Source organism: Panulirus ornatus, chromosome 52, assembly GCF_036320965.1.
Source record: "Panulirus ornatus isolate Po-2019 chromosome 52, ASM3632096v1, whole genome shotgun sequence".
In the NCBI taxonomy this organism is placed as follows: Eukaryota; Metazoa; Arthropoda; class Malacostraca; order Decapoda; family Palinuridae; genus Panulirus; species Panulirus ornatus.
Genome location: NC_092275.1, coordinates 282,785 through 354,873, shown reverse-complemented (window position 1 = coordinate 354,873; position 72,089 = coordinate 282,785). Strand labels below are relative to the sequence as shown.

Genomic DNA, 72,089 nt, shown 5'->3' with positions numbered 1-72,089 from the left:
TGTTGAAAGAAGCCGTTGCTGTGTTGGGCTATCTTTATATTATATCTATGTTGTGAGATCATATTCTTCATATCTTTCCCCGATTTCCCAATATAGAATTGCATACAGACTTTGCATGAGACTTTATAAAGAACACAGGTACTATTTGATATATGGGAAATATACGGGAAATATATATATATATATATATATATATATATATATATATATATATATATATATATATATATATATATATATATATATATATATATATTTTTTTTTTTTTTTTTTTTTCTCTTTTTTGCTTTGTCGCTGTCTTCCGCGTTTGCGAGGTAGCGCAAGGAAACAGACGAAAGAAATGGCTCAACCCACCCCCATACACATGTATATACATACGTCCACACACGCAAATATACATACCTACACAGCTTTCCATGGTTTACCCCAGACGCTTCACATGCATTGATTCAATCCACTGACAGCACGTCAACCCCGGTATACCACATCGCTCCAATTCACTCTATACCTTGCCCTCCTTTCACCCTCCTGCATGTTCAGGCCCCGATCACACAAAATCTTTTTCACTCCATCTTTCCACCTCCAATTTGGTCTCCCTCTTCTCCTCGTTCCCTCCACCTCCGACACATATATTCTCTTGGTCAATCTTTCCTCACTCATTCTCTCCATGTGCCCGAACCATTTCAAAACACCCTCTTCTGCTCTCTCAACCACGCTCGTTTTATTTCCACACATCTCTCTTACCCTTACGTTACTTACTCGATCAAACCACCTCACACCACATATTGTCCTCAAACATCTCATTTCAGCACATCCACCCTCCTGCGCACAACTCTGTCCATAGCCCACGCCTCGCAATCATACAACATTGTTGGAACCACTATTCCTTCAAACATACCCATTTTTGCTTTCCGAGATAATGTTCTCGACTTCCAAACATTCTTCAAGGCTCCCAGAATTTTCGCCCCCTCCCCCACCCTATGATCCACTTCCGCTTCCATGGTTCCATCCGCTGCCAGATCCACGCCCAGATATCTAAAACACTTCACATCCTCCAGTTTTTCTCCATTCAAACTCACCTCCAATTGACTTGACCCTCAACCCTACTGTACCTAATAACCTTGCTCTTATTCACATTTACTCTTAACTTTCTTCTTTCACACACTTTACCAAACTCAGTCACCAGCTTCTGCAGTTTCTCACATGAATCAGCCACCAGCGCTGTATCATCAGCGAACAACAACTGACTCACTTCCCAAGCTCTCTCATCCACAACAGACTTCATACTTGCTCCTCTTTCCAAAACTCTTACATCCACCTCCCTAACATCCCCATCCATAAACAAATTAAACAACCATGGAGACATCACACACCCCTGCCGCAAACCTACATTCACTGAGAACCAATCACTTTCCTCTCTTCCTACACGTACACATGCCTTACATCCTCGATAAAAACTTTTCACTGCTTCTAACAACTTGCCTCCCACACCATATATTCTTAATACCTTCCACAGAGCATCTCTATCAACTCTATCATATGCCTTCTCCAGATCCATAAATGCTACATACAAATCCATTTGCTTTTCTAAGTATTTCTCACATACATTCTTCAAAGCAAACACCTGATCCACACATCCTCTACCACTTCTGAAACCACACTGCTCTTCCCCAATCTGATGCTCTGTACATACTTTCACCCTCTCAATCAATATCCTCCCATATAATTTACCAGGAATACTCAACAAACTTATACCTCTGTAATTTGAGCACTCACTCTTATCCCCTTTGCCTTTGTACAATGGCACTATGCACGCATTCCGCCAATCCTCAGGCACCTCACCATGAGTCATACATACATTAAATAACCTTACCAACCAGTCAACAATACAGTCACCCCCTTTTTTAATAAATTCCACTGCAATACCATCCAAACCTGCTGCCTTGCCGGCTTTCATCTTCCGCAAAGCTTTTACTACCTCTTCTCTGTTTACCAAATCATTTTCCCTAACCCTCTCACTTTGCACACCACCTCGACCAAAATACCCTATATCTGCCACTCTATCATCAAACACATTCAACAAACCTTCAAAATACTCACTCGATCTTCTCACATCACCACTATATATATATATATATATATATATATATATATATATATATATATATATATATATATATATATATATATATATATATATATATATATATATATATATATATATATATATATATATATATATGTATATATATATATATGTATATGTATATATATATATATATATATATATATATATATATATATATATATATATATATATATATATATATATATATATATATATATATATATATATATATATATATATATATATATATATATATATATATATGCATATATATATATATATTTTTTTTATTTTGCTTTGTCGCTGTCTCCCCCGTTTGCGAGGTAGCGCAAGGAAATAGACTAAAGAAATGGCCCAACCCACCACCATACACATGTATATACATACACGTCCACACACGCAAGTATACATTCCAATACATCTCAATGTACACATATATATACACACACAAACACATACATATATACACATGCACACAATTCACACTGTCTGCCTTAATTCATTTCCATCGCTACCTCGCCACACATGGAATAATATCCCCCTCCCCCCCTCATGTGTGCGAGGTAGCGCTAGGAAAAGACAACAAAGGCCCCATTCGTTCACATTCAGTCTCTAGCTGTCATGCAATAATGCCCGAAACCACATCTCCCTTTCCACATCCAGGCCCCACACAACCTTTCATGGTTTACCCCAGACGCTTCACATGCCCTGATTCAATCCATTGACAGCACGTCGACCCCGGTATACCACATCGATCCAATTCGCTCTATTCCTTGCCCGCCTTTCACACTCCTGCATGTTCAGGCCCCGATCACTCAAAATCTTTTTCACTCCATCTTTCCACCTCCAATTCGGTCTCCCACTTCTCCTCGTTCCCTCCACCTCCGACACATATATCCTCTTGGTCAATCTTTCCTCACTCATTCTCTCCATGTGCCCAAACGAATTCAAAACACCCTCTTCTGCTTTCTCAACCACGCTCGTTTTATTTCCACACATCTCTCTTACCCTTACATTACTTACTCGATCAAACCACCTCACACCATATATTGTCCTCAAACATCTCATTTCCAGCCCATCTACCCTCCTGCGCCCAACTGTTTCCATAGCCCACGCTTCGCAACCATACAACATTGTTGGAACCACTATTCCTTCAAACATACTCATTTTTGCTTTCCGAGGTAATGTTCTCGGCTTCCACACATTCTTCAAAGCTCCCAGAATTTTCGCCCCCTCCTCCACCCTATGATTCACTTCCGCTTCCATGGTTCCATCCGCTGCCAAATCCACTCCCAGATATCTAAAGCACTTCACCTCCTCCAGTTTTTCTCCATTCAAACTTACCTCAAAATTGACTTGACCCTCAACCCTACTGTACCTAATAACCTTGCTCTTATTCACATTTACTCTCAACTTTTTTCTTTCACCCACTTTACCAAACTCAGCCACAAGCTTCTGCAGTTTCTCACATGAATCAGCCATCAGCGCTGTATCATCACCGAACAACATCTGACTCACTTCCCAAGCTCTCTCATCCACAACAGACTTCATACTTGCCCCTCTTTCCAAAACTCTTGCATTCCCCTCCCTAACAACCCCATCCATTAACAAATTAAACAACCATGGAGACATCACACCCACCTGCCGCAAACCTACATTTACTGAGAACCAAACACTTTCCTCTCTTCATACACGTATACATGCCTTACATCCTCGATAAAAACTTCTCACTGCTTTTAACAACTTGCCTCCCACAACAAATATTCTTAATACCTTCCACAGAGCATCTCTATCAACTCTATCATATGCCTTCTCCAGAGCCATAAATGCTACATACAAATCCGTTTGCTTTTCTAAGTATTTCTCACATACATTCTTCAAAGCAAACACCTGATCCACACATCTTCTACCACTTCTGAAACCACACTGCTCTTCCCCAGTCTGATGCTCTGTACATGCCTTCACCCTCTCAATCAATATCCTCCCATATAATTTACCAGGAATACTTAACAAACTTATACCTCTGTAATTTGAGCACTCACTCTTATCCCCTTTGCCTTTGTACAATGGCACTATGCAAGCATTCCGCAAATCCTCAGGCACCTCACAATGAATCATACATACATTAAATAGCCTTATGAACCAGTCAACAATACAGTCACCCCCTTTTTTAATAAATTCCACTGCAATACCTTCCAAACCCGCTGCCTTGCCGGCTTTCATCTTCCGCAAAGCTTTTACTACCTCTTATCTGTTCACCAAATCATTTTTCCTAACCCTCTCACTTTGTACACCACCTCGACCAAAACACCCTATATCTGCCACTCTATCATCAAACACATTCAACAAACCGTCAAAATACTCACTCCATCTCCTTCTTACATCATCACTACTTGCTATCACCTCTCCATTAGCCCCCTTCACTGAAGTTCCCATTTGTTCCCTTGTCTTGTGCACTTTATTTGCCTCCTTCCAAAACATCTTTTTATTCTCCCTAAAATTTGATGACACTCTCTCACCCTATCTCTTATTTGCCCTCTTTTTCACCTCTTGCACCTTTCTCTTGACCTCCTGCCTGTTTGTTTTATACATCTCCCACTCATTTGCATTATTCCCCTGCAAAAATCTTCCAAATGCCTCCTCTTCTCTTTCACTAATAATCCTACTTCCTCATCCCACCACTCACTACCCTTTCTAATCTGCCAGCCTCCTACGCTTCTCATGCCACAAAGATCTTTTGCGCAATCCATCACTGCTTCCCTAAATACCTTCCATTATTCTCCCACTCCCCTTACCTCCTTTGTCCTCACCGTTTTCCATTCTGTACTCAGTCTCTCCTGGTACTTCCTCACACAAGTCTCCTTCCCAAGCTCACTTACTCTCACCACTCTCTTCACCCCAACTTTCTCTCTTCTTTTCTGAAAACCTCTGCAAATCTTCATGCTCGCCTCCACAAGATAATGATCAAACATCCCTCCAGTTGCACCTATGAGCAAATTAACATCCAAAAGTCTCTCTTTCGCGCGCCTATGAATTAACACATAATATAATAAGGCTTTTTGGCCATCTGTCCTACTTACATACGTATTCTTATGTATATCTCTCTTTTTAAGCTAGGTATTCCCAATCACTAGACCTTTTTCAGCACATAAATCTACAAGCTTTTCACCATTTCCATTTACAACACTGAGCACCCCATGTATACCATTTATTCCCTCAACTGTTACATTACTCACCTTTACATTCAAATCCCAGAACACTTGCCTCTCATGATCTTTCTTCTTATGCCCAGGTGCATATGCACCAATAATCACCCATCTCTCTCCATCCACTTTCAGTTTTACCAATATCAATCTAGAGTTTACTTTCTTACACTCTATCACATACCCCCACCACTCCTGTTTCAGGAGTAGTGCTACTCCTTCCCAGTTCGTTTTACTCAGGGGCAAAACATCAAGGTTTCTTTCCTCAAACATACGAACTATCTCTCCTTTTTTCTCATCTTGGTTACATCCACACACATTTAGACACCCCAATCTGAGCCTTGGAGGAGGATGAGCACTCCCCGTGTGACTCCTTCTTCTGTTTCCCCTTTTAGAAAGTTAAAATATATATACATATATATATATATATATATATATATATATATATATATATATATATATATATATATATATATATATATATATATATATATATATATATATATATATATATATATATATATATATATATATATATATATATATGGCACTAAGAGGTTATGACCTTTTGGTCCATGAGAACGTACGTGAAGGCAGAATAGATGTTTTGTGATGATGGGTGCCAGGGGAACAGTTTGTGGTGCTAGGGGTATTTCATTGTGTTATCAAGGTTAATTCTTTGTGATACCAGGGATAGGGGTGAAAGAATACTTCCCACGTATTCCTCGCGTGTCGTAGAAAGCGACTAGAGGGGACGGGAGCGGGGGGCCAGAAATCCTCCCCTCCTTGTATTAACTTTCTAAAATGGGAAACAGAAGAAGGAGTCACGCGGGGAGTGCTCATCCTCCTCGAAGGCTCAGAGTGGGGTGCCTAAATGTGTGTGGATGTAACCAAGATGTGAAAAAAGGAGAGATAGGTAGTATGTTTGAGGAAAGGAACCTGGATGTTTTGGCTCTGAGTGAAACGAAGCTCAAGGGTAAAGGGGAAGAGTGGTTTGGGAATGTCTGGGGAGTAAAGTCAGGGGTTAGTGAGAGGACAAGAGCAAAGGAAGGAGTAGCAATACTCCTGAAACAGGAGTTGTGGGAGTATGTGATAGAATGTAAGAAAGTAAATTCTCGATTAATATGGGTAAAACTGAAAGTTGATGGAGAGAGGTGGGTGATTATTGGTGCATATGCACCTGGGCATGAGAAGAAAGATCATGAGAGGCAAGTGTTTTGGGAGCAGCTGAATGAGTGTGTTAGTGGTTTTGATGCACGAGACCGGGTTATAGTGATGGGTGATTTGAATGCAAAGGTGAGTAATGTGGCAGTTGAGGGAATAATTGGTATACATGGGGTGTTCAGTGTTGTAAATGGAAATGGTGAAGAGCTTGTAGATTTATGTGCTGAAAAAGGACTGATGATTGGGAATACCTGGTTTAAAAAGCGAGATATACATAAGTATACTTATGTAAGTAGGAGAGATGGCCAGAGAGCGTTATTGGATTACGCGTTAATTGACAGGCGTGCGAAAGAGAGACTTTTGGATGTTAATGTGCTGAGAGGTGCAACTGGAGGGATGTCTGATCATTATCTTGTGGAGGCTAAGGTGAAGATTTGTATGGGTTTTCAGAAAAGAAGAGTGAATGTTGGGGTGAAGAGGGTGGTGAGAGTAAGTGAGCTTGGGAAGGAGACTTGTGTGAGGAAGTACCAGGAGAGACTGAGTACAGAATGGAAAAAGGTGAGAACAATGGAAGTAAGGGGAGTGGGGGAGGAATGGGATGTATTTAGGGAATCAGTGATGGATTGCGCAAAAGATGCTTGTGGCATGGGAAGAGTGGGAGGTGGGTTGATTAGAAAGGGTAGTGAATGGTGGGATGAAGAAGTAAGAGTATTAGTGAAAGAGAAGAGAGAGGCATTTGGACGATTTTTGCAGGGAAAAAATGCAATTGAGTGGGAGATGTATAAAAGAAAGAGACAGGAGGTCAAGAGAAAGGTGCAAGAGGTGAAAAAAAGGGCAAATGAGAGTTGGGGTGAGAGAGTATCATTAAATTTTAGGGAGAATAAATAGATGTTCTGGAAGGAGGTAAATAAAGTGCGTAAGACAAGGGAGCAAATGGGAACTTCAGTGAAGGGCGCAAATGGGGAGGTGATAACAAGTAGTGGTGATGTGAGAAGGAGATGGAGTGAGTGTTTTGACGGTTTGTTGAATGTGTTTGATGATAGAGAGGCAGATATAGGGCGTTTTGGTCGAGGTGGTGTGCAAAGTGAGAGGGTTAGGGAAAATGATTTGGTAAACAGAGAAGAGGTAGTGAAAGCTTTGCGGAAGATGAAAGCCGGCAAGGCAGCAGGTTTGGATGGTATTGCAGTGGAATTTATTTAAAAAGGGGGTGACTGTATTGTTGACTGGTTGGTAAGGTTATTTAATGTATGTATGACTCATGGTGAGGTGCCTGAGGATTGGCGGAATGCGTGCATAGTGCCATTGTACAAAGGCAAAGGGGATAAGAGTGAGTGCTCAAATTACAGAGGTATAAGTTTGTTGAGTATTCCTGGTAAATTATATGGGAGGGTATTGATTGAGAGGGTGAAGGCATGTACAGAGCATCATATTGGGGAAGAGCAGTGTGGTTTCAGAAGTGGTAAAGGATGTGTGGATCAGGTGTTTGCTTTGAAGAATGTATGTGAGAAATACTTAGAAAAGCAAATGGATTTGTATGTATCATTTATGGATCTGGAGAAGGCATATGATAGAGTTGATAGAGATGCTCTGTGGAAGGTATTAAGAATATATGGTGTGGGAGGAAAGTTGTTAGAAGCAGTGAAAAGTTTTTATCGAGGATGTAAGGCATGTGTACGTGTAGGAAGAGAGGAAAGTGATTGGTTCTCAGTGAATGTAGGTTTGCGGCAGGGGTGTGTGATGTCTCCATGGTTGTTTAATTTGTTTATGGATGGGGTTGTTAGGGAGGTAAATGCAAGAGTTTTGGAAAGAGGGGCAAGTATGAAGTCTGTGGGGATGAGAGAGCTTGGGAAGCGAGTCAGTTGTTGTTCGCTGATGATACAGCGCTGGTGGCTGATTCATGTGAGAAACTGCAGAAGCTGGTGACTGAGTTTGGTAAAGTGTGTGAAAGAAGAAAGTTAAGAGTAAATGTGAATAAGAGCAAGGTTATTAGGTACAGTAGGGTTGAGGGTCAAGTCAATTGGGAGGTGAGTTTGAATGGAGAAAAACTGGAGGAAGTGAAGTGTTTTAGATATCTGGGAGTGGATCTGGCAGCGGATGGAACCATGGAAGCGGAAGTGGATCATAGGGTGGGGGAGGGGGCGAAAATTCTGGGAGCCTTGAAGAATGTGTTGAAGTCGAGAACATTATCTCGGAAAGCAAAAATGGGTATGTTTGAAGGAATAGTGGTTCCAACAATGTTGTATGGTTGCGAGGCGTGGGCTATGGATAGAGTTGTGCGCAGGAGGATGGATGTGCTGGAAATGAGATGTTTGAGGACAATGTGTGGTGTGAGGTGGTTTGATCGAGTGAGTAACGTAAGGGTAAGAGAGATGTGTGGAAATAAAAAGAGCGTTGTTAAGAGAGCAGAAGAGGGTGTTTTGAAGTGGTTTGGGCACATGGAGAGGATGAGTGAGGAAAGATTGACCAAGAGGATATATGTGTCGGAGGTGGAGGGAACGAGGAGAAGAGGGAGACCAAATTGGAGGTGGAAAGATGGAGTGAAAAAGATTTTGTGTGATCGGGGCCTGAACATGCAGGAGGGTGAAAGGAGGGCAAGGTATAGAGTGAATTGGAGCGATGTGGTATACCGGGGTTGACGTGCTGTCAGTGGATTGAATCAAGGCATGTGAAGCGTCTGGGGTAAACCATGGAAAGCTGTGTAGGTATGTATTTTTGCGTGTGTGGACGTATGTATATACATGTGTATGGGGGGGGGGGGTTGGGCCATTCCTTTCGTCTGTTTCCTTGCGCTACCTCGCAAACGCGGGAGACAGCGACAAAGTATAATAAAAGATGAAAATATATATATATATATATATATATATATATATATATATATATATATATATATATATATATATATATATATATATATATATATATATATATATATATATATATTTTCCCTGGGGATAGGGGATTAAGAATACTTCCCACGTATTCCCTGCGTGTCGTAGAAGGCGACTAAAAGGGGAGGGAGCGGGGGGCTGGAAATCCTCCCTTCTCGTTTTATTTTTTTTTTAATTTTCCAACAGAAGGAACAGATGGGGCCAGGTGAGGATATTCCAAAAAAGGCCCAGTCCTCTGTTCTTAACCCTACCTCGCTAACGCGGGAAATGGCGAATAGTTTAAAAGAAAAAAGAAAGATATATACATATATCACAGTTTCCACAAGGCACTGTATAGATGCAACCAAGAGAATTTTCTGGTGAATTCCTGATTAAGATATTCTTTATAGTATTATTGTCCTCGGGGAAAATGAAACATGATAAGTTCCCAAGTGCACCTTCGTGTAATAATTACATTATCAGGCTAGACACTAGAGAGAAATATAAGTCAGTTGATGTACATCGAAGAGACGAAAGCTATGACGCCATTTGGTAAAGATGCGATTGTGCAAGACATACAACGAGCGTTCATAAACTTATCCTTTTGCAAATTCAATCAACAATAGTGTTATCTAATTTGTATAGGCCATCACTAATATTAAGATTAAATTTTTTTGTGTATCTAATAATAGAAGATTCAATGATATTTCTCTTGGTAATAGAGTTAGAGTTAATAACTGAGATGGCATTACTCAGTCAATACAATGATCATAGTTTTTAACGTGATTAGATAAGGCATTTGATTCCTGTTCCGTTCTTATACTTTATTTATGTTGCTTAAGTCTAACTGGAAGATTCTTACTAGTGTGTCCAACATAAAATTTATCACAATTTCCACATGGCACTTTATAGATGCATACAAGAGAATTTTCTGGTGAATTTATAGTATTATTGTTGCTGAAGGCAACATTTACATTAATGTATTTAAGCAACATTGGAAGTGAAGTGAAACTATTATTGAAAGGGAGAACTAAAAGATTCTTTTTGTCAATGGGAGGTTTGGGCTCAACTTTATAAAATGATTTCTTTGCTAACTTAAGGGATTTATCAATGAAAGATACAGGGTACTTTAACTTAGATCGAATAGAGTATATCTTCTGAAACTCATCAGTAAACTCTGGACTGCAAATACGTAATGCTCTGTGGAACATAGATTGAAATGATGATAATTTAAATCTGTCATTTTGAAATGAGTAATAATGGATATATGAGCATACATTGGTAGGTTTTCTGTATATGCTAAACTTAAACTTGTTTCCTTGCCTATGGGTTATGCAATCTAAAAATGGTAACATACCTTTATTCTTATTTTCTACAGTAAATTTGATTGAAGGAACTAGATTCTTAAGTAAGGGTAGAAATATTTGTAAATTTTTATTTGTTGGTCAAGACAAAGAACATCATCTACATACCTAAACCAAATTGAATCTTCTATTATTAGATACAGAAAGAATTATAATCTAAGTATTAGTGATGGTCTATACAAATTCGATAACTTTATTGCTGATAAAATTTGTAAAATGATAAGTTTATGAACGTTCGTTGTATGTCTTGGACAATCGCATGTTTACCAAATGGCGTCCTAGCTTCGTCTCTTCGATGTACGTCAACTGACTCATATTTTTCTCTTTTGTCTACCCTGATGATATGATTATTTCACGAAAGTGCACTTGGGAACTTTTCGTGTTTCATTTTCCCGTGGACTCATAGGAATACTCTCATTTTTTTTTTTTTTTTTTTTTTTTTAATTTTCCAAAAGAAGGAACAGAGAATTGGGCCAGGTGAGGGTATTCCCTCAAGGCCCAGTCCTCTGTTCTTAACGCTACCTCGCTAATGCGGGAAATGGCGAATAGTTTGAAAGAAAAAGAAAAGAAAAAGATATATATATATATATATATATATATATATATATATATATATATATATATATATATATATATATATATATATATATATATATATATATATATATGTATATATACATATATACATATATAAAACTGGAGGAAGTGAAGTGTTTTAGATATCTGGGAGTGGATCTGGCAGCGGATGGAACCATGGAAGCGGAAGTGGATCATAGGGTGGGGGAGGGGGCGAAAATTCTGGGAGCCTTGAAGAATGTGTGGAAGTCGAGAACATTATCTCGGAAAGCAAAAATGGGTATGTTTGAAGGAATAGTGGTTCCAACAATGTTGTATGGTTGCGAGGCGTGGACTATGGATAGAGTTGTGCGCAGGAGGATGGATGTGCTGGAAATGAGATGTTTGAGGACAATGTGTTGTGTGATGTGGTTTGATCGAGTAAGTAACGTAAGGGTAAGAGAGATGTGTGGAAATAAAAAGAGCGTGGTTGAGAGAGCAGAAGAGGGTGTTTTGAAATGGTTTGGTCACATGGAGAGAATGAGTGAGGAAAGATTGACCAAGAGGATATATGTGTCGGAGGTGGAGGGAACGAGGAGAAGAGGGAGACCAAATTGGAGGTGGAGAGATGGAGTGAAAAAGATTTTGTGTGATCGGGGCCTGAACAAGCAGGAGGGTGAAAGGAGGGCAAAGAATAGAGTGAATTGGATCGATGTGGTATACCGGGGTTGACGTGCTGTCAGTGGATTGAATCAAGGCATGTGTATGGGGGTGGGTTGGCCCATTTCTTTCGTCTGTTTCCTTGCGCTACCTCGCAAACGCGGGAGACAGCGACAAAGCAAAAAAAAAAAAAAAAAAAGAAAAAAAAAATATATATATATATATATATATATATATATATATATATATATATATATATATATATATATATATATATATATATATGGGGATAGAGGAGAAAGAATACTTCCCACGTATTCCCTGCTTGTCGCAGAAGGCGAATAAAAGGGGAGGGAGCGGGGGCTGGAAATCCTCCCCTTTCGTTTTTTTTTTTTTAATTTTCCAAAAGAAGGAACAGAGAACGAGGCCAGGTGAGGATATTCCCTTAGAGGCCCAGTCCTCTGTTCTTAACGCTACCTCGCTAACGCGGGAAATGGCGAATAGTTTGAATATATATATATATATATATATATATATATATATATATATATATATATATATATATATATATATATATATATATATTACTCATGGTTATTGTTTTCTTCTAGGTTTCCTCCGTGGAAATGTTTTTCTCGTTGCTGCTCCTTCCAATTGCTTTTAGTACCTTCTTGGCATCAGCTAAGCTATCTCGACCTTATGGTAAGTAATTTGCTACATTTATACCTTTGTATTGCCCTTCATTTTGATATAGCTTCCTCCTGGGCTTTACTGGCCTCCATTATGGTAGAGAGTTCCTTTATCAGGTTTGGAGTAGGTTTCTCCAAACCAGTAGAATAAAATCATGATTCTGTTCTTTTCCGATGTTTCTTTGCTCTCTAAATACTTTTGATAATGATAATCATAATATTGATATGGAATTGATATATTTATTCATATTCCTCGTGTGATAGGGAGGAGAAGGTAATCTCCCATGTATTTCCGACGTTTTGTCTAAAGAAAGTAAGAGAGGAGGGAGTGAGAGGCTGGAACCACCCTCCCATCCTTCTTGTATTACAAAAGGAGCCACGCTCAACCTCATCGATGGCCCAGGCTAGGGTGTTTGAATGTGTTTAAATATAACCAAATTGAGAAGAGGAAGGAAACCTGGTTGTTCTATATCTGACAGAAGCAAAGATGAAGGGTAATGGGAAGAAGCAGTTGGGAATATCTTGAAATAGTCAGGGGTTAGTGTGAGAGTGAGAACTAAGGATGGAATTGCACTTCTGCTGAGGCAAGAGATGGGAAAATTTGAGATATAGGGTAAGGGGGTGAACCCCTGACTGATGCACGCAGGTCAAATGGAAGTGGATTATGAGAAATAGGCGATTTGTAGAACTTATGTACCTGACCATGAGATCAAGGAAGGAGGCAGGCGAGTGAGTGTTTTGGGAGCTGGTAAGTGAGCTTGCAAGGAGGTTTGTTGCGAGAGACTGGTCATTAGTGGTGGGTGGATTGGATAACGTAGTAGTTAAAGATATGACCGGTCGACACAGGGCATTCAGTAAGTTGAATTGAATTGATGAACACCTTGTCGAGCTTTGTGCTAAAAAATGGCTGGTGACTGGAAATACCTGGCTTGCAAAGAGTGATATACACAAGCTTACTGAGGTGAGGAGGGAATATGGTCAGCAGGCATTACTTTCTTACTTACTAAACTGATAAGCGTGAAAATGAGAGACTCTTGGATGTGTGGAAGGAAAGGTCGTTGTCTCTGAGGGTGGAGGTGAGTACGTTTGATGGCACAGTCATAACTTTGATCTGTTCTCTGGTAACTTTAAAGCATATTCCACTGCTAACCAAATCATTATGAAAGGATTATCAAGACAAGACAACATAAGAAAAGTTGAGCACATATTTCTCTACCCAAGCCAACCATCCTCACACAACCCTCACCTTCCCTTAAATGGTCAGGTCAGAATATACGCTGGCATGGCGATAACAGGATGTGCAAACCTTTGTGCTGGTGTTGGGATTTGAAAACTTTATGATCTGTTTACACCTAATGAGGTGGATTGTATCCATTAAACATGTTTATTTTGTATCGTAAAGTATAAATAATCATCTGAACTATAGATATTGCGCAGGCTCATAAGTATGATATACCTACAGCAGTCAAACATGGTCATGCATCATCGGTAGCTGTAGCAGTGGATGCAGTCCTGACCCCACTCTCCAATCCTCGTTGCTCTACCATCCTCCTCTCAGATGGCAGCCTCTGGTCCTCCACTTTACTTACGGTGGGTAAGAATACTCAGTGTTGCGAAGAGTTACTTTGCATTATTGGTTTACTATCATACTTTTGTATGAATGGTGATCGAATATATATGTAGACGTATCGTATGCCATTGATTAATCATTATCTCCAGTCACTAGCTTTGCTGAGGGACCCCAGAGCGTTGGCGATTTTCCAGACGGCAGCAGACGGCCAGAATGTGACACACGCGCAGCTCTCCCAGTTTGCCTTCGACTCAAGGAAGGTAGGTCGCCGATACCACTTCGACGAAAGCGAAAGGTGGTATCACACGACAGCTTAGAATTATAGGTCACTCTCAATGCTGCTGATATGGGTTAGATTACTCTCGCTTGAAGGTCACACACGAGGGCTGAGGCGGCTACATTGCTCACACTTCTGCTGAGGCTTGTGACCCATTACTGGTAAATCCTTCCACGTTGACAGCTACGGCATGTATCATGGTGCCTGACGGTGGTGGTGGTGAGTGACGACCTGCACTTCCATACTGCATTCTCTGAGAAGTTCCTCAAGGGCCGCGTCCTGATCTGGCCGACGAGTCTCCTCGCCGTCACTCACCTTCCCTACCACGGCCTGAGGGACCTTCACAAGACCTTCTCCATGACAAATGCCATGATGCTCATTGTACAAAGCATTTCAGGAGACATCAGGTGATACACTTTATATCATACAAATTTCTGTGGAAAAGAAAATTGATGACTTCAAATTACTAGTAATGGACGATAATGTTTCAAGGCAAAGAAATAAAAAAGAACATATGTAGAATAAAAAGATCATTTCTAGATGATCTTTCACCCACAGGTGTAATGTTTACATGCAGCTTCCGTACAGTTCCCAGGACGACCAACCATTAAGGCTCGCCTCTTGGACACCTCTTCAAGGTCTGACGCTTGTATCCAGCCTCCCGCTCTACCCTGACAAGTTCTCCAAGTAAAATCAGAATTAATACATACATACATACATATATATATATATATATATATATATATATATATATATATATATATATATATATATATATATATATATATATATATCTGGGAGTGGATCTGGCAGCGGATGGAACCATGGAAGCGGAAGTGAATCGTAGGGTGGGGGAGGGGGCGAAAATCCTGGGAGCCTTGAAGAATGTGTGGAAGTCGAGAACATTATCTCGGAAAGCAAAAATGGGTATGTTTGAAGGAATAGTGGTTCCAACAATGTTGTATGGTTGCGAGGCGTGGGCTACGGATAGAGTTGTGCGCAGGAGGGTGGATGTGCTGGAAATGAGATGTTTGAGGACAATGTGTGGTGTGAGGTGGTTTGATCGAGTAAGTAATGTAAGGGTAAGAGAGATGTGTGGAAATAAAAAGAGCGTGGTTAAGAGAGCAGAAGAGGGTGTTTTGAAATGGTTTGGGCACATGGAGAGAATGAGTGAGGAAAGATTGACCAAGAGGATATATGTGTCGGAGGTGGAGGGAACGAGAAGTGGGAGACCAAATTGGAGGTGGAAAGATGGAGTGAAAAAATTTTGAGTGATCGGGGCCTGAGCATGCAGGAGGGTGAAAGGGGGGCAAGGAATAGAGTGAATTAGATCGATGTGGTATACCGGGGTCGACGTGCTGTCAGTGGATTGAATCAGGGCATGTGAAGCGTCTGGGGTAAACCATGGAAAGCTGTGTGGGGCCTGGATGTGGAAAGGGAGCTGTGGTTTCGGGCATTATTGCATGACAGCTAGAGACTGAGTGTGAACGAATCAGGCCTTTGTTGTCTTTTCCTAGTGCTACCCCGCACACATGAGGAGGGAGGGGGATGGTTTTCCATGTGTGGCGGGTTGGCGATGGGAATGAATAAAGGCAGACAGTGTGAATTGTGTGCATGGGTATATATGTACGTGTCTGTGTGTGTATAAAATGTGTACATTGAGATGTATAGGTATGTATATTTGCGTGTGTGAACGTGTGTGTATATACATGTGTATGGGGGTGGGTTGGGCCATTTTTTTCGTCTGTTTCTTTGCGCTACCTCGCAAACGCGGGAGACAGCTACAAAGCAAAATAAATAAAATAAATAAATAAATATATATATATATATATATATATATATATATATATATATATATATATATATATATATATATATATATATATATATATATATATATATATATATATATATATTCGAATATAGTGCATATGAACACGCACTTTCGTATAACATACGAACCGCCAACAGCATGGATCGAACCCGGGACCCCTGTGCGACAGGCAGGAGCGCTACTGCTAGGTTATAATCGCCTAGCGGCAACACTCCCGCCTGCCACGCAGGGGTCATGGGTTCGATCCTAGCTGTTGGGATAGGGGATAGGCGAAAGGGGAGAAAGAATACTTCCCACGCATTCCTCACGTGTCGTAAAAGGTGACTAAAGGGGTCGGGAGCGGGGTGCTGGAAACCCTCCCCTCCTTGTATATCTAAAAGAGGAAGAAGGAGTCACGTGAGGAGTGCTCATCCTCCTCCAAGGCTCAGATTGGGGTGTCTAAATGTGTGTGGATGTGAGCAAGATGAGAAAAAAGGAGAGATAGGTAGTATGTTTGAGGAAAGGAACCTGGATGTTTTGGCTTTGAGTGATACGAAGCTCAAGGGTAAAGGGAAAGAGTGGTTTGGAATGTCTTGGGAGTAAAGTCAGGGGTTAGTGAGAGGACAAGAGCAAGGGAAGAAGTAGCACTACTCCTGAAACATGAGTGGTGAGAGTATGTGATAGAGTGTAAGAAAGTAAACTCTAGATTGATATGGGTAAGACTGAAAGTGGATGGAGAGAGATGGGTGATTATTGGTGCATATGCATCTGGGCATAAGAAGAAAGATCATGAGAGGCAAGTGTTTTGGGAGCAGCTGAGTGAATGTGTTAGTAGTTTTGATGCACGAGACCGGGTTAGAGTGATGGGTAGTTTAATGCAAAGGTGAGTAATGTTACAGTTGAGGGAATAATTGGTGTACATGGGCTGTACAGTGTTGTAAATGAAAATGGTGGAGAGCTTGTAGATTTATGTGCTGGGAAAGGACTGGTGATTAGGAATACCTGGTTTAAAAAGAGATATACATAAGCATACGTATGTAAGTAGGAGAGATAGCCAGAGAGCGTTATCGGATTACGTGTTAATTGATAGGCGCGCGAAAGAGAGACTTTTAGATGTTAATGTGCTGAGAGGTGCAACTGGAGGGATGTCTGATCATTATCTTGTGGAGGAGAAGGTGAAGATTTGCAGAGGTTTTCAGAAAAGAAGAATGTTGGGGTGAAAAGAGTGGTGAGAGTAAGTGAGCTTGGGAAGGAGACTTTTGTGAGGAAGTACCAGGAGAGACTGAGTACAGAATGGAAAAAGATGAGAACAATGGACGTAATGGGAGTGGGGGAGGAATGGGATGTATTTAGGGAAGCAGTGATGGCTTGCGCAAAAGATGCTTCTGGCATGAGAAGCGTGCGAGATGGGCAGATTAGAAAGGGTAATGAGTGGTGGGATGAAGAAGTAAGATTATTAGCAAGAGAGAAGAGACTAGTTTTGTAGGGAAATAATGCAAATGAGTGGATGATGTATAAAAGAAAGACGCAGGAGGTCAAGAGAAAGGTACAAGAGATGAAAAAGTATCATTAAATTTTAGGGAGAATGAAAATATGTTTTGATAGGAGGTAAATAAAAGGCGTAAGATAAGGGAACAAATGGGAACTTCAGTGAAGGGGGCTAATGGGGAGGTGATGATAAGTAGTGGTGATGTGAGAAGTAGGTGGAGTGAGTATTTTGAAGGTTTGTGTTGGATGATAGAGTGGCCGATGTAGGGTGTTTTGTTCGAGGTGGTGTGCAAAGTGAGAGGGTTAGGAAAAATGATTTGGTAAACAGAGAAGAGGTAGTAAAAGCTTTGCGGAAGATGAAAGCCGTCAAGGCAGCGGGTGTGGATGGTATTGCAGTGGAATTTATGAAAAAATGGGGTGACTGTTGTTGAATGGTTGGTAAGGTTATTTAATGTATGTATGATTCATGGTGAGGTGTCTGATGATTGGCGGAATGCTTGCATAGTGCCATTGTACAAAGGCAAAGAGGACAAAGGTGAGTGCTCAAATAACAGAGGCATAACTTGGTTGAGTATTCCTGGTAAATTATATGGGAGGGTATTGATTGAGAGGGTGAAAGCATGTACAGAGCATCAGATTGGGGAAGAGCAGTGTGGTTTCAGAAGTGGTAGAGGATGTGTGGATCAGGTGTTTGCTTTGAAGAATGTATGTGAGAAATATTTAGAAAAGCAAATGGATTTGTATGTAGCATTTATGGATCTGGAGAAGGCATATGATAGAGTTGATAGAGATGCTCTGTGGAAGGTATTAATAATATATGGTGTGGGAGGCAAGTTGTTAGAAGCAGTGAAAAGTTTCTATCGAGGATGTAAGGCATGTGTACGTGTAGGAAGAGAGGAAAGTGATTGATTCTCAGTGAATGTAGGTTTGCGGCAGGGGTGTGTGATGTCTCCATGTTTCTTTAAGTGTTTATGGATGGGGTTATTAGGGAGGTGAATGCAAGAGTTTTGGAAAGAGGGGCAAGTATGCAGTCTGTTGTGGATGAGAGAGCTTGGGAAGTGAATCAGTTGTTGCTCGCTGATGATACAGCGCTGGTGGCTGATTCATGCGAGAAACTGCAGAAGCTGGTGACTGAGTTTAGTAAAGTGTGTGAAAGAAGAAAGTTGAGAGTAAATGTGAATAAGAACAAGGTTATTAGGTACAGTAAGGTTGAGGGTCAAGTCAATTGGGAGGTAAGTTTGAATGGAGAAAAACTGGAGGAAGTAGAGTGTTTTAGATATCTGGGAGTGGATTTGGCAGCGGGTGGAACCTTGGAAGCGGAAGTGGATCATAGGTTGGGGGAGGGGGCGAAAATTCTGGGAGCCTTGAAGAATGTGTGGAAGTCGAGAACATTATCTCGGAAAGCAAAAATGGGTATGTTTGAAGGAATAGTGGTTCCAACAATGTTGTATGGTTGCGAGGCGTGGGCTATGGATAGAGTTGTGCGAAGGAGGGTGGATGTGCTGGAAATGAGATGTTTGAGGACAATATGTGGTGTGAGGTGGTTTGATCGAATAAGTAATAATAGGGTAAGAGAGATGTGTGTTAATGGAAAGAGTGTGGTTGAGAGAGCAGAGGAGGGTGTTTTGAAATGGTTTGGGCACATGGAGAGAATGAGTGAGGAAAAATTGACCAAGAGGATATATATGTCAGAGGTGGAGGGAACGAGAAGTGGGAGACCAAATTTTAGGTGGAAAGATGGAGTGAAAAAGATTTTGAGTGATCGGGGCCTGAACATGCAGGAGGCTGAAAGGCGTGGAAGGAATAGAGTGAGTTAGAACGACGTGGTATACCGGGATCGACGTGCTGTCAATGGATTGAACAAGGGCATGTGAAGCGTCTGGGGTAAGCCATGCAAAGTGTGTGGGACCTGGATGTGGAAAGGGAACTGTGGTTTCGGTGCATTATTACATGACAGCTAGAGACTGAGTGTGAACGAATGTGGCCTTTGTTGTCTTTTCCTAGCGCTACCCCGCACACATGAGGGGGGAGGGGGATGTTATTTTATGTGTGGCGAGGTGGCGATGAGAATGAATAAAGGTAGACAGTATGAATCATGTACATGTGTATATATGTATATGTCTGTGTGTGTATATATATATATATATATATATATATATATATATATATGTATACGTTGAGATGTATAAGTATGTATATTTACGTGTGTGGACGTGTATGTATATACATGTGTATATGGGTGGGTTGGGCCATTCTTTCGTCTGTTTCCTTGCGCTACCTCGCTAACGCGAGAGACATATATATATATATATATATATATATATATATATATATATATATATATATATATATATATATATATATATATATATATTCATTCTCGTCGCCACCCTGACACACATGAAATGACACCCCTTCCCCCTGCTTGCCTGCGAGGCATTGCTTGGAAAAGACAACAAAGGCCACATTCGTTCACATTTAGTCTCTAGCTATTATGTGTAATACACCGAAACCACAGGTAATTTTCCACATCCAGGCCCCACAAAAATTTCCATGGTTTTCCCCAGGCCCTTCACATTCCCTGGTTGAATCCATTGACAACACTTAGACCCCGGTATACCACACGTTCCAATTCACTCTATTCCTTGCACGCCTTTCACACTCCTGCATGCTCAGGTCCCAGTCGCTCAAATCTTTTTTGACTCTATCCTTCCACCTCCGGTTTTCCTTGTTCCCTCCACCTCTGACACATGTAACCTCTTCGTCAATTTTTCCTCATTCATTCCCGCGATGAGACCAAACCATTTCAATACACCTCCTTCTACTCTCTCCACCTCATTCTTTTTATTACCACACATCTCTCTTACCCTTTCATAATTACTCGATCAAACCACCTCATACCACATATGGTCCTCAAACATCTCATTTCCAACACATCCACCCATCTCCTCATAACCCTATCTATAGCCCACGCCTTGCAACCATATAACATTGTTGTAACCACTATTTCTTCAAACATACCCATTTTTGGTTTCCGAGATAATGTTTTCGTCTTTCACACATTTTTCAAACTCCTAGAACTTTCACCCCCTCCCCCACCCTGTGACTCACTTCCGCTTCCATGGTTCCATCCGCTGCCAAATCCACTCCCAGATATCTAAAACACTCCACTTCCTCCAGTTTTTATCCATTCAAACTTGCCTGCCAACTGACGTGTCCCTCAGCCTACTTTACGTAATAAACGTGCTCTTATTCACATTTACTCTAAGCTTTCTTCTTTCACACACTTTACCACACTCAGTCACCAGCTTCTGCAGTTTCTCACGCGAATCAGCCACAAGCGCTGTATCATCAGCGAACAGCAAATGACGCTATTCCCAAGCCCTCTCATCCACAACAGACTGTATACTTGCCCCTCTCTCCAAAACTCTTGCATTCATCTCCCTAACAACCCCATCCATAAAGAAATTAAACAACCATGGAGACATCACGCACCCCTGCCGAAAACCTAGATTCACTGACAACCAATCACTTTCCTCTCTTGTTACTCGTACACCTGCCTTACATCCTCGATAAAAACTTTTCACTGCTTCTAGCAACTTGACTCCCACACCATATACTCTTAATACCTTCCACAGAGCATCTCTATCAACTCTATCATATGCCTTCTCCAGATCCATAAATGCTCCATGCAAATCCATTTGTTTTTCGAAGTATTTCTCACATATATCCTTCAAAGCAAACTCCTGATCCACAAATCCTCTACCACTTCTGAAACCACACTGCTCTTCCCCAATCTGATGCTCTGTACATGCCTTCACTCTCTCAATCAATACCTTCACATATATTTTTCCAGTAATACTTAACAAACTTATACTTATGTAATTTGAGCACTCACCTTTGTCCCCTTTGCCTTTGTAGAATGGTACTGTGCATGCATTATGCCAATCTTCAGTCACTTCACCATGATTCATACATACACTGAATATCCTTACCAACCAGTCAACAACACAGTCATCCCCTTTTTTTAATTAATTCCACTGAATGCCATCCAAACCCACCGCCTTGCCGGCTTTCATCTTCCGCAAAGTTTTCACTACTTCTTTGCTGTTTACCAAATTATTCTCCCTGACCCTCTCACTTCGTACACCACCTCGACCAAAACTTCCTATATCTACCAATCTATCACCTAACACATTCAAGAAACCTTCAAGATAATCGCTCTATCTCCTTACATCACCACTACTTGTTAATACCTCCCCATTAGCCCTCTTCACCAATGTTCCCATTTGATCTCTTGTCTTACGTACTTTATTTACCTCCTTCCAAAGCATTTTTTTTTATTTCCCTAAAATTTAATGATAATCTCTTATCCCATATCTCAATAGCCCTCTTTTTCACCTCTTGGACCTTTCTCTTCACCTCCTGCCTCTTTCCTTTATACATCTCAAAGTCATTGGCACTATTTCCCTGCAAAACTCGTCCAAATGCCTCTCTCTCTCTCTCGCTTTTTTTTTTTTTACTCACTATCTTATTTCTTCATCCCACCACTCACTACTCTTTCTATTCTGCCCACCTCTCACGCTTCTCATGCCACAAGCACCTTTTGCGGAAGCAATAACTGCTTCCCTAAATGCATCCCATTCCTATCCCACTCCCTTTACGTCCTTTGCTCTCACCTTTTTCCATTCTGTACTCAGTCTCTCCTGGTGCTTCCTCACAGAAGTCTCCTTCCCAAGCTCACTTACTCTCAACACTCTCTTTACCCCAACATTCTCTCTTCTTTTCTGAAAACCTCTACAAATCTTCACCTTCGCCTCCATAAGATAATGATCAGACATCTTCCCAGTTGCACCTCTCAGCACAGTAACATCCAAAGGTCTCTCTTTCACGCGCCTATCAATTAACACGTTATCCAATAACGCTCTCTTGCCATCTCTCCTACTTGAATATGCATACTTATGTATATCTGTATTTTTGAACCAGGTATTCCCAATCACCAGTCCCTTTTCAGCACATAAATCTACAAGCTCTTCAGCATTTCCAACTACAACACTGAACACCCCACGTACACCAATTATTCCCTCAACTGTCACATTACTCACTTTTGCATTCAAATTACCCAACACTATGGTCTCGTGCATCAAATCTGCTAACACACTCACTTAGTTGCTCCCAAAACATTTGCTTCTCAAGATATTTCTTCTCATGCCCAGTTGCAAAGGCACCTGTAATCACCCATCTCTCTCCATCCACTTTCAGTTTTACCCATATCAATCTATAGTTTACTTTCTTACATTCTATCACATACTCCCACCACTCCTGTTTCAGGAGTAGTGCTACTGCTTCCCTTGCTCTTGTCCTCTCACCAACCCCTGACTTTTTTTCCCAGCACATTCCCAAACCACTCTTCTCCTTTACCCTTGAGCCTCATTTCACTCAGAGCCAAAATATCCAGGATTCTTTCTCCAAACATATTACCTGTCTCTCCTTTTTTTTCATCTTGGTTACATCCACACACATTTAGACACCCCAATCTGAACCATCGAAGAGGATGAACACTCCCCGCGTGACTCCTTTCTCTGTTTCCCTTTCTAGAAAGTTAAGATACAAGGAGGGGAGGGTTTCTCGTCCCCCGGTCCTGTCCCCTTTAATCGCCTTCTACGATACGCGGGAAATTTGTCTGAAGTATTCTTTCTCCCCTATCTCCTTTTTCATATTTGTTCCATGTTAGCGAAGAAGCGCCAAGATCTGTCGAGGAAATGGCTACATGTGAACAGATTAAGCTAATATCAACATACTTTATCATCAGCGGTAAGCCCATTGCATGGTGTTATACTCTCAGTGCTTCGTCAGGTTCCTTCGACGCCCAACCCTGGTAGCAGCCACGGAGGAGAGTGCAGTAAACACCATGGTTGACACTCGTAATAAGACCAGTGGTGAAGGCCAGCAGAACTTCAAGGGGCCGTTGCCCAATCTAATGAATCATCTCTCCTCTGCCATGAACTTCTCGTGAGTTGACGATCATTATCTGTTATCATAGGAGTGCAAACTGATTGGTATTCAAACTGCAGACATAAACTATATTTTACGATCTTCAGAAGCAGCTGTTTTGTAGATGTAGATGTGTATCGTTGAAGGTAAGACTAGAAGATCCACCTTGTTTCTCGTCGTTTCTTTGGTTGAGAATTCACCAAGATGACGGATTTCTTTGGCAAACAAAATGCGTGATGCAACAGCTATGACAAAAACTTGTTTGAATTCAATTTTAGAATTTATTTGTCGCTAAAAACTCTGCGACAGCCGCCTGGATTTTATTCTACCCAGAAAGCACACAGTGATATTCATAGTTTCAGTGCCATTTTTTGTTTCAGATGATTACGTAGCTGATAAACTCCATTTCGCTACTTGGTAGGTACACATATGTAATGCCATATGACGGAGCCTGGGGCTACAGACACGATAATGGGTCCTGGACTGGCATGGTGGGAATGGTGAACAGAGGGGTAAGTGTGTGGTGAGGAACTGCGGAGGAGGACGGGGTCTAGTCCAGCATGGAGTGCACGATGAAGTGACTGGTAAGGCAAGGTAAGGTGAGGCAGGGTGATGGGTCTCCTAGTTCAGCAGGCTGGGTATAGTGACCACGTAAGCAGGTAGTATATTTCGTCCTTTGAAATATGAAATGTATTTGGTAAGATTTATTACAAGAATCTTCGTGACTGAAGACTACAAGCCTTTGTTAACTTAAGCTAGCCACTTGAACAGCTTTTTCACAAACGACGATTCTCCCAACGTCAAGAAAGAAATGAAGCAACGATTCTGCTCTGCATTGTCAACATGGGAAAGAAGTCGTCCGCTGCTATATGCCTACAACGCTAACTGGGGTTCAGCAACTATACGCACCCTCTGTAGTTGCTGTCTTTCATAGCGTAAGACAAAATAGTAATCATTCTTAATATACTTTAGTTGTCAGACAGATAAAGTTGAAAGAACTGATGACGAAGGTATTCCATTAATCTTACAGTATAATCAACTAAGTTACCATAGACAGTCTATTCTGATTGCCCCAAATGGCTGTCAACTGTGACAATTTGCAGAGGTCTGGATCAGGTAAATCATTGTTCCTCCAGAGGCCTAGTCTAAGTTATTATCAGTGGAATAAGTTACTGTTCTATCAGTGTACCATCATTTCATTTGGTAGAATAATTTACTGTTCTATTAGTGTATTATTAAATTCTTTTATTTGGTATTGTTTATGATTATGTAATCTTTAATATTCTTGAGCATAAATGGTAAAAAAGATGGTTCAAACAGGAGGCAGACTTCGCAGCTCAGCTATTCATAGTGACCACATCCCGAGCTGAGGCGGTGGACTTTACTGGACCGGTGGTGATAGAGTACTTGAAGTTAATGAGCGGTCGTGGCCTGCCTGAGGTGGATCCTTGGGGTTTCCTGCTGCCCCTGACACCCCTGGTGTGGGCAAGCACCCTGGTGACCCTGGTAGTGCTGCCTACCGTTGTGGTTCTGCTGGCATCCTGGTCATCTCTCAAGACTGTTGTTGTCCAAGACAGTTGGTTGCAGAACACCTTCGTCTTCATCAGGGTTCTACTACAACAAGGTAAGTCTTAACTAACGCAGGAGACACTTTCACGAAGAGTAGTGCATATTCTTGAAACTCAAAAACTTCATCTACAGAAAAGAAGTTTATGCATTGTCACAAACATTAAGCAAAACTCTTCATATTATCCTTTTTAACTGTGACATGTGCTTTTAAGTGCTTGTGCCTTTTTGTGATACTCTTTGAAAGCCAAACGGTACTACCAAGATGCTCCAGACTTTGCTGTAGGTACAACAGTATCTGGGCAATGTGTTCAGCTACTGCACGCTGGCTTTGAAGCCCGTTGTCAGGCCACCAAAGCCCGCTTTGCAAATATCCGTAAGCATTTTATGTGAAATGATTCTAAAAATTTTGAGGTATCCAACACTGACAAATCATTTTGGTCCTTAACCAAAAGCATCCGCAACAACTTCTGCAATTCAGCCATTCTTCTTTTTTTCCTCCCTGATCGATCTTCCGCTAACTCTCCAACTGATAAAGCCGCTCTTTTTGGCACCTTGTTTTACCCCAATTTAACCTTGGATGAGCCAGCTTGTAATCCTCCGCCCCCACCTCCTCCCTCTGAATCTATGCCATGTCCTATACTCTCTTCGAGAAGGGTCATCCAGATACTTTCCCATATCTTGTTTGCTAAGGCATATGGCCCTGATGGCATACCTCCTCGTGTTCTGAGCTAACACCAGTTCTTGCTCGCCTATTTCGCATCTGTCAAAAAAAAAAAAATTCTTTTCCACTTGGAAGCGCACCCTAGTGCAGTACATCCCTCAATAGGTACATTTCCTCAATAATCTGAGCAGCATTTCGGACTGGGGGAGCAGTAACCCCTATCAAAATTTGATGGTGCTAATATGCTATATGTCCAGCACCCATCAGTGAAATACCTCCCTTCCTGGAATCCCCAAACTCATTTCCCCTGAAATCAGAGGACGAAGAGGATGATGAACTATGTGGAATGCCATCAGCATCAAGAGATCCTGATTTCGCACCTAAAGTGACTTTTCATGAACCACATAGGATCACGCAGAATGAATTCAGCAACCTTGTCAGAGATCTGGAGATGTCGAAGAGTGAGGTAGAACTGCTGGGCTCGAGTCTGCAACAACGGAATCTCCTCGATGGAATTGTAACAATTACTGTTTTTCATGCCCGCCAGAAAGAATTCACTCCATGTTATAAGACCTTGTCGCTTGTAATGATGCAGATGGTCTGATGGCAGCCTTCAGTGCTAATCATAACCCTGAGGAGCAGAGACTATTCACAGATACGTTCAAAGTTGAGTCTGAATTCTGTTCCAGTTGGACATGCACTCCATATGAAGGAATCATATAACAACATGAAGCGTCTTTTGAACTGCAGAAACTACAAGAAATACCAGTGGCAGTTTTGTGGCGACCTGAAGATTGTTTCCATCTCGTTTGGACTGCAGCAGGGCTACAAGGAGGTTTGCTGTCTCCTGTGTGAATGGGACACTCGGAAAAAGACTTTCCATTACGACAAGAGGGACTAGGCTTCCCGACACTCGATGGAGCCATGAACAAAGAACGCACAACTCCTACAGTTGTTAGAATCCAACAAGATTTTCCTACCGCTTCTGCATATCAGACTAGGTCTCATGAAGATCTTCGTGGAGACAGTGGCTAGAAATGGGCCCCGCCATCAGCTAATTCGGTGGGAAATTCCAACTGTTCAGTAAGGGGACAATCAACGAGGATGTCTTCGGCAGTCTACACATCCGCGAGCTCCTCAGAGACGAGCAGTTCGACGGCATCCTCAGTGGTGACGAGAAGATAGTGAGGAATGATCTCATTGATTGAGAAAAGAAACCAGGACAAATGGAGATAAGCGTTATCAGCGGACTGTCATTGGGCGAAGTAGCGTCGCGTTTGATCGAGGTAAACGAGTGAGTATATCCTGTGTCACTAATATAAAGTGCAATACATGTAAAACAGCAAGATGGGTAATTTCTCTTGGAAAACTGAGCCACTCAAGCGTTTTGATGGTCATCCTCGTGTTCAGTGTCCCAAAATCCAAAAGAGAAAGGAAACACATTTCATATTAACAACAAAACATGATAAACCAAAATTTGTCGATCATTGCAACTGATCGTGCTGGTTTGTTAGGTTTGTGTGTCTCGATTAGACCGTACATACACGGGAGTGAAGGAGAAATTGTTGACAGTTCTTTCACCAAGTTATCATTACCTTTGAATAGATATATCCCTTTCTGATTCAATTTACTACTGAAAGTCTCTAGAGAATCTGTTCTTGATTTTAAGCTAGAGGAAATTAAGTTTCCAGTAATGATGGTATCTACCGAGATTCGGTAATGGCGATGAGGTTTCCCCTTTCTGCCGTTTTGCGTAATATCTGCTTGGAGTTCTTCGAAGTTATTCTTCTTCTTAGCGTCATACCAACAGGTGCCAAATAGTTTCGTTATGTAAACGACGTAATTTGCGTGTGGGTGAATAAAGAGGGTCACCAGCGATTTTCTTTCAAGATTCAACAGCCTAGATATTCCAATAGAATTTACCTGTGAAAGAAGAAAATGAGGGTACCTCGCCTCTCTTGAATGTTATGGCACACAAACGTATGAACTACTTCAAGTTCAACATTTTTAGTGTACATACAAATGTCTGCTCATATGTACACAAACATATGAACCAGTTCAACATTCTTAGTTAACATACAAATGTCTGCTCATATGTACACAAACATATGAACCAGTTCAACATTCTTAGTTAACATACAAATGTCTGCTCTTACATATACACTCATACTCGGCTCATTAAGATAAAGTAATGCAATCCTTGGTCACTTCAATGTTACTTCGTGCGCACTGCATTTGCAGTCCAGCATTTTCTTTTTTATGGTAAAACCAACAAAATATATAAACTTGCGTCGCTCTTAAAATTCCAAGACCTCAGTTGGCAAACTACTGTATAGTTCTTTATAGACATTTTTCGACAAAAGAGGAGCCATGTGGCACTAAAAACCTTCTTATACTTCGTATCACAATTATACCATACGTACTCACGTACTTGAAGAATCTGATGTACACACCGAAATAAACCGACAAACACTGAACTAACGACATCCTAACTCAATCTTAAATTTCACTTCACCAGATATACGTTCACTAGAAACTACTTCTTGAATATATATATATATATATATATATATATATATATATATATATATATATATATATATATATATATATATATATATATATATATATATATATATATATATATATATATTTTATTTTTTTTATTTTGCTTTGTTGCTGTCTCCCGCCTTAGCGAGGTAGCGCAAGGAAACAGACGAAAGAATGGCCCAACCCACCCATATACACATGTATATACATACATGTCCACACACGCACAATATACATACCTATACATATACATATATACGCATGTACATAATTCATACTGTCTGCCTTTATTTGTTCCCATCGCCACCTCGCCAAACATGGAATAACAACCCCCTCCCCCTCATGTGCGCGAGGTAGCGCTAGGAAAAACACCAAAGGCCACATTCGTTCACACTCAGTCTCTAGCTGTCATGTAATAATGCACCGAAACCACAGCCCCCCTTCCACATCCAGGCCCCACACACTTTGCATGCTTTACCCCAGACGCTTCACATGCCCTGGTTCAATCCATTGACAGCACGTCGACCCCGGTATACCATATCGTTCCAATTCACTCTATTCCTTGCACGCCTTTCACCCTCCTGCATGTTCAGGCCCCGATCACTCAAAATCTTTTTCACTCCATCTTTCCACCTCCAATTTGGTCTCCCACTTCTCCTCGTTCCTTCCACCTCTGACACATATATCCTCATGGTCAATCTTTCCTCACTCATTCTCTCCATGTGACCAAACCATTTCAAAACACCCTCTTCTGCTCTCTCAACCACACTCTTTTTATTTCCACACATCTCTCGCACCCTTACATTACTTACTCAATCAAACTACCTCACACCACGTATTGTCGTCAAACATCTCATTTCCAGCACATCCACCCTCCTGCGCACAACTCTATCCATAGCCCACGCCTCGCAACCATACAACATTGTTGGAACCACTATTCCTTCAAACATACCAATTTTTGCTTTCCGAGATAATGTTCTCGACTTCCAAACATTCTTCAAGGCTCCCAGAATTTTCGCACCCTCCCCCACCCTATGATTCACTTCCGCTTCCATGGTTCCATCCGCTGCCAAATCCACTCCCAGATATCTAAAACACTTCACTTCCTCCAGCTTTTCTCCATTCAAACTTACCTCCCAATTGACTTGACCCTCAACCCTACTGTACCTAATAACCTTGTTCTTATTCACATTTACTCTTAACTTTCTTCTTTCACACACTTTACCAGACTCAGTCACCAGCTTCTGCAGTGTCTTATATGAATCAGCCAACAGCGCTGTATCATCAGCGAACAACAACTGACTCACTTCCCAAGCTCTCTCATCCACAACAGACTGCATACTTGCCCCTCTTTCCAAAACTCTTGCATTCACCTCCCTAACAACCCCATCCATAAACAAATTAAACAACCATGGAGACATCACACACCCCTGCCGCAAACCTACATTCACTGAGAACCAATCACTTTCCTCTCTTCCTACACGTACACATCCCTTACATACTCGATAAAAACTTTTCACTGCTTCTACCAACTTGCCTCCCACACCATATATTCTTAATACCTTCCACAGAGCATCTCTATCAACTCTATCATATGCCTTCTCCAGATCCATGAATGCTACATACAAATCCATTTTTTTTCTAAGTATTTCTCGCATACATTCTTCAAAGCAAACACCTGATCCACACATCCTCTACCACTTCTGAAACCACACTGCTCTTCCCCAATCTGATGCTCTGTACATGCCTTCACCCTCTCAATCAATACCCTCCCATATAATTTACCAGGAATACTCAACAAACTTATACCTCTGTAATTTGAGCACTAACTCTTATCCCCTTTGCCTTTGTAGAATGGCACTATACAAGCATTCCGCCAATCCTCAGACACCTCACCATGAATCATACATACATTAAATAACCTTACCAACCAGTCAACAATACAGTCATCCCCTTTTTTAATAAATTCCACTGCAATGCCATCCAAACCTGTTGCTTTGCCGGCTTTCATCTTCCGTAAAGCTTTTACTACCTCTTCTCTGTTTACCAAATCATTTTCCCTAACCCTCTCAATTTGCACACCACCTCGACCAAGACACCCCACATCTGCCACTCTATCATCAAACACATTCAGCAAACCTTCAAAATACTCACTCCATCTCCTTCTCACATCACCACTTCTTGTTATCATCTCCCCATTAACCCCCTTCACTGAAGTTCCCATTTGCTCCCTTGTCTTACGCACTTTATTTACCTCCTTCCAAAACATCTTTTTAGTCTCCCTGAAATTTAATGATACTCTCACCCCAACTCTCATTTGCCCTCTTTTTCACCTCTTGCACCTATCTCTTGATCTCCTGCCTCTTTCTTTTATACCTCTCCCATTCATTTGAATTTTTTCCCTGCAAAAATCGTTCAAATGCCTCTCTCTTCTCTTTCACTAACAATCTTACTTCTTCATTCCACCACTCACTACCTTTTCTAATGAACCCACCTCCCACACTTCTCATGCCACACGCATCTTTTGCGCAAGCCATCACTGCTTCCCTAAATACATCCCATTCCTCCCCCATTCTCCTTACCTCCTTTGTTCTCACCTTTTTCCATTCTGTACTCAGTCTCTCCCGGTACTTCCTCACACAAGTCTCCTTCCCAAGCTCACTTACTCTCACCACTCTCTTCACCCCAGCATTCTCTCTTCTTTTCTGAAAACCCCCACAAATCTTCACCTTTGCTTCCACAAGATAATGATCAGACATCCCTCCAGTTGCACCTCTCAGCACATTAACATCCAAAAGTCTATCTTTTGTGCGTCTATCAATTAACACGTAATCCAATAACGCTCTCTGGCCATCTCTCCTTCTTACATACGTATACTTATTTATGTCTCGCTTTTTAAACCAGGTATTCCCAATCACCAGTCCTTTTTCAATACAGAAATCTACAAGCTCTTCACCATTTCCATTTACAACACTGAACACTCCATGTATACAAATTATTCCCCCAACTGCCACATTATTCACCTTTGCATTGAAATCACCCATCTCTATAACCCGGTCTTGTGCATCAAAACCACTAACACACTCATTCAGCTGCTCCCAAAACACTTGCCTCTCATGATCTTTCTTCTCATATGCACCAATAATCACCCGTGTCTCTCCATCCGCTTTCAGTTTTACCCATATCAATCTAGAATTTACTTTCTTACACTCTATCACATACTCCACAACTCCTGATTCAGGAGTAGTGCTACTCCTTCCCTTGCTCTTGTCCTCTCACTAACCCATGACTTTACTCCCAAGACATTCCCAAATCACTCTTCACCTTTACCCTTTAGCTTCGTTTCACTCAGAGCCAAAACATCCAGGTTCCTTTCCTCAAACATACTACCTATCTCTCTTTTTTATCTCATCTTGGTTACATCCACACACATTTAGACACCCCATTCTGAGCCTTGGAGGAGGATGAGTACTCCCCGCTTGACTCCTTATGTTTCCCCTTTTAGAAAGTTAAAATACAAGGAGGGGAGGGTTTCTGGCACCCCCGCTCCCGTCCCCTTTTGTCGCCTTCTACTACACGTGAGGAAGTATTCTTAATCTCCTATCCCCAGGGATAATATATATATATATATATATATATATATATATATATATATATATATATATATATATATATATATATATAAATTTGCTTTGTCGCTGCGTCGCTGTCTCCCGCGTTAGCGAGGTAGCGCAAGGAAACAGACGAAAGAATGGCCCAACCCACCCACATACACATGTATATGCATACACGTCCACACACAGCACATATACATACCTATACATCTCATTGTATACACATATATACACACACAGACATATACATATATACCCATGTACATAATTCATACTGTCTGCCTTTATTCATTCCCATCGCCACCCCGACACACATGGAATAACAACACCCTCCCCCCTCATGTATGCGAGGTAGCGCTAGGAAACAACAAAGGCCACATTCGTTCACACTCAGTCTCCAGCTGTCATGCAATAATGCACCGAAACCACAGCTCCCTTTCCAAATCCAGGCCCCACAAAACTTTCCATGGTTTACCCCAGACGCTTCATATGCCCTGATTGAATCCATTGACAGCACGTCGACCCCGGTATGCTACATCGTTCCAATTCACTCTATTCCTCGCACGCCTTTCACCCTCCTGCATGTTCAGGCCCCGATCACTCAAAATCTTTTTCACTCCATCTTTCCACCTCCAATTTGGTCTCCCACTTCTCCTCGTTCCCTCCACCTCTGACATATATATCCTCTTGGTCAATCTTTCCTCACTCATTCTCTCCATGTGACCAAACCATTTCAAAACACCCTCTTCTGCTCTCTCAACCACACTCTTTTTATTACCACACATCTCTCTTACCCTACTATTACTTACTCGATCAAACCACCTCACACCACATATTGTCCTCAAACATCTCATTTCCAGCACATCCACCCTCCTGCGCACAACTCTATCCATAGCTCACGCCTCGCAACCATACAACATTGTTGGAACCACTATTCCTTCAAACATACCAATTTTTGCTTTCCGAGATAATGTTCTCGACTTCCATACATTCTTCATGGCTCCCAGAATTTCGCCCCCTTCCTCACCCTATGATTCACTTCCTCTTCCATGGTTCCATCCGCTGCCAAATCCACTCCCAGATATCGAAAACACGTCACTTCCTCCAGTTTTTCTCCATTCAAACTTACCTCCCAATTGACTTGACCTCAACCCTACTGTACCTAATAACCTTGCTCTTATTCACATTTACTCTTCAACTTTCTTCTTTCACACACTTTACCAAACTCAGTCACTAGCTTCTGCAGTTTCTCACATGAATCAGCCACCAGCGCTGTATCATCAGCGAACAACAACTGACTCACTTCCCAAGCTCTCTCATCCAGAACAGACTGCATACTTGCCCCTCTTTCCAAAACTCTTGCATTCACCTCCCTAACAACCCCATCCATAAACAAATTAAACAACCATGGAGACATCACACACCCCTGCCGCAAACCTATATTCACTGAGAACCAATCACTTTCCTCTCTTCCTATACGTACACATGCCTTACATCCTCGATAAAAACTTTTCACTGCTTGCAAAAATTTGCCTCCCACACCATATATTCTTAATACCTTTCACAGAGCATCTCTAGCAACTCTGTCATATGCCTTCTCCAGATTCATAAATGCTACATACAAATCCTTTTTCTTTTCTAAGTATTTCTCACATATATTCTTCAAAGCAAAGACTTGATCCACACATACTTTACCACTCCTGAAACCCCACTGCTCTTCCCCAATCTGATGCTCTGTACATGAATTCATCCTCTCAATCAATACCCTCCCATATAATTTACTAGGAATACTCAACAAACTTATGCCTCTGTAATTTGAGCACTCACTCTTATCCCCTTTGCCTTTTTGCAATGGCACTATGCAAGCATTCTGCCAATCCTCAGGCACCTAACCATGAATCATACATACATTAAATAACCTTACCAACCAGTCAACAATACAGTCACCCCCTTTTTTAGTAAATTCCACTGCAATACCATCCACACCCGCTGCCTTGCCGGCTTTCATCTTCCGCAAAGCTTTTACTACCTCTTCTCTGTTTACCAAATCATTATCCCTAACCCTCTCACTTTGCACACTACCTCGACCAAAACACCTTATATCTGCATCTCTATCATCAAAGACGTTCAAGAAACCTTCAAAATACTCACTCCATCTCCTTCTCACATCACCACTACTTGTTATCACCTCCCCATTAGCCCCCTTCACTGAAGTTCCCATTTGCTCCCTTGCCTTACGCACTTTATTTACCTCCTTCCATAACATCTTTTTATTCTCACTAAAATTTAATGATACACTGTCACCCCAACTCTCATTTGCCCTCTTTTTCACCTCTTGCACCTTTCTCTTGACCTTCTGCCTCTTTCTTTTATACATCTCCCAGTCATTTGCATTATTTCCCTGCAAAGATCGTCCAAGTGCCTCTTTCTTCTCCTTCACTAACAATCTTACTTCTTCATCCCACCACTCACTACCCTTTCTAATCTGCTCACCTCCCACGCTTCTCATGCCACAAGCATCTTTTGCGCAAGCCATCACTGCTTCCCTAAATACATCCCATTCCTCCCCCACTCCCCTTACGTCGTTTGTTCTCACCTTTTTCCATTCTGTATTCAGTCTCTTCTGGTACTTCCTCACACAAGTCTCCTTCCGAAGCTCACTTACTCTCACCACTCTCTTCACCCCAACATTCTCTCTTCTTTTCTGAAAACCTCTACAGATCTTTACCTTCGCCTCCACAAGATAATGATCAGACATCCCTCCAGTTGCACCTCTCAGCACATTAACATCCAAAAGTCTCGCTTTCGTGCGCCTATCAATTAACACTTAATCCAATAACGCTCTCTGGCCATCTCTCCTACTTACATACGTATACTTATGTATATCTCTCTTTTTAAACCAGGTATTCCCAATCACCAGTCTTTTTTAGCACATAAATCTACAAGCTCTTCACCATTTCCATTTACAACACTGAACACCCCATGTATACCAATTATTCCCTCAACTGCCGCATTACTCACCTTGCATTCAAATTACCCATCACTATAACCCGGTTTCGTGCATGAAAACCACTAACACACTCATTCAGCTGCTCCCAAAACACTTGCCTCTCATGATCTTTCTTCTCATGCCCAGGTGCATATGCACCAATAATCACCCATCTCTCTCCATCAACTTTCAGTTTTACCCATATCAATCTAGAATTTACTTTCTTACACTCTATCACATACTCCCACAACTCCTGTTTCAGGAGTACTGCTACTCCTTCCCTTGCTCTTGTCCTCTCACTAACCCCTGACTTTACTCCCAAGACATTCCCAAACTACTCTTCCCCTTTACCCTTGAGCTTCGTTTCACTTAGAGCCAGAACATCCAGGTTCCTTTCCTCAAGCATACTACCTATCTCTCCTTTTATCTCATCTTGGTTACATGCACACACATTTAGACACGCCAATCTGAGCCTTCGGGGAGGATGAGCACTCCTCGCGTGACTCCTTCTTCTGTTTCCCCTTTTAGAAAGGTAAAACACAAGGAGGTGAGGTTTTGTAGCCCCCCGCTCCCGTCCTCTTTAGTCGCCTTCTACGACACGTGAGGAATGCTTAGGAAGTATTCTTTCTCTCCTATCCCCAGGGATATATATATATATATATGTATATATATATATATATATATATATATATATATATATATATATATATATATATATATATATATATATATATTTTTTTTTTTTTTTTTTTTTTTTTTTCAAACTATTCGCCATTTCCCGCATTAGCGAGGTAGCGTTAAGAACAGAGGACTGGGCCTTGGAGGGAATATCCTCACCTGGCCCCCTTCTCTGTTCCTTGTTTTGGAAAATCAAAAAAAAAAAAAAAAACGGGAGGGGAAGATTTCCAGCCCCCCGCTCCCTCCCCTTTCAGTCGCCTTCTACGAGACGCAAGGAATACGTGGGAAGTATTCTTTCTCCCCTATCCCCAGGGATAAATATATATATATATATATATATATATATATATATATATATATATATATATATATATATATATATATATATATATATATATATATATATATATATCCCTGGGGATAGGGGAGAAAGAATGCTTCCCACGTATTCTCTGCGTGTCGTAGAAGGCGACTAAAAGGGGAGGGAGCGGGGGCTGGAAATCCTACCCTCTTATTTTTTTTTCTAATTTTCGAAAGGGGCCAGGTGAGAATATTCCCTCAAAGGCCCAGTCCTCTGTTCTTAACGCTACCTCGCTAACGCGGGAAATGACGAATAGTATGAAAGAAAAAGATATATATATATATATATATATATATATATATATATATATATATATATATATAGTGTGCATCATTACATGACAGGTAGAGACTGAGTGTGAACGAATATGGCCTTTGTTGTCTTTTCCTAGCACTACCTCGCACTCATGAGGGGGAAGGGGTTGTTGCTTCATGTGTGGCGGGGTAGCGATGGGAATGAATAAAGGCAGTCAGTATGAATTATATACATGTGTAGATATGTATATGTCTGTGTGTGTATATATATATATAAGTTGAGATGTATAGGTATATATATTTGCGCGTGTAGACGTGTATGTATATACGTGTGTATGTGGGTGTGTTGGGCCATTCTTTCGTCTGTATGGTCGCTAACGCAGGAGACAGCGACAAAGCAAATTGAATAAATGAAAATAAAATATATATATATATATATATATATATATATATATATATATATATATATATATATATATATATATATATATATATATATATATATATATATATATATATATATATATATATATATATATATATATATATATATATATATATATATTTTTTTTTCTTTTTTGCTTTGTCGCTGTCCCCCGCGTTTGCGAGGTAGCGCAAGGAAACAGACGAAAGAAATGGCCCAACCCACCCCCATACATATGTATATACATACATCCACACACTCAAATATACATACCTACACAGCTTTCCATGGTTTACCCCAGACGCTTCACATGCCCTGATTCAATCCACTGACAGCACGTCAACCCCGGTATACCACATCGATCCAATTCACTCTATTCCTTGCCCTCCTTTCACCCTCCTGCATGTTCAGGCCCCGATCACTCAAAATCGTTTTCACTCCATCTTTCCACCTCCAATTTGGTCTCCCACTTCTCCTCGTTCCCTCCACCTCCGACACATATATCCTCTTGGTCAATCTTTCCTCACTCATTCTCTCCATGTGCCCAAACCATTTCAAAACACCCTCTTCTGCTCTCTCAACCACGCTCTTTTTATTTCCACACATCTCTCTTACCCTTACGTTACTTACTCGATCAAACCACCTCACACCACACATTGTCCTCAAACATCTCATTTCCACCACATCCATCCTCCTGCGCACAACTCTATCCATAGCCCACGCCTCGCAACCATACAACATTGTTGGAACTACTATTCCTTCAAACATACCCATTTTTGCTTTCCGAGATAATGTTCTCGGCTTCCACACATTCTTCAAGGCTCCAAGGATTTTCGCCCCCTCCCCCACCCTATGATCCACTTCCGCTTCCATGGTTCCATCCGCTGCCAGATCCACTCCAAGATATCTAAAACACTTTACTTCCTCCAGTTTTTCTCCATTCAAACTTACCTCCCAATTGACTTGACCCTCAACACTACTGTACCTAATTATCTTGCTCTTATTCATATTCACTCTTAACTTTCTTCTTTCACACACTTTACCAAACTCAGTCACCAGCTTCTGCAGTTTCTCACATGAATCAGCCACCAGCGCTGTATCATCAGCGAACAACAACTGACTCACTTCCCAAGCTCTCTCATCCACAACAGACTTCATACTTGCCCCTCTTTCCAAAACTCTTGCATTCACCTCCCTAACAACCCGCTCCATAAAGAAATTAAACAACCATGGAGACATCACACACCCCTGCCGCAAACCTACATTTACTGAGAACCAATCACTCTCCTCTCTTCCTACACGTACACATGCCTTACATCCTCGATAAAAACTTTTCACTGCTTCTACCAACTTGCCTCCCACACCATATATTCTTAATACCTTCCACAGAGCATCTCTATCAACTCTATCATATGCCTTCTCCAGATCCATAAATGCTACATACAAATCCATTTGCTTTTCTAAGTATTTCTCACATACATTCTTCAAAGCAAACACCTGATCCACACATCCTCTACCACTTCTGAAACCACACTGCTCTTCCCCAATCTGATGCTCTGTACATGCCTTCACCCTCTCAATCAATATCCTCCCATATAATTTACCAGGAATACTCAACAAACTTATACCTCTGTAATTTGAGCACTCACTCTTATCCCCTTTGCCTTTGTACAATGGCACTATGCACGCATTCCGCCAATTCTCAGGCACCTCACCATGAGTCATACATACATTAAATAACCTTACCAACCAGTCAACAATACAGTCACCCCCTTTTTTAATAAATTCCACTGCAATACCATCCAAACCTGCTGCCTTGCCGGCTTTCATCTTCCGCAAAGCTTTTATTACCTCTTCTCTGTTTACCAAATCATTTTCCCTAACCCTCTCGCTTTGCACACCACCTCGACCAAAACACCCTATATCTGCCACTCTATCATCAAACACATTCAACAAACCTTCAAAATACTCACTCCATCTCCTTCTCACATCACCACAACTTGTTATCACCTCCCCATTTGCGCCCTTCACTGAAGTTCCCATTTGCTCCCTTGTCTTACGCACTTTATTTACCTCCTTTCAGAACATCTTTTTATTCTCCCTAAAATTTAATGATACTTTCTCACCCCAACTCTCATTTGCCCTCTTTTTCACCTCTTGCACCTTTCTCTTGACCTCCTGTCTCTTTCTTTTATACATCTCCCACTCAATTGCATTTTTTTCCTGCAAAAATCGTCCAAATGCCTCTATATATATATATATATATATATATATATATATATATATATATATATATATATATATATATATATATATATATATATATATATATATATATATATATATATATATATATATATATATATATATATATATATGTATATATATATATATATGTATATATATATATATATATATATATATATATATATATATATATATATATATATATATATATATATATATATATGTATATATATATTTTCTTTCTCTCAAACTACTCGCCATTTCCCGCGTTAGCGAGGTAGCGTTAAGAACAGAGAACTGGGCCTTTGAGGCAATATCCTCACCTGGCCCCCTTCTCTGTTCCTTCTTTTGGAAAATTAAAAAAGAAAAAAAAAAAAGAAATAATGAGAGGGGAGGATTTCCAGCCCCCGCTCCCTCCCCTTTTAGTCGCCTTCTACGACACGCAGGGAATACGTGGGAAGTATTTTTTCTCCCCTATCCCCAGGGATATATATATATATATATATATATATATATATATATATATATATATATATATATATATATATATATATATATATATATATATATATATATATATATATATATATATATATATATATATATATATATATATATATATATATATAAATATATATATATATATATATATATATATATATATATATATATATATATATATATATATATATATATATATATATATATATATATATATATATATATATATATATATATATATATATATATATATATATATATATATTGTCTACTTTTTTCATTACCACTAAAACCAAGCATGGTTATATTCTCTGTAAAGTTCAAGTAATGAATAATGAACTCAGTGCTATGACAGTTCTCGGTAGACTTTCAGGCTTTTAGGTGATTTCTTTTTTTGTTGGCTGCTTAGGAAGCTTGACAAGAAACATATGATTAGAATTTGGTGCCTGAGACCTGTTGAAGAGTGCATGGTGAATTGTGGAGATATCTGGTGCCACCTGGTCATCTTTCTTCAATCCTCTGAGGCTTGGTAAGCCTCTGCTCATACTACTGCTTCCATCTCAGATATAGTACCCAGTGCGCCCTCTGGCTGCTTTTAAAACTGTTTTAGTTTGTGTTCTTGGAGGTGCTGGAGGCAATGGAGCAGCTGGCAATGACTGGGTCTTCTTGTTCACCACAGTCACACTCATAGGCTGCCCGTCCAACTGCCGGTTGTTGAACACTTCAACCGCCCGGTAGGCATCCTCCATGCTCATGAAGACAGCCTCAGCAATACCTTCCCTCAACATCCTGGCAGTACGAATTGGTCCAATAGTTCCAAGTAATTCTTCCATGTCTTCTACACTAACACAGCGGTGCAAATTAGTCACAAGTACCTTTCCTTCCTCAGGTGCAGGACGCACGGGATGGTCCAAACGAGCCATGAGTCCAGAAGAAAGAGGGGCCACCTTCTTTGGACGGGTCGGGGGATCTAATTCAGCATCATAAATAGGCCTTTTCTTTGCTGGGACTCTGACTGCTAATCTATCAGGAATTTCTGTTGGCAGCCTTGCAGCAAGCATTCTTGATGGTAATCTTGCTGGTAATCTGGTTGGTGAGTCCCAGTCATCACTATAGTGTGGACTTGGTTCCCTGTAATTATTTGCAGTTGTGATTCTGAGACGAGTTGGACGTATCTCCTCTGGTTCTGGTGATCGCCTGGTACGATATATATGATGCTCTGGAGACCATCCTCGAGTCATGGCATCTGATCGCATTCCACTTAATCCAGGACTATAAGACATTGTTGTAGATAGTCCCATAGACCTAATGGGTGGACTGCGAGCAAAGAATTTCATTGGCGGTGATCTCATTTCACGCTGTCTGTAACTTTTCAATGCCCGAGTATACAGGAGATCTGCTTTCTCATTCTTGATTGTGACAACATGTGGATTATTTGGAAGTGGGTGATATCGGCTGCCATCAATAGTCTTTGAGACAGACTGTGGTCTACCAATGGCGGGTGAACTTCTTGAAATGGTACTAGGTTTCCCTCGAACACTAACACCTTTCCCGATACTTCTATTTCCACCAGACACAGTTCTTATCAATGAAGATCCCTGCATCTGTGTCTTACCTTGTAAATTTGATGAACTGTCCTCATTTCGAATACTTTTATATATATATATACATATATACTTATATATATATATATACATATATATATATATATATATTTATATATATATATATATATATATATATATATATATATATATATATATATATATATATATATATATATATATATATATATATATATATATATATATATGTATATATATATATATTGAAAAAGGTAAGAAGAAAGGACGTAAGGGGATTGGGAGAGGAATGGGATGTATTTAGGGAAGCAGTGATGGCTTGCGCAAAAGATGCTTGTGGCATGATAAGCATGGGTGGGTAGATTAGAAAGGGTAGTGAGTGGTGGGATGAAGAAGTAAGATTATTATTGAAAGAGAGGAGGGAGGCATTTGGACGATCTTTGCAGGGAAATAATGCAAATGACTGGGAGATGTATAAAAGAAAGAGGCAGGAGGTCAAGAGAAAGGTGCAAGAGGTGAAAAAGAGGGCCAATGTGAGTTGGGGTGAGAGAGTATCATTAAATTTTAGGGAGAATAAAAAGATGTTTTGGAAGGAGGTGAATAAAGTGCGGAATACAAGGGAACAAGTGGGAACTTCAGTGAAGGGGGCTAATGGGGAGGTGATAACAAGTAGTGTTGATGTGAAAAGGAGATGAAGTGAGTATTTTAAAGGTTTGTTGAATGTGCTTGATGATAGAGTGGCAGATATAGGGTGTTTTGGTCCTGGTGGTGTGCAAAGTGAGAGGGTTAGGGAAAATGATTTGGTAAACAGAGAAGAGGTAGTAAAAGCTTTGCGGAAGATGAAAGCCGGCAAGGCAGCGGTTGTGGATGGTATTTCAGTGGAATTTATTAAAAAAAGGTGTGACTGTATTGTTGACTGCTTGGCAAGGTTATTTAATGTATGTATGACTCATGTTGAGGTGGCTGAGGATTGGCGGAATGCTTGCATAGTGCCATTATACAAAGGCAAAGGGAATAAAAGTGAGTGCTCATATTACAGAGGTATGAGTTTGTTGAGCCTTCCTTGGAAATCATATGGGAGGGTAATGAGAGGGTGAAGGCATGTACAGAGCATCAGACCTGGGAAGAGGAGTGCGGTTTCAGAAGTGGTAGAGGATGTGTGGATCAGATGTTTGCTTTGAAGAATGTATGTGAGAAATACTTAGAAAAGCAAATAGATTTGTATGTAGCATTTATGGATCTGGAGAAGGCATATGATAGAGTTGATAAGATGCTCTGTGGAAGGTATTAAGAATATGTGGTGTGGGAGGCAAGTTGTTAGAAGCAGTAAAAATTTTTTATCGAGGATGTAAGGCATGTGTATGTGTAGGAAGAGAGGAAAGTGATGTGTTCTCAGTGAATGTAGGTTTACGGCAGGGGTGTGTGATGTGTCCATGGTTGTTTAATTTGTTTATGGATGGGGTTGTTAGGGAGATGAATGGAAGAGTCTTGGAAAGAGGGGCAAGTATGCAGTCTGTTGTGGATGAGAGAGCTTGGGAAGTGAGTCAGTTGTAGTTCGCTGATGATACAGCGATGGTGGCTGATTCGTATGAAAAACTGCAGAAGCTGATGACTGAGTTTGGTAAAGTGTGTGAAAGAAGAAAGCTGAGAGTAAATGCGAATAAGAGCAAGGTCAGTAGGTACAGTAGGGCTGAGGGACAAGTCAATTGGGAGGTAAGTTTGAATGGAGAAAAACTGGAGGAAGTGAAGTGTTTTAGATGTCTGGGAGTGGATTTGGCAGCTGATGGAACCATGGAAGCGGGAGTGAATCATAGGGTGAGGGAGGTGGCGAAAGTTGTGGGAGCCTTGAAGAATGTGTGGAAGTCGAGAACATTATCTTTGAAAGCAAAAATGGGTATGTTTGAAGGATTAGTGGTTCCAACAATGTTTTTAATGTTGCGAGGCGTGTGCTATGGATAGAGTTGTGTGGAGGAGGGTGGATGTGCTGGAAATGAGTTGTTTGAGGACAATATGTGGCGTGAGGTGGTTTGATCGAGTAAGTAATAATAGGGCAAGAGAGATATGTGTTAATGGAAAGAGTGTGGTTGAGAGAGCAGAAGAGGGTGTTTTGAAATGGTTTGGTCACAAGGAGAGAATGAGTGAGGAAAGATTGACCAAGAGGATATATGTATCAGAGGTCGAGGGAACGAGGAGAAGTGGGAGACCAAATTGGAGGTGGAAAGATGGAGTGAAAAAGATCTTGAGTGATCGGGTCCTGAACATGCAGGAGGGTCAAAGGCGTGCAAGGAATAGAGTGAATTGGAACGATGTGGTATACGGGGGTCGACGTGCTGTCAATGGATTGAACCAGGGCATGTGAAGCGTCTGGGGTAAACCATGGAAAGTTCTGTGTGGCCTGGATGTGGAAAGGGAGCTGTGCTTTCGGTGCTTTATTACATCACAACTAGAGACTGAGTTTGAACGAATGTGGCCTTGTTGTCTTTTCCTAGCGCTACCTCACGCACATGAGGGGAAGGGGGGCTGATATTCCATGTGTGGCGGGGTGGCGATGTGAATGAATAAAGGCAGACAGTATGAATTATGTACATGTGTATATATGCATATGACTGTGTGTGTATATATATGTATACGTATACGTTGAGATGTATAGGTATGTATATTTGTGTGTGTGGACGTGCATGTATATACATGCGTATATGGGTGGTTTTGGCCATTCTTTCATCTGTTTCCTTGTGCTACCTCGCTAACGCGGGAGACAGCGACAAAACAAAACATAATATGTATATATATATATATATATATATATATATATATATATATATATATATATATATATATTTTTTTTTTTTCTTTTTTTTTTATACCTCGTCGCTGTCTCCCGCGTTTGCGAGGTAGCGCAAGGAAACAGACGAAAGAAATGGCCCAACCCCCCCCATACACATGTACATACACACGTCCACACACGCAAATATACATACCTACACAGCTTTCCATGGTTTACCCCGGACGCTTCACATGCCTTGATTCAATCCACTGACAGCACGTCAACCCCTGTATACCACATCGCTCCAATTCACTCTATTCCTTGCCCTCCTCTCACCCTCCTGCATGTTCAGGCCCCGATCACACAAAATCCTTTTCACTCCATCTTTCCACCTCCAATTTGGTCTCCCTCTTCTCCTCGTTCCCTCCACCTCCGACACATATATCCTCTTGGTCAATCTTTCCTCACTCATTCTCTCCATGTGCCCAAACCACTTCAAAACACCCTCTTCTGCTCTCTCAACCACGCTCTTTTTATTTCCACACATCTCTCTTACCCTTACGTTACTTACTCGATCAAACCACCTCACACCACACATTGTCCTCAAACATCTCATTTCTAGCACATCCATCCTCCTGCGCACAACTCTATCCATAGCCCACGCCTCGCAACCATACAACATTGTTGGAACCACTATTCCTTCAAACATACCCATTTTTGCTTTCCGGGATAATGTTCTCGACTTCCACACATTTTTCAAGGCTCCCAAAATTTTCGCCCCCTCCCCCACCCTATGATCCACTTCCGCTTCCATGGTTCCATCCGCTGACAGATCCACTCCCAGATATCTAAAACACTTCACTTCCTCCAGTTTTTCTCCATTCAAACTCACCTCCCAATTGACTTGACCCTCAACCCTACTGTACCTAATAACCTTGCTCTTATTCACATTTACTCTTAACTTTCTTCTTCCACACACTTTACCAAACTCCGTCACCAGCTTCTGCAGTTTCTCACATGAATCCGCCACCAGCGCTGTATCATCAGCGAACAACAACTGACTCACTTCCCAAGCTCTCTCATCCAAAACAGACTTCATACTTGCCCCTCTTTCCAAGACTCTTGCATTTACCTCCCTAACAACCCCATCCATAAACAAATTAAACAACCATGGAGACATCATACACCCCTGCCGCAAACCTACATTCACTGAGAACCAATCACTTTCCTCTCTTCCTACACGTACACATGCCTTACATCCTCGATAAAAACTTTTCACTGCTTCTAACAACTTGCCTCCCACACCAAATATTCTTAATACCTTCCACAGAGCATCTCTATCAACTCTATCATATGCCTTCTCCAGATCCATAAATGCTACATACAAATCCATTTGCTTTTCTAAGTATTTCTCACATACATTCTTCAAAGCAAACACCTGATCCACACATCCTCTACCACTTCTGAAACCACACTGCTCTTCCCCAATCTGATGCTCTGTACATGCCTTCACCCTCTCAATCAATACCCTCCCATATAATTTACCAGGAATACTCAACAAACTTATACCTCTGTAATTTGAGCACTCACTCTTATCCCCTTTGCCTTTGTACAATGGCACTATGCACGCATTCCGCCAATCCTCAGGCACCTCACCATGAGTCATACATACATTAAATAACCTTACCAACCAGTCAACAATACAGTCACCCCCTTTTTTTTATAAATTCCACTGCAATACCATCCAAACCTGCTGCCTTGCCGGCTTTCATCTTCCGCAAAGCTTTTACTACCTCTTCTCTGTTTACCAAATCATTTTCCCTAACCCTCTCACTTTGCACACCACCTCGACCCAAACACCCTATATCTGCCACTCTGTCATCAGACACATTCAACAAACCTTCAAAATACTCATTCCATCTCCTTCTCACATCACCACTACTTGTTATCACCTCCCCATTTACGCCCTTCACTGAAGTTCCCATTTGCTCCCTTGTCTTACGCACCCTATTTACCTCCTTCCAGAACATCTTTTTATTCTCCCTAAAATTTACTGATAGTCTCTCACCCCAACTCTCATTTGCCCTTTTTTTCACCTCTTGCACCTTTCTCTTGACCTCTTGTCTCTTTCTTTTATACTTCTCCCACTCAATTGCATTTTTTCCCTGCAAAAATCGTCCAAATGCCTCTCTCTTCTCTTTCACTAATACTCTTACTTCTTCATCCCACCACTCACTACCCTTTCTAAACAGCCCACCTCCCACTCTTCTCATGCCACAAGCATCTTTTGCGCAATCCATCACTGATTCCCTAAATACATCCCATTCCTCCCCTACTCCCCTTACTTCCATTGTTCTCACCTTTTTCCACACAGTCTCAGGAGAGACTGTGTATATATATATATATATATATATATATATATATATATATATATATATATATATATATATATATATATATATATATATATATTTATACATTATTTATTTCATGTGATCTTTATAGAGATACCAGAACTTCCTTACTTGCACTGGGAGCGTATAATGTTGGCACTTTGGCTCCTGACTACCGTGGTGTTGACGAAGAGCTACGCTGGCAACCTTATGTCTCTTCTGGCCGTGAGGCACATCCCACAGCCCTACCAGACGCTTAGGGACGTGGTGGATGACCCTTCAGTGACCCTGATATTATCTGCTGATTCCGCCGAGTTACAGTATATGCGGGTAAGAGACGAAATCCTTTTGTGCTCACTCAATGTCTTGCATGTAGATTGAAATTTTATAAAAGGAGAAGAACAGAAGCAATGATGATGGCTTAAAATGGTATAAACCTTTTGTTTGAATATATTCTACTTGTTGTGAGAGCAATTAGAGGAATAAAGAGTCTTTGTTATCATCTTTTCTTTTAGTGTAATTATGAGAATAATTGTTGATGGTGTTTTTAATTTGCTGCGGAGCCAGAGACTAAGATTAAAAGGATGAAATACACAGAAGTGAGAAGTGGAGGTTATGTCTACGAGGCCGTTAACAAGACATAAGTAATACAAATACAAACGTTGAGGCTAATTTTCATTCTATCTTTGAATAGGGATGTTTACAATAGTGATTTACGAGACTGTCTGTTTGTGATGTATTTGTGGTGTCAGACATGTAACTAAGAACAGCGATATCAGATGTGGGATTTGACAGTGGCGGGGATGGTGATTTAGCCTCATCACATACTGTTGGATGGGGTCATGTGATGGTTCGAGAGACTTGGGACGGTCACTCTGTTGCTTGCTTCGTGGTAGGTGATGAACTGTTCTGCTGCCATGTCTCTAGCATGTGTGTGTGTATATGTGTGTGTGTGTGTGTGTGTGTGTGTGTGTGTGTGTGTGTTTGTTCTTGAGAGGTGAATTACGATAAACACCAGATGGGGAAAGAATTTGAGCTATAGAAAGACAAAAGTTTAGATCACCTGATAGTTACAAAGGACCCCGTCGAGTGATAGACACAGTGAAACGAATCATCATAATTCCTGGTAATGTTTAACTATACGACCCTACCACGCAGTGCATATTGTAACTTAGATATTCAATATTAGTAACTTCTATTTAAGGAAGAGGAAATTACTCAATAAAAAGGGTGTCCATTTAAACTCTTTCATCATCGTAGACTAATCTATGGCACCGTTTTGCAGTCTGTGGAGTCTGGAATATTCCGTGAGGTCGCCGACCTGGAGAAGGAAGCACGTATGATCTTCAGAAAGCAGTCAGAGTTTCCTGACGCCATGGACACCTTGGTAAAGCAGGGTGACCACGTCCTAATTGTGGTCACCATAGATTTAAAGATGTATATGTCTCGACACTTCACACAAACAGGTACTAGATATGTATAATTGTATGTGCCATAATTACATGTAGGTATAAGATGAAATTAATGATAAGAATAATGATATATAGAAATGAAATCTGCTCATATATATATATATATATATATATATATATATATATATATATATATATATATATATATATATATATATATATATATATATATATATATATATATATATATATATATATATATATATATATATATATATATATATATATATATTATATATATATATATATATATATATATATATATATATATATATATATATATATATATATATATATATATATATATATATATATATATATATATATATATATATATATATATATATATATATATATATATATATATATATATATATATATATATATATATATATATATATATATATATATATATATATATATATATATATATATATATATATATATATATATATATATATATATATATATATATATATATATATATATATATATATATATATATATATATATATATATATATATATATATATATATATATATATATATATATATATATATATATATATATATATATATATATATATATATATATATATATATATATATATATATATATATATATATATATATATATATATATATATATATATATATATATATATATATATATATATATATATATATATATATATATATATATATATATATATATATATATATATATATATATATATATATATATATATATATATATATATATATATATATATATATATATATATATATATATATATATATATATATATATATATATATATATATATATATATATATATATATATATATATATATATATATATATATATCGAGGATGTAAGGCATGTGTACGTGTAGGAAGAGAGGAAAGTGATTGGTTCTCAGTGAATGTAGGTTTGCGGCAGGGGTGTGTGATGTCTCCATGGTTGTTTAATTTGTTTATGGATGGGGTTGTTAGGGAGGTGAATGCAAGAGTTTTGGAAAGAGGGGCAAGTATGAAATCTGTTGGGGATGAGAGAGCCTGGGAAGTGAGTCAGTTGTTGTTCGCTGATGATACAGCGCTGGTGGCTGATTCATGTGAGAAACTGCAGAAGCTGGTGACTGAGTTTGGTAAAGTGTGTGAAAGAAGAAAGTTAAGAGTAAATGTGAATAAGAGCAAGGTTATTAGGTACAGTGGGGTTGAGGGTCAAGTCAATTGGGAGGTGAGTTTGAATGGAGAAAAACTGGAGGAAGTGAAGTGTTTTAGATATCTTGGAGTGGATCTGGCAGCGGATGGAACCATGGAAGCGGAAGTGGATCATAGGGTGGGGGAGGGGGCGAAAATTCTGGGAGCCTTGAAGAATGTGTGGAAGTCGAGAACATATCTCGAGAACATTGCCTTTGTACAGTGGTACTATGCACGCATTCCGCCAATCCTCAGGCACCTCACCATGAATCATACATGCATTAGATAACCTTACCAACCAGTCAACAATAAAGTCCCCCCCTTTTTTCATGAATTCCACTGCAATACCATCCAAACCCGTTGCCTTGCAGGCTTTCATCTTCCGCAAAGCTTTTACTACCTCTTGTCTGTTTACCAAATCATTTTCCCTAACCCTCTCACTTTGCACAACACCTCGACCAAAACACCCTATATCTGCCACTCTTTCATCAAATACATTCAACAGAGCTTCAAAATACTCACTCCATCTCCTTCTCACATCACCACTACTTGTTATCACCTCCCCATTAGCCCCCTTCACTGAAGATCCCATTTGTTACCTTGTCTTACGCACTTTATTTACCTCCTTCCAAAGCATCTTTTTGTTCTCCCTAAAATTTAATGATACTCTCTCACCCAAACTTTCATTTGCCTTATTTTTCACCTCTTGCACGTTTCTCTTGACCTCCTGCCTCTTTCGTTTATACATACCCCACTCATTTGCATTATTTCCCTGCAAAAATCTTCCAATTGCCTCTTTCTTCTCTTTCACTGATGATCTTACTTCTTCATTCCACCACTCACTACCCTTTCTAGCCCACCTCCCACGCTTCTCATGCCTGAAGCATCTTTTGCGCAAGCCATCACTGCTTCCCTAAATACATCCCATTCCTCCCCACTCCCCTTACGTCCTTTGTTCTCACCTTTTTCCATTTAGTATTCAGTCTCTCCTGGTGCTTCCTCACACAAGTCTCCTTCCCAAGCTAACTTACTCTCACCACAATCTTCACCCCAACATTCTCCTTCTTTTCTGAAACCCTCTACAAATCTTCACCTTCGCCTCCACAAGATAATGATCAGACATCCCTCCAATTGCACCTCTCAGCACATTAACATCCAAAAGTCTCTCTTTCGCGCGCCTGTCAATTAACACGTAATCGAATAAGATTCTCTGGTCATCTCTCTTACTTACATACGCATACTTAAACCAGGTATTCCCAATCACCAGTCATTTTTCAGCACATAAATCTACAAGCTCTTCACCATTTCCATTTACAACTGAGCACCCCATGTATACCAATCATTCCCTCAACTGCCCCATTAATCACCTTTCATTCATATCACCCATCACTATAACCCAGTCTCGTGCATCAAAACCACTAACACACTCATTCAGCTGCTCCCAAAACACTTGCCTCTCATGATTTTTCTTCTCATGCCTAGGTATATATGCACCAATAATCACCCATCTCTCTCCATCAACTTTCAGTTTTACCCACATCAATCTAGAATTTACTTTCTTACACTCTATCACATACTCCCACCACTCCTGTTTCAGGAGTAGTGCTACTCCTTCCCTTGCTCTTGTCCTCTCACTAACCCCAACTTCACTACCAAGACATTCCCAAACCACTCTTCCCCTTTACCCTTTAGCTTCGTTTCACTCAGAGCCAAAATATCCAGGCTCATTTCCTCAAACATAGTACCTATCTCTCCTTTTTCCTCATCTTGGTTACATCCACACACATTTAGACATCCCAATCTGAGCCTTCGAGGAGGATGAGCACTCCCCGCGTGACTCCTTTTTCTGTTTCCCCTTTTAGAAAGTTAAAATACAAGAAGGGGAGGGTCTCTAGCCCCCCGCTCCCGTCCCCTTTAGTCGCCTTCTACGATATATATATATATATATATATATATATATATATATATATATATATATATATATATATATATATATATATATATATATATATATCTTTTTTGTCACTTATTTATTATACTTTGTCGCTGTCTCCCGCGTTACCGAGGTAGCGCAAGGAAACAGACGAAAGAATGGCACAACCCACCCACATACACATGTATATACATGCACGTCCACACACGCACATATACATACCTATACATCTTAACGTTTACATATATATACACACAGAGACATATACATCTATACACATGTACATAGTTCATACTGTCTGCCATTCCCGTCGCCACCCCGGCAAACATTATATGATAACCCCCTGCCCCCGCATGTGCGCGAGTTAGTACTCGGGAAACACAAAAAAAGGCCACATTCGTTTACACTCAGGTTCTAGCTGTCATGTATAATGCACCGAAACCACAGCTCCCTTTCCACATCCAGACCCCACAAAACTCTCCTTGATACAATCCAGACGCTCCACATGCCCTGGTTCAATCCATTGACAGCACGTCGACCCCGGTATACCACATCGCTCCAATTCACTCTATTCCTTGCACACCTATCACCCTCCTGTATGTTCAGTCCCTGATCACTCAAAATCTTTTCCTCCACCTTTCCACCTTGAATTTGGTCTCCAACTTCTCGTTTCCTCCACCTCTGATATATACATCCTTTTTGTCAATCTTTCCTAACTCATTCTTTCCATGTGACCAAACCATTTCAGAGCACCCTCTTCTCTCTCAACAACACTCTTTTTATTACCACACTTCTCTCTTACCCTTTCATTACTTACTCGATCAAATCACCTCATTTCCAGCACATCCACCGTCCTCCGCACAACTCTATCTATAGCCCACGCCTCGCAACCATACAACATTGTTGGAACCACTCTTCCTTCAAACATACCCATTTTTGCTTTCCAAGATCACGTCCTCGACTTTCACACATTTTTCAACGCTCCCAGACTTTCACCCCCTCCCCTACCCTATGATTCACTTCCGCTTCATGGTTCCATCCTCTACCAAATCCACTCCAAGATATCTAAAACACTTCATTTCGTCCAGTTTTTCTCCATTCAAACTTACCTCCCAACCGACTTGTCCCTCAATCCTACTATACTTAATATATATATATATATATATATATATATATATATATATATATATATATATATATATATATATATATATATATATATATATATATATATATATGTATATATAGATATATATAGATATATATAGATATATATATATATATATATATATATATATATATATATATATATATATATATATATATATATATATATATATATATATATATATATATATATATATATATATAAGTGAGTCAGTTGTTGTTCGCTGATGATACAGCGCTGGTGGCTGATTCATGTGAGAAACTGCAGAAGTTGGTGACTGAGTTTGGTAAAGTGTGTGAAAGAAGAAAGTTAAGAGTAAATGTGAACAAGAGCAAGGTTATTAGGTACAGTAGGGTTGAGGGTCAAGTCAACTGGGAGGTAAGTTTGAATGGAGAAAAACTGGAGGAAGTAAAGTGTTTTAGATATCTGGTAGTGGATCTGGCAGCGGATGGAACCATGGAAGCGGAAGTGGATCATAGGGTAGGGGAGGGGGCGAAAATCCTGGGAGCCTTGAAGAATGTGTGGAAGTCGAGAACATTATCTCGGAAAGCAAAAATGGGTATGTTTGAAGGAATAGTGGTTCCAACAATGTTGTATGGTTGCGAGGCGTGGGCTATGGATAGAGTTGTGCGCAGGAGGATGGATGTGCTGGAAATGAGATGTTTGAGGACAATGTGTGGTGTGAGGTGGTTTGATCGAGTAAGTAACGTAAGGGTAAGAGAGATGTGTGGAAATAAAAAGAGCGTGGTTGAGAGAGCAGAAGAGGGTGTTTTGAAATGGTTTGGGCACATGGAGAGAATGAGTGGGGAAAGATTGACCAAGAGGATATATGTGTCGGAGGTGGAGGGAATGAGGAGAAGAGGGAGACCAAATTGGAGGTGGAAAGATGGAGTGAAAAAGATTTTGTGTGATCGGGGCCTGAACATGCAGAAGGGTGAAAGGAGGGCAAGGAATAGAGTGAATTGGATCGATGTGGTATACCGGGGTTGAAGTGCTGTCAGTGGATTGAATCAGGGCATGTGAAGCGTCTGGGGTAATCCATGGAAAGCTGTGTAGGTATGTATATTTGCGTGTGTGGACGTATGTATATACATGTGTATGGGGGTGGGTTGGGCCATTTCTTTCGTCTGTTTCCTTGCACTACCTCGCAAACGCGGGAGACAGCGACAAAGCAAAAAAAGAAAAAAAAAATATATATATATATATATATATATATATATATATATATATTCCTATAAATTCACGGGAAAAATTAAACACGATAAGTTCCCAAGTGCACTTTCGTGTAATAATCACATCATCAAGGGAGACAAAAGAGAGAAATATGTGCCAGTTGATATACATCGCAGAGACGAAGCTAGGACGCCATTTGGTAAACATGCGATTGTCTAAGACATATAATGAACGTTCATAAACTTGTCATTTTACAAATTTTATCAACAAGAAGGTTATCTAATTTGTATAGACCTTCACTAATACTAAGATAATTATTCTTTGTGTATATCAACTGACTTATATTTCTCTCTTGCGTCTCCCGTGATGTGATTATTATATGAAAGTGCACTTGGGAACTTATCTTGTTTCAATTTCCCCGTGGACTCCTAGGAATATATTGATCAAGCGCAAAATTGTCATCCTTTCTAGTATATATATATATATATATATATATATATATATATATATATATATATATATATATATATATATATATATATATATATATATATATATATATATATATATATATATATATATATATATATATCATTATTGCATTATTGGATTCCCTAATAAATGGCTAGCGAGGGTGAAGATTTGAACAGAGTGTATGATAAGAGGAAATGATATGTGAAAGAATTTGCTAAAACTAAGTAAGCTCCATAAGAAAACGTGTGTGAAGATATACCAGGAGAGGATAGATGTAGTGATAAAAGGTGAAAGTGAAAAATGTTCGGGGAGTGGGTAAAGAATGTTATATTTAGGCAAGCATGTGCGAGAGATATGTGTGGCATGCGGTAGATGGTTGGTGGTCAGGAGGGAATGTATAGGGGTAGTGGAATGAGGAATTTAACTAGCTCGTCAGATAAAAAAAGAGAGTTTTACAGTCGTTACTTGCGGGAAGGGGTGAGAGTGACTGGGAGATTTATAAAGAAAGTGGCAGGATGTCAAAGGGAAAATTCGAGAGTTGAAAAAGAGGGCAAATGGGAGTTAGAATAAGCGAATGTAAGCAAACTTCAGAGAAAAAAGAAAATGTTTTGGAATGAAGTTAGAAGTGTGAGGAAAATAAGAGAAGAAAAATGAAAATCGGTGAAGGAGGCAAATGAGGAAGAGGTAACAGGCAGTGATGAAGTGAAGAGATAAAGTGAGTTTTTGAAGGATCGTTGAATGTGTTTGATAATATAATGGCAGATGTAGGGTGTTTGGGTCGGGGAAGCATGTGAAGTGAAAGAGCCATGGAAAGTAGTTTGGTCAAAACAAAAGTGTTGAAAGACTTGTGTAGGATAAAATCTGACAGGCTGGGAGGAGTGGATAGCATTACAAGGATTTCATAAGAGGGGTAACGGTGTTGTTGATTGGTTAGTTGGGATTTTTAATGTACGCATAGATCATGGTAAGATGACTGAAGATTCGCGGAATGCATTTATAGTTGCACTATATAAAGGCAAAGGGGGGATATAAAGAGCGTTCAAATTATAAAGTTTGTTGAGTGTGCTGAATAAGTTGTATAGAAGGGTGGTGAATGAGAAGGTTATGGCATGCCCAGAATATCAAAAAAAGGGGAGCAACAATGTGGTTTCAGGAGTGGTAAAGAATGTGTGGATCACGTGTTTGCTTTGAAGAATGTGTGTGAGAAATGCTGAGGGTGACAGATGAAGCTGAATGTGACATTTATGAACACGGATAAAGCGTATCGTATGGTTAATAGAGATGCTCTGTGGAAGGTTTTATGAATATATGGTGTGGTAGGAAAGCTATTAGGAGCAGCTAGGAGTTTTAATCAATCAAGAGAGCAAGGCGTGCTTGAGAGCAAGTAGTGAGGAAGGAGTGGCTCGAGTGAAGATGGGTCTGCGAAGGGGGTGCTTGATGTCACCATGGCTGTTTGGTCTATTTGCGGATGAGTTGGTGAAGGAAGTAAACGCAAGAGTATTGGAAAAAGGAGCAGGTATGCAGTCTCTTAGTGATATGGGATGGATCTGGGAGGTGAGTCTTTGTCGTCTGCGATGACACAGCACTAGTGGCAGATTCGAGTAAGAATCTACTAAAGTTGAGGTCTGAATCTGGAAGGCTGTGTGATGGGAGGCTGTGTGAATGGAAAAAAGAATTGAGAGTAATTGTGAATAAAAGTAGGTTTATTTGTTTTGGCAGTGCAAAAAAAAGTTAGCTGGAGTGTGAGTCTGAATAGAGAAAATTTGGAGGAAGTGAAATCTTTTAGATACTTGAGTGGGCGTGGCTGGGAGTAGAACAATCGAAGCTGAAGTGAGGCATAGGGTGGGTGAGGGGGTGTAAGATTTGGGAGCACTAAGGATGGTGTGAATATAGAGGTCGCTTTGTGCAAGATGAGACAGTGGGTATGTGTAATGGTATAATAGCCCAAGCTATGTTATATGGATGCGTGGCATGAACTATGGATGAGAATGTACGAAGGGGAATGCATGTGTTGGAAATTAAATGTTTGAGGACAATATGTGGTGTGAGAAGGGTTGATCGATTAAACAATAATAGGGTAAGAGAGAGATGTGGTAATAAGAAGAGTATTGTTCAGAGCTGATGAGGGTCTACTCAAATGGTTTGGACTTATGGAGAGAATGAGTTAGAAAAGTTTGACAGAAGAGGATTTATATGTTATAATGGAGGGCACAAGGAGAAACTGGAAGTGGTAGGATGGAGAGAGAAAAAAGCTTAAGTGTTCCCTTGCCTGAACATGCAAGAAGGTAATACCCTGCAAGGGATAGAGTAAATTGGAGTGACGTGGTTTATAGGGGCGACATGGTGTCACTGGACTGAACCAGGACATATTAAGCACCTAGGAAAACCACGGAAAGGTCTGTGGGGCGTGGTGGTTGTCTTTAGTTTCTACACATTGCACAAGACAGCTACAGAATGGATGTGAGCAGATGAGGAGTTTACTTCGTCTGTTCCCTCGCTAACGCGGGAAAAGTCGAACAGGTATGAAGGAAAGAAAGATAGAATTTCCTATCATCAGGCAATGAAAAAGGCTTCGATTACATATACGGATTATCAATACACAACCCATATACTCTTCTGTTTTAGGTGAATGCTACTTCTATGGATCTAAAGAGGAATTCCTGCCTTTGATAGGATCCATGATCACCCCAAAAGACAGCCCTCTTCTTCCAGCTCTTAATGAGAGGTACCATCATTTTATATACTATAGTATCAATCTAAGTGGAGTCAAGACAAATATCATTGTTACGTAAGCGTGAAGATTTAAATCAAACAGACTCAGTCGAATACATATATGTATATATATATATACACACACATATATATATATATATATATATATATATATATATATATATATATACATATATATTCATATATATATATACATATATATATATATATATATATATATATATATATATATATATATATATATATATATATATATATATATGTATATATATATATATATATATATTTATATATATTTCTGTATATATATATATATATATATATATATATATATATATATATATATATATATATATATATATTTATATATATTTCTGTATATATATATATATATATATATATATATATATATATATATATATATATATATATATATATATATATATATATATATATATATATATATATATATATATATATATATATATATATATATATATATATATATATATATATATATATATATATATATATATATATATATATATATATATATATATATATATATATATATATATATATATATATATATATGGGGATAGGGGAGCAAGAATACTTCCCACGTATTCCCTGCGTGTCGTAGAAGGCGACTAAAAGGGGAGGGAGCGGGGGGCTGGAAATCCTCCCCTCTCGTTTTTTTTTTTTTTTTTTTTTTTTTTTTCCAAAAGAAGGAACAGAGAATTGGGCCAGGTGAGGGTAGTCCCTCAAAGGCCCAGTCATCTGTTCTTAACGCTACCTCGCTAATGCGGGAAATGGCGAATAGTTTGAAAGAAAGAAAAAGATATATATATATATATATATATATATATATATATATATATATATATATATATATATATATATATATATATATATATATATATATATATATATATATATATATATATATATATATATATATATATATATATATATATATATATATATATATATATATATATATATAAGGGGATAAGAGTGAGTGCTCAAATTACAGAGGTATGAGTTTGTTGAGTATTCCTGGTAAATTATATGGGAGGGTATTGATTGAGAGGGTGAAGGCATGTACAGAGCATCAGATTGGGGAAGAGCAGTGTGGTTTCAGAAGTGGTAGAGGATGTGTGGATCAGGTGTTTGCTTTGAAGAATGTATGTGAGAAATACTTAGAAAAGCAAATGGATTTGTATGTAGCATTTATGGATCTGGAGAAGGCATATGATAGAGTTGATAGAGATGCTCTGTGGAAGGTATTAAGAATATATGGTGTGGGAGGAAAGTTGTTAGAAGTACTGAAAAGTTTTTATCGAGGATGTAAGGCATGTGTACGTGTAGGAAGAGAGGAAAGTGATTGGTTCTCAGTGAATGTAGGTTTGCGGCAGGAGTGTGTGATGTCTCCATGGTTGTTTAATTTGTATATGGATGGGGTTGTTAGGGAGGTAAATGCAAGAGTTTTGGAAAGAGGGACAAGTATGAAGTCTGTTGGGGATGAGAGAGCTTGGGAAGTGAGTCAGTTGTTGTTCGCTGATGATACAGCGCTGGTGGCTGATTCATGTGAGAAACTGCAGAAGCTGGTGACTGAGTTTGATAAAGTGTGTGGAAGAAGAAAGTTAAGAGTAAATGTGAATAAGAGCAAGGTTATTAGGTACAGTAGGGTTGAGGGTCAAGTCAATTGGGAGGTGAGTTTGAATGGAGAAAAACTGGAGGAAGTGAGGTGTTTTAGATATCTGGGAGTGGATCTGGCAGCGGATGGAGCCATGGAAGCGGAAGTGGATCATAGGGTGGGGGAGGGGGCGAAAATTCTGGGGGCCTTGAAGAATGTGTGGAAGTCGAGAACATTATCTCGGAAAGCAAAAATGGGTATGTTTGAAGGAATAGTGGTTCCAACAATGTTGTATGGTTGCGAGGCGTGGGCTATGGATAGAGTTGTGCGCAGGAGGATGGATGTGCTGGAAATGAGATGTTTTAGGACAATGTGTGGTGTGAGGTGGTTTGATCGAGTGAGTAACGTAAGGGTAAGAGAGATGCGTGGAAATAAAAAGAGCGTTGTTGAGAGAGCAGAAGAGGGTGTTTTGAAGTGGTTTGGGCACATGGAGAGCATGAATGAGGAAAGATTGACCAAGAGGATATATGTGTCGGAGGTAGAGGGAACGAGGAGAAGAGGGAGACCAAATTGGAGGTGGAAAGATGGAGTGAAAAAGATTTTGTGTGATCGGGGCCTGAACATGCAGGAGGGTGAAAGGAGGGCAAGGAATAGAGTGAATTGGAGCGATGTGGTATACCGGGGTTGACGTGCTGTCAGTGGATTGAATCAAGGCATGTGAAGCGTCTGGGGTAAACCATGGAAAGCTGTGTAGGTATGTATATTTGCGTGTGTGGACGTATGTATATACATGTGTATGGGGGGGGGTTGGGCCATTTCTTTCGTCTGTTTCCTTGCGCTACCTCGCAAACGCGGGAGACAGCGACAAAGTATAATAAATAAATAAATAAATAATATATATATATATATATATATACATATATATATATATATATATATATATATATATATATATATATATATATATATATATATATATATATATATATATATATAAGTAACGTAAGGGTAAGAGAGATGTGTGGAAATAAAAAGAGCGTGGTTGAGAGAGCAGAAGAGTGTGTTTTGAAATGGTTTGGGCACATGGAGAGAATGAGTGAGGAAAGATTGACCAAGAGGATATATGTGTCGGAGGTGGAGGGAACGAGGAGAAGTGGGAGACCAAATTGGAGATGGAAAGATGGAGTGAAAAAGATTTTGTGTGATCGGGGCCTGAACATGCAGGAGGGGGAAAGGAGGGTAAGGAATAGAGTGAATTAGATCGATGTGGTATACCGGGGTTGACGTGCTGTCAATGGATTGAATCAGGGCATGTAAAGCGTCTGGGGTAAACCATGGAAAGCTGTGTAGGTATGTATATTTGCGTGTGTGGACGTATGTATATACATGTGTATGGGGGTGGGTTGGGCCATTTCTTTCGTCTGTTTCCTTGCGCTACCTCGCAAACGCGCGAGACAGCGACAAAGCAAAAAAAGAAAAAAAAAGAAATATATATATATATATATATATATATATATATATATATATATATATATATATATATATATATATATATATATATATATATATATTTCTTTCTTTCTTTCAAACTATTCGTCATTTCCCGCGTTAGCGAGGTAGCGTTAAGAACAGAGAACTGGGCCTTTGAAGGAATATCCTCACCTGGCCCCCTTTTCTATTCTTTCTTTTGGAAAATTAAAAAGAAAAAAAAATATATATATATATATATATATATATATATATATATATATATATATATATATATATATATATATATATATATATATATATATATGTAACCAAGATGTGAAAAAAGGAGAGATAGGTAGTATGTTTGAGGAAAGGAACCTGGATGTTTTGGCTCTGAGTGAAACGAAGCTCAAGGGTAAAGGGGAAGAGTGGTTTGGAAATGTCTGGGGAGTGAAGTCAGGGGTTAGTGAGAGGACAAGAGCAAGGGAAGGAGTAGCAATACTCCTGAAACAGGAGTTGTGGGAGTATGTGATAGAATGTAAGAAAGTAAATTCTCGATTAATATGGGTAAAATTGAAAGTTGATGGAGAGAGGTGGGTGATTATTGGTGCATATGCACCTGGGCATGAGAAGAAAGATCATGAGAGGCAAGTGTTTTGGGAGCAGCTAAATGAGTGTGTTAGCGGTTTTGATGCACGAGACCGGGTTATAGTGATGGGTGATTTGAATGCAAAGGTGAGTAATGTGGCAGTTGAGGGAATAATTGGTATGCATGGGGTGTTCAGTGTTGTAAATGGAAATGGTGAAGAGCTTGTAGATTTATGTGCTGAAAAAGGACTGATGATTGGGAATACCTGGTTTAAAAAGCGAGATATACATAAGTATACTTATGTAAGTAGGAGAGATGGCCAGAGAGCGTTATTGGATTACGTGTTAATTGACAGGCGTGCGAAAGAGAGACTTTTGGATGTCAATGTGCTGAGAGGTGCAACTGGAGGGATGTCTGATCATTATCTTGTGGAGGCTAAGGTGAAGATTAGTATGGGTTTTCAGAAAAGAAGAGTGAATGTTGGGGTGAAGAAGGTGGTGAGAGTAAGTGAGCTTGGGAAGGAGACCTGTGTGAGGAAGTATCAGGAGAGACTGTGTACAGAATGGAAAAAGGTGAGAACAATGGAAGTAAGGGGAGTGGGGGAGGAATGGGATGTATTTAGGGAATCAGTGATGGATTGCGCAAAAGATGCTTGTGGCATGAGAAGAGTGGGAGGTGGGCTGTTTAGAAAGGGTAGTGAGTGGTGGGATGAAGAAGTAAGAGTATTAGTGAAAGAGAAGAGAGAGGCATTTGGACGATTTTTGCAGGGAAAAAATGCAATTGAGTGGGTGAAGTATAAAAGAAAGAGACAGGAGGTCAAGAGAAAGGTGCAAGAGGTGAAAAAAAGGGCAAATGAGAGTTGGGGTGAGAGACTATCAGTAAATTTTAGGGAGAATAAAAAGATGTTCTGGAAGGAGGTAAATAGGGTGCGTAAGACAAGGGAGCAAATGGGAACTTCAGTGAAGGGCGTAAATGGGGAGGTGATAACAAGTAGTGGTGATGTGAGAAGGAGATGGAATGAGTATTTTGAAGGTTTGTTGAATGTGTCTGATGACAGAGTGGCAGATATAGGGTGTTTTGGTCGAGGTGGTGTGCAAAGTGAGAGGGTTAGGGAAAATGATTTGGTAAACAGAGAAGAGGTAGTAAAAGCTTTGCGGAAGATGAAAGCCGGCAAGGCAGCAGGTTTGGATGGTATTGCAGTGGAATTTATTAAAAAAGGGGGTGACTGTATTGTTGACTGGTTGGTAAGGTTATTTAATGTATGTATGACTCATGGTGAGGTGCCTGAGGATTGGCGGAATGCGTGCATAGTGCCATTGTACAAAGGCAAAGGGGATAAGAGTGAGTGCTCAAATTACAGAGGTATAAGTTTGTTGAGTATTCCTGGTAAATTATATGGGAGGGTATTGATTGAGAGGGTGAAGGCATGTACAGAGCATCAGATTGGGGAAGAGCAGTGTGGTTTCAGAAGTGGTAGAGGATGTGTGGATCAGGTGTTTGCTTTGAAGAATGTATGTGAGAAATACTTAGAAAAGCAAATGGATTTGTATGTAGCATTTATGGATCTGGAGAAGGCATATGATAGAGTTGATAGAGATGCTCTGTGGAAGGTATTAAGAATATATGGTGTGGGAGGCAAGTTGTTAGAAGCAGTGAAAAGTTTTTATCGAGGATGTAAGGCATGTGTACGTGTAGGAAGAGAGGAAAGTGATTGGTTCTCAGTGAATGTAGGTTTGCGGCAGGGGTGTGTGATGTCTCCATGGTTGTTTAATTTGTTTATGGATGGGGTTGTTAGGGAGGTAAATGCAAGAGTCTTGGAAAGAGGGGCAAGTATGAAGTCTGTTGGGGATGAGAGAGCTTGGGAAGTGAGTCAGTTGTTGTTCGCTGATGATACAGCGCTGGTGGCTGATTCATGTGAGAAACTGCAGAAGCTGGTGACTGAGTTTGGTAAAGTGTGTGGAAGAAGAAAGTTAAGAGTAAATGTGAATAAGAGCAAGGTTATTAGGTACAGTAGGGTTGAGGGTCAAGTCAATTGGGAGGTGAGTTTGAATGGAGAAAAACTGGAGGAAGTGAAGTGTTTTAGATATCTGGGAGTGGATCTGTCAGCGGATGGAACCATGGAAGCGGAAGTGGATCATAGGGTGGGGGAGGGGGCGAAAATTTTGGGAGCCTTGAAAAATGTGTGGAAGTCGAGAACATTATCTCGGAAAGCAAAAATGGGTATGTTTGAAGGAATAGTGGTTCCAACAATGTTGTATGGTTGCGAGGCGTGGGCTATGGATAGAGTTGTGCGCAGGAGGATGGATGTGCTGGAAATGAGATGTTTGAGGACAATGTGTGGTGTGAGGTGGTTTGATCGAGTAAGTAACGTAAGGGTAAGAGAGATGTGTGGAAATAAAAAGAGCGTGGTTGAGAGAGCAGAAGAGGGTGTTTTGAAATGGTTTGGGCACATGGAGAGAATGAGTGAGGAAAGATTGACCAAGAGGATATATGTGTCGGAGGTGGAGGGAACGAGGAGAAGAGGGAGACCAAATTGGAGGTGGAAAGATGGAGTGAAAAGGATTTTGTGTGATCGGGGCCTGAACATGCAGGAGGGTGAAAGGAGGGCAAGGAATAGAGTGAATTGGAGCGATGTGGTATACAGGGGTTGACGTGCTGTCAGTGGATTGAATCAAGGCATGTGAAGCGTCCGGGGTAAACCATGGAAAGCTGTGTAGGTATGTATATTTGCGTGTGTGGACGTGTGTATGTACATGTGTATGGGGGGGGTTGGGCAATTTCTTTCGTCTGTTTCCTTGCGCTACCTCGCAAACGCGGGAGACAGCGACAAAGTATAAAAAAAAAAAAAAAAAAAAAAATATATATATATATATATATATATATATATATATATATATATATATATATATCATCCCCCGGGATAGGGGAGAAAGAATACTTCCCACGTATTCCCTGCGTGTCGTAGAAGACGACTGAAAGGGGAGGGAGCGGGAGGCTGGAAATCCTCCCCTCTCGTTTTTTTTTTTTCTATAATTTCCCAAAAGAAAGAACAGAGAAGGGGCCAGGTGAGGATATTCCCTCAAAGGCCTGGCCCTCTGTTCTTAACGCTACCTCGCTAACGCGGGAAATGGCGAAATGATATGAAAGAATATATATATATATATATATATATATATATATATATATATATATATATATATATATATATATATATATATATATTATTTATTTATTTATTTTATCTATTTATTTATTTTGCTTTGTCGCTGTCTCCCACGTTAGCGAAGTAGCGCAACGAGAGAATGGCCCAACCCACCCACATACACATGTATATACATATACGTCCACACACGCAAATATACATACCTATACATTCCTATGAGTCCACGGGGAAAATAAAACACGATAAGTTCCCAAGTGCACTTTCGTGTAATAATCACATCGTCAGGGGAGACACAAGAAAGAAGTATAACAGTCACTTGATATACAACGAAGAGACGTAGCTAGGACGCCATTTGGTAAACATACGATCGTCCAAGACAGACAAAGAGCATATCATGAACTGCTATGTGGACAAGGTGAATTTTTTTACAAATTTTATCAACAATAAAGTTATCGAATTTATGTAGACCATCTCTAATATTAAGACTATAATTCTTTGTGTATTGGATAATAGAAGATTCAATGATGTTTCTCTTGGCACTGGAGTTAGAGTTAGTAACTGTGTTGGCATTACTCCAGTCAATACAATTATCATATTCTTTAACGTGATTAAACAAGGCATTTGATTCTTGTTCCGTTCTTATACTATATTAATGGAGCTTAAGTCTAACAGAAAGATTCTTACCAGTCTGCCCAGCATAAAACTTATCCCAATTTCTACATGGCACTTTATGGATGCACCTAGGAGCATTTTCCGTTGTTTCCCTGATTAAGATAATCTTTATAGTATCACTGTTGCTGAAGGCAATATTTACATTAAAGGATTTAAGCAACATGGGAAATAAAGCAAAATTGTCATTAAAAGGGAGAACTAAAAGATTCTTGGTGTCAATGGGAGGTTTGGGCTCAACTCTATAAAATGATTTCTTTGGTGACTTAAGGGATTTATTAATATAAGATCTAGGGTACTTTAACTTAGATAAAATAGAATATATCTACTAAAACTCATCATCAATATACTCTAGATTGTAAATGCGTAATGCCCTAAGGAACATAGATTGAAATGATGATCATTTAACTCTTATATTGAATGATCTTTTAATGATGACAACATATTCTGAACTCAGTAAGAGTCCCCTAGAAGCAGTTAATTCCCATTTCAATAAAGAACTAAAGTTTTTGTTGCAAGGTAATGGTTCTCATATCAAAAGTTTGTCATCTTTGTCCCCTTCATTGCCATATATGTATGGACTTATCAAAACACAACCAAAGTTTTCCAGCAAGACCTATAGTGAGTTCAGTAGGCTATATCACACATGAATTGTCAAAATGGTTGGTTTCTTTATTAAGCCCTTTAGTGGGTACGATATCAAATTCTAATATCATGAAGAATGTAGATTTAGTTAACAATCTTAACAATATCAATGTTAATTTTGAATTCAAACTGTTAGCTTTGATGTTCCCCTACTTTTCACAAAAGTTCCACTTGATGACCTTTTAGAATATTTATTTGATGTTTTGGATGATATTCATCTACCTGTTAAAAAGTCTGTTTTCATTGAACTGAAAAAAATTGTGTATATATGACTGTGTATTTCAATTCAATGGAATTTTTTGAAACAAAATTGCAAAAGGATATGGGAGGGATGTCTGCATGGGATATGTGATGTCTCCATGGTTGTTTAATTTGTTTATGGATGGGGTCGTTAGGGAGGTGAATGCAAGAGTTTTGGAAAGAAGGGCAAGTATTCAGTCTGTTGTGGATGAGAGAGCTTGGGAAGTGAGTCAGTTGTTGTTCGCTGATGATACAGCGCTGGTGGCTGATTCATGTGAAAACTGCAGAAGCTGGTGACTGAGTTTGGTAAAGTGTGTGAAAGAAGGGATGTGTAAATATGTAAATATGTAAATGTGAATAAGAGCAAGGTTATTAGGTACAGTAGGGTTGAGGGTCAAGTCAATTGGGAGGTAGGTTTGAATGGAGAAAAACTGGAGGAAGTAAAGTGTTTTAGATATGTGGGAGTGGATCTGGCAGCGGACGGAACCATGGAAGCGGAAGTGAATCATAGGGTGGGGGAGGGGGCGAGAATTTTGGGAGCCTTGAAGAATGTTTGTAAGTCGAGAACATTATCTCGGAAAGCAAAAATGGGTATGTTTGAAGGAATAGTGGTTCCAACAATGTTGTATGGTTGCGGGGCGTGGGCTATGGATAGAGTTGTGCGCAAGAGGGTGGATATGCTGGAAATGAGATGTGTGAGGACAGTATGTGGTGTGAGGTGGTTTGATCGAATAAGTAATGTAAGGGTAAGGGAGATGTGTGGAAATGAAAAGAGTGTGGTTGAGAGAGCAGAAGAGGGTGTTTTGAAATGGTTTGGTCACATGGAGAGAATGAGTGAAGAAAAATTGACCAAGAGGATATCTGTGTCAGAGGTGGAGGGAACGAGGAGAAGTGGGAGACCAAATTGGAGGTGGAAAGATGGAGTGAAAAAGATTTTGAGTGATCGGGGCCTAAACATGCAGGAGGGTGAAAGGCGTGGAAGGAATAGAGTGAATTGGAGCGATGTGGTATACCGGGGTCGACGTGCTGTTAAACCAGGGCATGTGAAGCGTCTGGGGTAAACCATGGAAAGTTCTGTGGGGCCTGGATGTGGAAAGGGAGCTGTAGTTTTTTTTTTTTTTTTTTTCCAAAAGAAGGAACAGAGAATTGGGCCAGGTGAGGGTATTCCCTCAAAGGCCCAGTCCTCTGTTCTAAACGCTACCTCGTTAATGCGGGAAATGGCGAATAGTTTGAAAAAAAAAAAAATATATATATATATATATATATATATATATATATATATATTTTTTTTTTTTTTCTTATACTTTGTCGCCTTCTCCCGCGTTTGCGAGGTAGCGCAAGGAAACAGACGAAAGAAATGGCCCAACCCACCCCCATACACATGTATATACATACGTCCACACACGCAAATATACATACCTACACAGCTTTCCATGGTTTACCCCAGACGCTTCACATGCCCTGATTCAATCCATTGACAGCACGTCAACCCCGGTATACCACATCGCTCCAATTCACTCTATTCCTTGCCCTCCTTTCACCCTCCTGCATGTTCAGGCCCCGATCACACAAAATCTTTTTCACTCCATCTTTCCACCTCCAATTTGGTCTCCCTCTTCTCCTTGCTCCCTCCACCTCCGACACATATATCCTCTTGGTCAATCTTTCCTCACTCATTCTCTCCATGTGCCCAAACCACTTCAAAACACCCTCTTCTGCTCTCTCAACCACGCTCTTTTTATTTCCACACATCTCTCTTACCCTTACGTTACTCACTCGATCAAACCACCTCACACCACACATTGTCCTCAAACATCTCATTTCCAGCACATCCATCCTCCTGCGCACAACTCTATCCATAGCCCACGCCTCGCAACCATACAGCATTGTTGGAACCACTATTCCTTCAAACATACCCATTTTTGCTTTCCGAGATAATGTTCTCGACTTCCACACATTCTTCAAGGCCCCCAGAATTTTCGCCCCCTCCCCCACCCTATGATCCACTTCCGCTTCCATGGTTCCATCCGATGCCAGATCCACTCCCAGATATCTAAAACACTTCACTTCCTCCAGTTTTTCTCCATTCAAACTCACCTCCCAATTGACTTGACCCTCAACCCTACTGTACCTAATAACCTTGCTCTTATTCACATTTACTCTTAACTTTCTTCTTCCACACGCTTTACCAAACTCAGTCACCAGTTTCTGCAGTTTCTCACATGAATCAGCCACCAGCGCTGTATCATCAGCGAACAACAACTGACTCACTTCCTAAGCTCTCTCATCCCCAACAGACTTCATACTTGCCCCTCTTTCCAAAACTCTTGTATTTACCTCCCTAACAACCCCATCCATAAACAAATTAAACAACCATGGAGACATCACACACCCCTGCCGCAAACCTACATTCACTGAGAACCAATCACTTTCCTCTCTTCCTACACGTACACATGCCTTACATCCTCGATAAAAACTTTTCACTGCTTCTAACAACTTTCCTCCCACACCATATATTCTTAATACCTTCCACAGAGCATCTCTATCAACTCTATCATATGCCTTCTCCAGATCCATAAATGCTACATACAAATCCATTTGCTTTTCTAAGTATTTCTCACATACATTCTTCAAAGCAAACACCTGATCCACACATCCTCTACCACTTCTGAAACCACACTACTCTTCCCCAATCTGATGCTCTGTACATGCCTTCACCCTCTCAATCAATACCCTCCCATATAATTTACCAGGAATACTCAACAAACTTATACCTCTGTAATTTGAGCACTCACTCTTACCCCTTTGCCTTTGTACAATGGCACTATGCACGCATTCCGCCAATCCTCAGGCACCTCACCATGAGTCATACATACATTAAATAACCTTACCAACCAGTCAACAATACAGTCACCCCCTTTTTTAATAAATTCCACTGCAATACCATCCAAACCTGCTGCCTTGCCGGCTTTCATCTTCCGCAAAGCTTTCACTACCTCTTCTCTGTTTACCAAATCATTTTCCCTAACCCTCTCACTTTGCACACCACCTCGACCAAAACACCCTATATCTGCCACTCTATCATCAAACACATTCAACAAACCTTCAAAATACTCACTCCATCTCCTTCTCACATCACCACTACTTGTTATCACCTCCCCATTTGCGCCCTTCACTGAAGTTCCCATTTGCTCCCTTGTCTTACGCACTTCATTTACCGCCTTCCAGAACATCTTTTTATTCTCCCTAAAATTTAATGATACTCTCTAACCCCAACTATATATATATATATATATATATATTTATATATATATATATATATATATATATATATATATATATATATATATATATATATATATATATATATATATATATATTTATATATATATATATATATATATATATATATATATATATATATATATATATATATATATATATATATATATATATATATATATATATATATATATATATATGATTCACTTCCGCTTCCATGGTTCCATCCGGTGCCAAATCTACTCCCAGATATCTAAAACACTTCACTTCCTCCAGTTTTTCTTCACTGAAATTTACCTCCCAATCGACTTGTCCATCAACCCTACTGTACCTAATAGCTTTGCTCTTATTCACATTTACTCTCAGCTTTCTTCGTCCCCGCACTCTACCAAACTCAGTCACCAACTTTTGCAGTTTCTCACCCGAATCAGCCACAAGCGCTGTATCATCAGCGAACAACAACTGACTCGCTTCCCAAGCTCTCTCATCCACAACAGACTGCATACTTGCTGTTTTTACCAAAACTCTTGCATTCACTTCTCTAACAACCCCATCCATAAACAAATTAAACAACCATGGAGACATCACGCACCTTTGTCGCAAACCGATATTTACTGACAAGCAATCACTTTCCTCTCTTCCTACTTGTACTCATGCCTTACATCCTCGATAAAAACTTTTCACTGCTTCTAACCACTCGCATCGCATATTATAAATTCTTAATACCTTCCACAGAGCATCTCTATCAACTCTGTCATATGCCTTCTCCAGATCCATAAATGCTACATACAAATCCACTTGCTTTTCTAAGTATTTCTTACATACATTCCTCAAAGCAAACACCTGATCCACACATCCTCTACCATTTCTGGAGCCACACTGCTCTTCCCCAATCTGATGCTCTGCACATGCCTTCACCCTCTCAATCAATAACCTTCCATATAATTTCCCAGGAATACTCAACAAACTTGTACCTCTGTAATTTGAGCACTCACATTTATCCCCTTTGCCTTTGTACAATGGCACTGTGCAAGCATTTCGCCAATCCTTAGGCACCTCACCATGAGTCACACATGCATTAAATAACCTTACTAACTATTGAACAACACAGTCACCCTCTTTTTTAATAAATTCCACTGCAATACCATCCAAACCCGCTGACTTGCCGGCTTTCATCTTCCTCAAAGCTTTTACTACCTCTTCTCTGTTTAATAAATCATTCTCCCTAACCCTCTCACTTTGCACACCACCTCGACCAAAACACCCTATATCTGCCACTCTATCATCAAACACATTCAACAGAGCTTTAAAATACTCACTTCATATCCTTTTAACATCACCAGTACTTGACCACTTCCGCATTAGCCACCTTCACTGATGTTCTAATTTGTTCCCTTGTCTTACGCACTTTATTTACCTCCTTCCAAAACATCTTTTTATACTCCCTAAAATTTAATGACTCTCTCTCACCCCAAGTCTTATTTGCCCTCTTTATCAACTCTTGCACCTTTCTCTTGACCTTCTGCCCTTTTCTTTTATACTTCTCCCACTCGTTTGCATTATTTCCCTGCAAAAATCGTCCAAATGCCTCTGTCTTCTCTTTCACTAATAATCTTACTTCTTCATCCCACCACTCACTACCCTTTCTAATCTGCCCACCTCCCACGCTTCTCATGCCACAAGCATCTTTTGCGCAAGCCACCACTGCTTCCCTAAATACATCCCATTCCTCCTCCACACCCCTTACGTCCTTTGTTCTCATCTTTTTCCATGTTGTACTTAGTGTCTCCTGGTACTGCCTCACACAAGTCTCCTCCCCAAGCTCACTTACTCTCACCACTCTCTTCACCCCAACATTCTCTCTTCTTCTCTTTAAACCTCTACAAATCTTCACCTTCCCCTCCACAAGATAATGATCAGACATTCCTCCAGTTGCACCTCTCAGCGTATTAACATCCAAACTCTCTCTTTCGGGCGCCAATCAATTAACACGTAATCCAATAACGCTCTCTGGCCATCTCTCCTACTTACATACGTATACTTATGTATATCTCTCTTTTTAAACCAGGTTTTTCCCATCACCAGTCCTTTTTTGCACATAAATCTACAAGTTCTCCACCATTTCCATTTACAATAGTGAACACCCCATGTACACCATTTATTCGCTCAACTGCCACATTACTCACCTTTGCATTCAAATCACCCATCATTGTAACCCGGTCTCGTGCATCAAAACTACTAACACACTCACTCAGATTTCTGTGAAGATCCAGGGATTTCTTTCTGGGTGAACCATTGTTCCAACTGTATAGTGTGGTAAAGCATGTTTGTTGTCGGGCCGATGTGATGTGGTTGTTAGATTTATACATGTTTTCTCCTACAGGATAATGAATGTTATGGAGGCAGGACTATTCTACTACTGGATGAGAAGAGACGAACCAAATTCCACTATATGTTACAACTCTCCCACCAAGATAGCAGTGGAAACCCCTCTTGCACTCAGTAACATATGGGTACTGTATATCTAGAACACAATTCATGGGAAAAACTTCCTGTGTAAAGCATACATCCACAGAAATAACTGGAAGGATTAAAGAATAATGTGTTTATTGTACTAATCATATGTTATATGTCTTTCACTGATGTTTATGGAGTCTTTTCTCTGTATTTCAGGGGATGTTTGTCGTTCTGATGGTTGGGTATGCCCTCGGGCTCTTTGTTCTGTGCCTTGAGTGGCTCAGACGAAAAATTGCGGGACTATTCAACATATAACATGATGAAGTGATCTCTTCCTCACCAGCGATAGTATGAACCTCCAATGAACTGGGATGAACTTGCTAAGTGTTGCATAAGTGCTATTTTCTCCAGCCAAAGAGATTACAGAGTTTTCCCTTAGTCTTCCAACCAACAAATTAAGTACATTTTTCTCATTCTGCTCACTTTTTTCCTCATTCCTTTCCCAGTGAAGGTAGAGGTTAATGGCAATGATGTATCAATTCTTGTAACAAAACGAAAAGAGATTTTCATGATTTTTGTTATTTCCTCCAAATTATCATGCAATGATGGACGAGTTCATAACAAATGTAGTCGGTGTATTCCATTTTTCAGCCGATTTTTGCACTGTCAATTGTGATTATGAATCTCTTTAAGTAAAGAATAACGGTGTGTGTGTGTGTGTGTGTGTGTGTGTGTGTGTGTGTGTGTGTGTGTGTGCGTGCGTGTGTGTGTGTGTGTGGTTGTATAACTTTACTTATACACGATCGAAAACGTTCACCAGACCAATAAAATAAGCCAAGGAAAACCCAATACTGAGAGTTAGTATGGCAAGACATGCTGAAAACTAGTAGAAAAAATGTCTTTAGCCAATGGGATAACGGCATGCCAAGCGTTGACCAATGGTGAGTAAATGTCGGTTTGCGGCAGGGGTGCATGATGCCTCCATGGTTGTTTAATTTGTTTATGGATGGGGTTGTCAGGGAAGTGAATGCAAGAGTTTTGGAGAGAGGGGCAGGTATGCAGTCTGTTGTGGATGAGAGACCTTGGGAAGTGAGTAAGCTGTTGTTTGCTGATGGTACAGCGCTGGTGGCTGATTTGGGTGAGTAACTGCAGAAGTTGGTGACTGAATTTGGTAAAGTGTTTGAAAGAAGAAAGCTGAGAGTAAATATGAATAAGTGCAAGGTTATTAGGTACAGTAGGGTTGAGGGACAAGTCAATTGGGTGGTAAGTTTGAATGGAGAGAAAATTGGAGGAAGTGAAGTGTTTTAGAGATCTGGGAATGGATTTGGCAGCGGATGGAACCATGGAAGCGGGAGTGAGTAACAGGGTGGGGGAGGGGCGAAAGTTCTGGGAGCGTTGAAAAATGTGTGGAAGGCGAA

General features: G+C 40.0%; 2 protein-coding genes and 1 long non-coding RNA gene across 3 annotated transcripts; 2 read left to right on the top strand and 1 right to left on the bottom strand.

Annotated features, from left to right (window-relative positions):
• Positions 1–14,738: 14,738 nt before the first annotated feature.
• On the top strand, positions 14,739–23,786 carry LOC139764983 (uncharacterized). The gene is made up of 3 exons (XR_011716534.1): positions 14,739–14,884; positions 15,036–15,115; positions 23,635–23,786. It is a non-coding gene; the product is annotated as an uncharacterized lncRNA (long non-coding RNA).
• A 420-nt stretch (positions 23,787–24,206) lies between these two features.
• Positions 24,207–71,227, top strand: LOC139764953 (probable glutamate receptor). The gene is made up of 7 exons (XM_071692011.1): positions 24,207–24,284; positions 25,093–25,396; positions 46,473–46,690; positions 47,646–47,826; positions 56,410–56,509; positions 70,598–70,727; positions 70,888–71,227. The coding sequence occupies exons 1-7, from the start codon at positions 24,207–24,209 to the stop codon at positions 70,984–70,986; spliced, it is 1,110 nt and encodes a 369-aa protein (XP_071548112.1). The 3' UTR covers positions 70,987–71,227.
• Positions 39,881–41,269, bottom strand: LOC139764963 (uncharacterized). The gene has a single exon (XM_071692020.1). The coding sequence runs from the start codon at positions 41,222–41,224 to the stop codon at positions 40,181–40,183; it is 1,044 nt and encodes a 347-aa protein (XP_071548121.1). The 5' UTR covers positions 41,225–41,269; the 3' UTR covers positions 39,881–40,180.
• Positions 71,228–72,089: the final 862 nt, after the last annotated feature.

Bases quoted from the DNA above. Each gene is read 5' to 3' on its own strand.
- LOC139764953 (XM_071692011.1), top strand. From the start codon at position 24,207: ATGCCATATGACGGAGCCTGGGGCTACAGACACGATAATGGGTCCTGG. The intron at 46,691-47,645 runs GTAAGAGACGAA...ACCGTTTTGCAG, and splicing joins CCGAGTTACAGTATATGCGG to TCTGTGGAGTCTGGAATATT. The intron at 70,728-70,887 runs GTACTGTATATC...TCTGTATTTCAG, and splicing joins TTGCACTCAGTAACATATGG to GGGATGTTTGTCGTTCTGAT.
- LOC139764963 (XM_071692020.1), bottom strand. From the start codon at position 41,224: ATGCAGGGATCTTCATTGATAAGAACTGTGTCTGGTGGAAATAGAAGT.